Source organism: Canis aureus, chromosome 1, assembly GCF_053574225.1.
Source record: "Canis aureus isolate CA01 chromosome 1, VMU_Caureus_v.1.0, whole genome shotgun sequence".
Taxonomy (NCBI): domain Eukaryota; kingdom Metazoa; phylum Chordata; class Mammalia; order Carnivora; family Canidae; genus Canis; species Canis aureus.
Genome location: NC_135611.1, coordinates 46,372,864 through 46,444,952, shown reverse-complemented (window position 1 = coordinate 46,444,952; position 72,089 = coordinate 46,372,864).

Here is a 72,089-nt window from a genome sequence, read left to right as displayed (position 1 = left end):
ATTACTGCAGAGACTTGGAAGTTGCTTGTGTTTGGGACTTCTTGCTCTATCTGACTGTTTTTAAAACCCTTGAATGCCACCACATGAATAAGCCTGCATGATTAAAAATATGTGGTTTTGTCTCCTTCATCACCTCCTCAACTTAGTCACTCCAGTTGACTATGCATACACAACCTAACCCACCTGAGATCAGCAGAACTCCCCAACTGAACCCAGCCCAAACTGACCCACAGAATTATGTGTTAAATAAATGATTTTTTTAAGCCTCTAAGTTTTGGGGGTAGTTTGTTTACCAGCAAGGGGTAGTTGATGCATCAAAAAACACAGTGTAATACAGTGCTATGTTTTCCAAACATTCATGAACATAGGACTTACTAATATTAACAAAATACAGTTTGGGTTCTGTTGGATTAGAATCTCAGGGGAAGCTGCCTGGGAATCTGTATTTAAGCAAGCCCCTCAAATGATTCTTATGATTAGAAGGAAAGAACATAGTCTTGGAATTAAATGGCAATTTTTAAAAAAGATTTTATTTATTTATTTGAGAGAGAGAGGGAGAGAGAACGCATGAGCTTGAGCAGGGGAGAGGCAAAGAGAGATGGAGAGAGAATCTCAAGCAAACTCCTGCTCTGAGCACAAAGCCCATTGTGGGGGTTGATATCACAACTCCAAGATCATGACCTAAGCCAAAATTAAGTTGGATGCTTAACAGACTGAGCCACCCAGGTGCCCCAAAATGATACTGGTTTTAAATTCTGCCCTGGATCTTACTGGTTGAGTCACCCTATTCTCTTCCTCCCTCTGTCACTCATTCACTCACTCACTAATTCATTTAATAAACTTTTAATGAGTACCTGCTATGTTTAGACACAGCTCTTATAAAGCAATGAGCAAGTGAATAAGGTGCCTGCTCTCATGGGGTTAGTTGAGGGGAGACAAATACATGAACAAAGTAATTTCATGTAAGGTAAATGCCATGTATGGGATGAAAAGTGATACATAAATCAGGGTGACAGGATAGGTACTAGAGGGTGCTTTCAGATTGGGTACTGAGGAAAGGCTTTTTTGTGAAGGTGGCCTTTGCCTTGAGACTGAATGACAAGAGGATCCAGTCCAGACATGAATTGTCACCAAAGCATTCAGATGGGGGGAGCAGTACAAAGCCCTAGCCTCCGTGAGTCTTGATTTCTTCATCTGTAAGACAGTAGGAGCCCAGCGGGGGTGTTAGGTTATGGAAGGGAATACAATATGTACAGTGCTTGACGTATGGTTGCTATTCAGCCGATGTTGTTTTCCCTCTCTCCTGGGGGCAGGAGCTGAGATCATTCCCTCCTTCATTTATTCAACAAGTGTTTATATATGTGACGTATTGAGGAAATGAAGGTTTCTCTCCTCAAGGGACTTGTAGTCTAGGAGGAAAGCTAAAGCTAGTATATAACCGCAGACAAAGCAGCAAGTGGGAAAGTGCTTGTAAATTATTCCCACTGTCAGCAGAGTTTTGATGGGACCAAGGGGCAGTGAGACTGGATGGGAAGAAGGGAAAGATCTGGGTAGCACAATATTCGTGACCTCTTAGGATGGCCACTCTGGGGCTGTGCACAGCTGAGGGCATCTGGGGAGGTGATTGGAATGGTCTTAAAAATGACCTTCATCTGCTTCTTAATTGTGCTGTTTTCTCTCTCCATTTCTTCCATCCCTCAAGGTCCTCAGAATCATTTGCCAGAAGGTCAGAGTCCATGTTAGGGACCAACATCCGTCAGGGGGCCCCTTGACTCCTTCTGCTCTGTGCCTTCCTGGTGCTCACCAGCCGCACACAATCTAGTCATAGCTGCTGGGGCACACAGGCTCCTTCAGCTCCTCAACAGGCACAGGGGAGAACAAAAGATGGGACAAAGGAGAGTCCCCTTTCCTGCCAACCCAGGTGACAAACATTTCAGCAGGTCAACAGGGCATGCCATGTACTGTTTATGTCTATTTCTAGCATCATTTCTAGGAATTTGGGTATAATTAAAATTTTTCCTTAATAGCTGTGGACTCTGAGATAATGGGTAATTGAAACCCTTCCCCTTTAGGTTTATTAAGGATAGAATTTTACTTTCAGCTTTTAGATTACTTCATAAGCACAGAGCTGAAATCACATGATGCTACAGCAGACAATGGAGCTGATCAACTTAGTTCAACAACTGCTTCAGTAGGGCAGGGGGATCAGTGTTTAACAGAATTGGCTAGTGGTTGAGATGGCAGCTTGGTGTTATTTAGAAATATGGCTGAGAACCAGTAGCTTGATGAGGGCAGATTCTGAGCTACATTCTTTATTTATGTAATACAACATTTTTTTTTTTTTTAGAGGGCCTGTTTATCTGATAGACCATCAGACAGAGGTGGAAAGGGTTTTGATAAAATGCCACAGTAATATAAGAAACTTAATTTCATTAGAGATGCTAGAAGCAATAACAGTGAAGCAAGTCTCTGGTAGTATCATGAGCATTTTGGGGTTTAGAATCACCAGAGTGGAAGTCATTAATCCTTGTGATACTGTGGCTCTGAGCCAGCCTCAAAGTTGTGAAAAATATTGCTGTTGTGTAAAACTCAAAAAGACAACTCTGTATGCATGTTTAACATCACTAAATTGTGTTTGCCCTTGATCAAAATTACTATTATATTTTGCATAGCTCTCATTATGCATTATGAAGTATCTTTTTGCAGTTGCTCTCACATTTGATATTTCCCCTTATTTAATTTATACTACTTTGTTTCCATCTATATCAATACTTCTATTATCTATCTATCTATCTATCTATCTATCTATCTATCTATCTATCATCTATCATCTATCTTTCTAATCTATTTAGTTAAATTCCAGATTACTTTTTATTACCTAATTGTTCGTGGAATGCTATTTTTAATAGAGAGCACCCTTCCCATATACGTCTCACCAAATTTTATGGGCAATAAAGGCTAGTGCACATTTGGAAGGAGTGAGCATTTAGAATTCAAAGATGAGTCAAAGTAAAAACAATTGAGCACAGAAAAAAAAAAACGCTTGATATTTGTAGAAAATAATGAGCTATATCTTTCAACTTTCAGAGCTTCCACACATGTAATCAAGCATAACACTAGGGAGAAAAGCATTTAACCAGCGAAGCTGCATGGCATGGCATAATGCAGAATGGCAATGTCACCAGCACTTTGCACTTCCTCGTGGTCCCTGTTAAAACCCTGAACCTGAGAGCATCTGCCTTAAACACAGCAACACCCTCCTAGAGTTTGAGATCTGATGCTGCCTCTAATAGCTGTGTGGGATTTGAGGGAAGTCAATTCACATCTCTAAAATCTCATGTTCTTTTCCTGGAAGGAAAAGGAAGAGATTGGACTAGCTTAGTGCTTTTCAAACTTATTGCAGTTGTCAAAGGTTTTCTTACTTACACTTACTTGGAAATGTAAGCAAATGAAAGAGGTAATGGTGGGAGTGCTCTGGCTGAAGGAAGTGGGGTAATGACTCTGACTCTGAAACTCTTCTTCTTCCTTTTTTTTTTTTTTTTAGATTTTATTTATTCATGAGAGATACAGAGAGAGGGAGAGAGGCAGAGACACAGGCAGAGGGAGAAGCAGGCTCCATGCAGGGACCCCGACATGGAACTCGATCCCGGGACTCCAGGATCTCGCCCTGAGCCGAAGGCAGGCACTAAATCGCTGAGCCACCCCGGCATCCCCCCTGAAACTCTTCTGATGACTGTTGAGGGTTCCAAGGAACGCAGTTCGAAGATGCCTGGGCTAGTCAGGCTTTAGGATCCTAACACCCTATTGAAAATAGGCATTGGGGCTGTGCCTCTTTGCTACCTGCCAGGTGGTTGGCATAAGAAACTAGTACGGTAAGTAACCTCACCAGCCTAGTTGTGTTCTATAATATTCAGGTGTTGACCACATCTTGTTTTTGTACAACAAAATATAAAGCTTTGAAACAGCAGACAGAAATATCGTCCTGATAATTTTTCAGCTGTGGTTCTGACCTGCATATTAAAAGCAGGACAGTGTAATGCTGGAAAGAGCTTGGGTGTGGGCCCAAGTAGACCTGGGTTTAGTTTAAATCATAGCTTGCTGCTGATTGATTTTGTGATTTGTCCGTTTCTTTATTTGTAAAGTAGGCAGAATGAAACCTACCTCAAAAGCTTAGGTGATATTTACATGTAAGAGCTTCTAGTAGGGAGCCCTGCATAAAATAGGGCTTAATAAAATAATGATAATAATGATAATAATGATGATGATGATGATGATGATGATGATAATAATAATAATAATAATAATAATAAATAATTATTTGGTCCAAACTTTTTGGAGATGTCTTATTGTGCAGGCATGAACATCTAAAACTGTTTTAATTTCTTTTTTTTAAATAATAAATTTATTTTTTATTGGTGTTCAATTTGCCAGCATACAGAATAACACCCAGTGCTCATCCCGTCAAGTGCCCCTCTCAGTGTAAAACTGTTTTAATTTCTATTAAAAAATCACTTGTCTATATTATCATATTAATGGGGTACCTAGGTAACTCAGTGGATTAAGTGTCCAGTTCTTGAATTTGGTTCAGGTCATGATCTCGGAACTGTAAGATCGAGCCCTGAGTTGTGTTCCTCACTTAATGGGACGGGGTAGGGAGGTTCTGCTCGAGATTCTCTCCCATTCTCTCTTTGCCCCTTCTACCCCACTTGCTCATGTGCATTTTCTATCTCTTTCAAGTAAATAAATCTTTTTAAAAAAGGGTTATCATCTGATACAAATGCCTCAATAAACAAGGGAGAAAACTAGGGAAGGGTATTTTATTTTTTTTCTCACATCAAACCTGTAGGAACATCTTTATTTTTCCTGAAACATTAGTTAACTTTTCACATTCCCACTTTTTCTGGATACACAGGTACAAGAAATGCATCCATATCTCAGCTACTATGAGAAAATCATTGGCTAGCATGTGAAAATAAAAGGCAATTCTCTCTGGTCTTGATAGCAGGAGAGATTGGAGACATGCCCCTTGAGGGGGAAACAACCCTCAGGGGCAGCCCTGCTTTGCCTCTGCCAAATTTTGTCCCTGTGAATTAGGGTCCAGTGTGGCTAGATGGTACTTTTTTGGGGGGAGGGTGAGAGAGTGAGAGAGTGAGAGCAGGGCAGGGCAGGGACAGAGAGAGAGGGAGAGAAAGATTCTTTAAGCAGGCTCCTTGCTCAGAGCCCCAACTTGGGACTCAGTCTCATAGCCCTGAAATCATGACCTGAGCCAAAATCAAGAGCTAACACTTAACCTACTGAGTCAGCCAGGTACCCTTAGATGGCACAAATTTTGAAAGGAGGTGGAAATCCAAAATTTTGTGTGAGAGCTCCTAATTTTAAATGTTGACTCTATTTTTAAGATGTGTAGGTAATAAGGAGACCATCTATGGGCTGCTCAGATTCAGCAACTAGAAGCTGTTAGGAGACCAGATGGGTATCGTGGAGTATTGGGTGTCATAGTTGAATCACTACTAGACACCCAGTCCTCCCTTCTCTGCCCTTTGGGTTTCTAAGGTAGAGATGTAGTTTTGGAATAGTGCCTGAATGGGAAGTGAAGTTTAGCAGTATTAGCAGGACAAACACCTGGCCCCCTGATACAGTCTGATGGATCCTCAGTCTGGAGGCTAAGTGGGGTGCCCCCCGCCCCTGCCCACCCCACCTTGCCCTTCCCTGGTTCCCACTCTTCCGGGTCTAGTCCTGGGGACCAGACACCCCCACATGCCCACAGTGAGACAAGGACAGAGAGGCTGAAGCCCAAGAGGGCCCTGCTTACTCTTTCACCTGGCCAGACAGCCCCTGGGAAGGTCCAGGGGTGACAGAGTTTAAGAAAGAATGAAGTTTAAGAAAGAATTTTGCCTCCTTCAGAGGCACAGCGACCTCACCTACCAGTGCTTGTGGCCTAATCAGTACCTCCTGTGACTCTGAGCAGTACCATGATTAAAGGCTTCTCCTTTCTGGGGAATAGGGTGTTGGGGAGGGCTGGGAGCTCACAGGGAAGATGGTTAGTTTGAAGAGTGAGAGCACATGTGACATTTGGGTCGTGTTTTTCTTCAGCCTCTAAATAAAGTCTTTTGGCCAGTCTTGTCACTTCATAACTTCCAAAGTGTCAGAGCCACATTTCTTCACCATCTCGTCTATGACCTTAGCCCAAGCGGTGGACACATTATGCCTGGCATGGTTCCTAGCGGTTACTCTCCCCAGACTCCCCTTATTCAGCTACTCTGGGTTTTACACAGTTGGGCCTCCTTTAGCTCATCATTTTGGCCAGTAACAGTAGCTTCATGTGCCTTGTTACAACAAGCATAGACCCCCTCTCTATTCTCCACCCCCACCACACCATGTTCCAATGTGGTCCCATGTTCCTCTTCTAGGATTCATTTTGAGAATTCCTCTTTGTGATGCTCTTTGTCTGAGCACAAACCTGTCTGAGCAGGTTTCTTCCCAAGAAGATGACGAAGATGCTAAAGTCACCATGCTTCATGCTCAAAGGCCAAATCTTCTGTTCTCTGCACTTGACTTGGAGCAAATGTTAGGAAGAATGACTATTGCCACTAAATCTCTCAGAACTTAAAAAATTGGATGTCAAATTTTATGATTACTATAATTGTAATAAAATATTTACATATGAGGAAATACTAGAAAGAAATTTTTAAAGTCACATTAACTGTATTTGTAAAGTAGAAATCAATAGGAAATTCCCCAATTTGGGGCTTTTCTGTAATGTTCTTATATTGATTTGATAAGTACACTGAAACAAAAGGTAATGAGTTTTATTTTATTTTCATTTTTTAAAAAAAGATTTTATTTATTTATTTGGGAGAGCACAAGTGGAGAGGGAGGGCAGAAGGAATGGAAGAAGTAGGCTTTCTGCTGGGCCATTGCGGGCTCGATCCCAAGACCCCAGGGATCATGACTTAACCAACTGAGCCATCCAGATGCTCCATGAGTTTTATTTTTAAATGTAATTAAACTCTGGATGAATGAAAATCTCTAATAACCCAAATTTAAAGTTCTCTTGTTTCATGACATGTAAATAAAAACATCATAAGGAAATAAATAAAAGAGTGATTAAGTTCATAGAGTATTTGTAGCTATCCACAAACACAATATTAACACATACAACCACAGGTAATGCATATTAATAAAAGGCGAGGTGAAAACTTCTCTATCTGAATCCAGATCACAAACTATAATTATTTAAGAAAGAATATTATATTTCCAAAAAAATTTCTTTTTTTTTTTTTTGACAAGCCTGCTGCTATTAGAGATGAGCTTTCAAGGTTTATCCTTTTATTTGTTTTTTTAAAAAACACACTAAGCCAACTTTAAAAAAAGATGGAGAAAGAAAAAACAGCCTCTGATAGATTGCCCAGTAGAGAATTATTTATATGAAAAATCCTGCCTAAGCATAATTTTTTGAGATGACATGCGCTTTGAAAATACAATGTGATTTCATCTTGAATGTAAAAGTAACTGTCTTTTTTTTTTTTTTTTTTGCTGACACCAAGTGATACAGAACCTGCTGATGTAACACGGATGGTAGTTGACTCAATCAATCCACACACCTATAAATCTATACGTTATACAGTATACAGTATGGTATTGAGGGAAATGTCATTGATTTATGTAATTGGAAATTTGAGTCATACAATTTTACTTAATTATGTTTGGCTTTCCCGCCCAAGAGCCTGCCTGTCTGCTGGGTGGAAATGGGTTAGGATTCTCAGAGAGCTGCCCTTTCTTGTACCCCAGCCCCTCTTTGGACACCTATTAGCATTGTCTTTGTGGCCCACTGAGTGTGAGGCATGCAGTACACTGAAAAGTGAGAATGGGATCAGGTTTTGAGGATTATTCATGAATAAAACTCCAGCACGTGGCACTCAAGAAAAAAACACAAATAGATCAAAGCGAGCCTGCTGACCAGTGCCCTGAGATTTGTCAGTCTCAGGCGGGTACCAGCCTTACCTCTGTATAAATGGGCATTTTAGTTGCGTGTGATCTTTTACTTTAGAAAGGATACTTGTTATATATTAGCTCCTTTCATGCAGAGAGACTGTGCTCAATAGATGTTTGTGGAGTGAATGGATTTCCTCTCCAGTGAAGTCTACGCGCTCCTGCCAGGGACGCCTTTCTCAAAGGTTGCTTTCCTTATTTTACTTCCCATTCCAAAACCTCGGAGGTCCCACTTCACCCAGAGCCCACACTTATCCTTTGAGGTTCTTTGCAGTTTGGCCTCACCTTTGACTTTCCAGCTTCATCACCTGCTCACTGCTGCCTTGGATAAGGCCCCTACTGTGCCTGAAATCTAGCCCCTCACAGGCTCTGGGGGGAATGCTTCCCAAGAGTCGAGAGGACATTGTCTCACCCTGCTACCCCTTCCTGACATCAGATGTGTCCTGTGTAATCCTTGCTGCTTCTTTCCTTCTTTTTTTTAAAGAGAGACAGAGAATATGAGGGCATAGTAAGGGGGGCAGAAGGAGATAGAGAATCCCAAGCAGGCTTCACGAGTAGTGCAGAGCCTGGTGCCTGACCTGGGGCCCAATCCCATGACCCTGAGATCGTGACCTGAGTTGAAATCAAGAGTTGGATGCTTAGCCAACTGAACCAATCCATGCTGCTCTTTTATGAACCTTTCCCACAAGCTTCCCACACACAGTGATCCACCCCAACCTGTAAATGGTCCCTAATGGCAGCCATCATCAATATTTTTCATTTTGCCCTTAATCCTGTGCTTTCCTGTGAAACTGTGCAGTTTCTATGGTTATGTATAAGTTGTGTCATGTTCTCAAGGGCAGGAGGCTGTATCATATTTTGGAAATCCAGCAGAGCCAGACACGGTGCTATGTACATAGACACGTACCATGGGCTGAATCACATTGCCCTAAAATTCAGATGTTGAAATCCTAACGATGAGTATCTCAGAAGGTGACCTTATCCAGAAATAGGGGCATGGCAGATAAGAAACTAGGGAGTCCTGGCCCCTAAACCAATATGACTGGTGTCCTGATAAAAAGGGGAAATTTGGAGATAGGGACACACACGTAGGGAAAATCTATGTGAACACAAAACAGGGATCAGGAATACCAGCAGCTCGGTGTGAGCCCAGAACAGACTCTGAGAGCCCTCAGAGGGAGTCAACTCTGACTACACTTTGATATTGGATTTCTAGCCTCCAGAACTGAGACTGAGACAGTAAATACTTGTTGTTCACACCCCTCAATTTGTGATGCTTTGTTAAGGCAGCTCTAGGAAATTAATATCGCCTGCTTAAATGGCATTTATTAAATCACAATGAAAGAGAGAAAGGGGCAAAGGGCTCACTGTGGGATGTTTTATCTTTTAAGAAAAAACACATTTATTAGAACAACATTAAAACAAAAACAGATTTTATGTTTAGAGCAGTTTTAGGTTTGCAGCAAAATTGAATGGAAGGTTCGGAGATTTTCCATACTCCCTGTCCCCACATACAGGCAGCCTTCCCACTATCAATATCTGTACCAAGTGGTACATTTATTACAAGTGATGAACCTACATCGACACATTATTATCATTCAAAGTCCATGGTTTATATTCTGGTTCACTCTTGGCATTGTCCATTCTATGCATGATGACAAATGTATAATGAAACGAATCCAACATTATAGTATGATGCTGAGCGTTTTCACTGCTCTAAAAATTCTTCCTGCTTTGCCTGTTCATCTCTCCTCCACCTTCCATCAACCATGGCAACCACCAATCTTTTTACTGTCTCCATAGTTTTATCTTTTCCAGAATGTCATATAACTGGAATTGTACAGTAGGAAGGCTTTTCAGATTGGCTTCTTCAACTTAGAAAGTTTCTTCCATGTCTTTTTATGGCTTGGTAGCTCACTTCTTTTTAGTGCTGAATGATATTGCATTGTCTGAATGTACCACAGCTTATTCGTTCACCTGCTGAAGAACATCTTGTTTACTTCCAAGTTTTAGAAATTATTAATAAAGCTGCTATAAATAGTCACTTGTAGGTTTTGTGTGGACATTAGTTTCAGTGCATTTGGGTAAATACCAAGGAGTATGATTGCTGGATTGTATGGTAAATTTACCATGTATAGATTTAGCAACAATATATCGTAGTTTTGTAAAAAACTGCCAAACTGTCCTCCAAAATGGCTGTACTATTTCATATTCCCATTAGCAAGGACCAAGAATTCTTGCACTATACACTTGCCACCATTTGGTGGTATTAGGATTTTGGTCACTCTATTAGGTGTGCAGTGGTATCTCGTTGTTTTAAGTTGCATTTTTCCAGTGACATTTTTTTAAAAAGTAGGCTCCATATCCAGCATGGAGCCCAACATGGGGCTTGAACTCATGACCCTAAAATCAAATTCTGAGCTGAGATCAACAGTCAGACGCTCAGCTGGCTGAACCGCCCAGGCAGCCCCCCAATGATATATTTTGAGCAGTTTTTCATATGCTTAATTGCCATCTGTTTTATGTTTGTTGGTGACATGTCTTTTCAGGTCTTCTGCCTGTTCCTTAATCGGATTGTTCATTTTCTTATTGTTTAGTTTTAAGAGCTCTTCATATCTTTGGATAACAATCCTTTGTCACATATGTCACATTTTCTCCCAGTCAGTGCCTTGTTTCTCCTTCTCTTAACAGTCTTTTGCATAGCAGAAGTTTTTATTTTATGAAGTTTAGTTTATCAATTATTTCTTTCATAGATCCTGCATTCAGTGTTATATTTATTTATTATTTTTTTAAGTGTTATATTTAAAAAGTCACTGGGACCCTTGGGTGGCTCAGTGGTTGAGTGTTTCCCTTTGGCTCAGGGCGTGATCCCAGAGTCCTGGGATTGAGTGCCACATCGGGTTCCCTGCATGGAGCCTGCTTCTCCTCCCCCTTCCTATGTCTCTGCCTCTCTCTGTGTGTCTCTCATGAATAAATAAGTAAAATCTTAAAAAAAAAAAAGTCATCGTCATAGCCAAAGTCACTTAGATTTTTTTCTGATGTTATATTCTAAGAGTTTCATTCTGAGTTAATTTTTGTGAGGAGGGGTGCCTGTGTGGCTCAGTGGTTAAGTGTCTGCCTCTGGCCCAGGGCGTGATCCTGGAGTCCCAGGATTGAGTCCCACATCAGGCTCCCTGTATGGAGCTTGCTTCTCCCTCTGCCTATGTCTCTGTATCTGTCTCTCCGTGTCTCTCATGATAAATAAATAAAATCTTAATTTTTTTTTTTGTGAGGAGCCTAAGGTCTGTGTTTAGCTTATTATTATTATTTTTTTTACAAAGATGCCAAGTTGCTCCAGTATCATTTGTTGAAAAAACTATCTTTGCTCCTTTGTCAATATCAGTTAACTATATTTATATGGGTCTATTTCTGGGCTCTCTATTCTGTTCCATCCATCTATTTTTCTTTTCTTTCACCAATACCACACTGTCTTAATTACCCATAGGTTTAATGTAGTAAGTCTTGAAGTCAGATACTGTCAGTCCTCCAACTTTGTGTTCAATAATGTGTTGTCTATTCTAAATCTTTTGCCTTTCCATATAAACATTACAATCAGTTTGTTGATATCAGTCTCCCCATCTCCTTAGGTGGGATGTGATAGCTCGAATGGACTAGAATTGTGTATTACCCTTTACCCAGGTCGGTTAGGCTCTGATAAAACCCCTATCTCTTAGGCTTTTTAAATAGTTTCTCTTGAGGACAGAGAAAGCTCCTTAGTAAGAACAGAATGCTCTAGTATGTTTCTAAATCATTCCTTCCTCTTCCACCATGCCAGAAGCACAAGGCTTTTTTTCTCTGGCAGTCACTGTAAGAACCTGGTCCATCTCCTGGAGGTAAAACTCACAGAAGTGTGGGGCCGCCCTAAAACTGAGTCCCCCTGGAGTTTTTATCTCTCAGACTTGTCCACATTGAGCCTCCAGCAATTTTTCAACTATAGTTTAGGTTTCCCTGCTCTGGGACTCATTCCTGTGAAGGTTTCTGCTCTGGTAAGTTGTGATTCTCTGTATCCTCCTGTCTATCTTTCCAGTTTTTGAGGCAGCGATTTGCCCTGTGACCTCACTTCTTTGACTTGTTACCAAGAGTGACAACTTCCAAGCTCCTTAGATGCTGGACCAGAAGCCAGAAGTCCTGTGGAGTTTATAATTATCTACTGGAGTCACACACAGCTACTCTGGCTATGCATTTAAGGCAGAGATGGACTCACTGTATTTTGAATATGATACAATTTTAAAAGAATAATCTGCTGTTGGAGCTTCAATAGGAGTTCATGTCATACAATTAAGAACTTGGATTAAAATATCAAAGAAAAGTTTTCTCCGATAAATTAATTGCTGTAAGAAGTGATCAAATGTAATTCATCAAAACAGAACAAAAAACAAATTAGGCAAATTTAATCATTTATATTTCATTAAGAGCCAAGTATGTGTGTGTGTGTGTGTGTGTATACATAAAACATTCATTTTACATCATTTTTCATTTTACCTTTTTCCGTTCCAATATGTGGCATTCAAAAATATCTCCATAAAAAATGAGAAGAAAAAAAATGAGAACAGTGTAGGGTCACCTAGTCATCTAATATCAGAGATCAGGTTGGATTGTTATGATAGGTATAGATTCTGATCTTCCTCGGGCTCCTACCTTTTATTCATTCATAGCTCAAGAGTATAAATCTCATTTCACAGGACTTTCTCTTTAATAAATGGAAGAGAAACATCACTGCACATTTTACAGTAGTTGCATTTTTTTTGAATTAGGTTGCTCCAAAAATTAATTGTTTCATCTTGTCAAGCTCCCATCCTGACTCTTTTAGAAATGGGAGCTCTAGTTTATCTTCTTTGAAGTATTCCATCATTTTGCTTGTTTTGTTCAGACAGTTTGAATATGAAATATGACTTTTAAGAATATTTCAATGTAAAATGTCTTTCAGTCATGGAAACATTTAAGAGTAATATTAAATATGAAATAAACAGCAATGTCCCAAGTCCTATATTGAAATGTAACTACATAATAACATAGACTAGAGGTACGTGGATGACATTCATATGGCAGGTGGTTTCCCATGCTTTTCTGGGTGTGGCCTGCCTTTAAAGGCATTATTATGTATTTAATATATAATAACAATATATAATAACTACATAAATAAATATATAGTTTCCAGTTTGGACTTTTATTTATTTTTATTATTATTTTTTGGCCATAGAATTACTGTTGATGACTCACTGAATCCTGTTTCACCAGTGATTAGGATTCTTCTCATGGTAGGAACACCCAGGTAGGATTTATTTTGATGATATAATTTATTTGTGTACTTAGAGGGCTTTAATCAAAGTACATTGTCTGTATATAATCTATCTTATCTATCACTATCTGTCATCTATCTATCTATCTATCTATCTATCTATCTATCTATCAATAATATATCTATCTATTGTCTATCTAAATGGTATAGCTACAATCCCTCAGAAGTGGAGAAATAAATCTCTCTGCATTGATAAGCTCTGGATATTCTTAGCTTCTTCTCTGACTTGTTTCTTGATTTTACTGCTTCCAATTTGAGGAAATAATATTAGCTTCATGAATGCCCATTTCTCTGCAGCTCTGTAGGAGGCAGGCACTTGATAATATATCTAGAAAACCCTGGGCCTTGTAGAATTGGCAAAGTCTTTCTGTTGGAGTTATTCTAGCTCAGATTGATTGCTGTGTATCCTGTTTTCCTCAGGGAGGAGCTTGCATGGTTACCTCATCTTTTACTATGGAGACAAGGGTCAAACAAACCAGCATGCCTTGCTTCCTCCATTCAGCATGTGCTCTGCTCTAGCCTCTCCCTTGGGTGGCCATACCCTGTGTCTCTTGCTCTCTGGGTGGGTCTGTAGGGGAAGTCCCGGGGAGAAGTTTACAAAGGATGGTAGCCCAGGACTGTAGCCTCCATTAAGCCTTTGCCTCCAGCCCGCAGCCTAGCAAGGGCTGCAACCTGTCTGGGCTACAAACACAGAAGAAGAAAGGAAGGCAGAATGGAAAGATGGCACATGCATGGAGAATAATATAATCACATGCCTTGCATACATCTTGTTCCCTATCCAACTTTCCTCCAGTGAAAGAATGGGAGGATCCTGGTGAGAATAGATATTCCAAATTCCAATAAGATAATGACCAATATAGCAGTCGTATTATTCCACCGTCAGGAAAAATAAGCATTAATTGGAGTTGTTGGGTGAAATGAATAATTATTTCTACCTCTTCCTGACTCCATCAAACAACTTTAAAAATTGTGCTGCTGGTTTTTGGATCCTGAGTATGCATATAGTTAATATAGACCTTTCTGATATATGGAGGTGGTTTGAGTAATAGCATTGGATTCCATTTTATCACTCAACCCTATAGTATTTGTTAGGTAGGATCAATTAAATCATCCAACCTGACAAAAAATCTAGAGGGTAGCTCTTATCAATAGCTAATTTTTGGTGTAATGCAGAAAAACAAAATAGCATAGACCTAAGGTGCACATTTCTGCCATCATAGATACTGTATTCCCTGATTCCAATATTTTTGCGCATATTTGAAAAAATACCCAAGTAGCATTCTCCTTTGCTCACCACACCTCAATTTCCTTTCTTTGTTTTTTCGCACATCAAAATTTTTATTTTTGAGAATGGAAAGACGAGGAGATGCTGACATATGAGAAGGAGCTTGTTCTGACAGAATTTCTTTTTTTTTTTTTTTTTTTCTGACAGAATTTCTAGATTAGTTCAGTGGATGAATTTTATGAACTCTGGTGAGAATGATCACTTTTATAAGAATTCTAGATTTCATCAAACTGGTCAGGAAAGGTAGTAAAGATATGAATGTACATTGGCCATGTTAAGTAATTTTTGTGTTGTTCTTCCCTTTTCAAGACATACAAAACAGGGAATAAACAAATCCTTAAAAGAAAAATACCAGTGGTTTTTTGCCTCAGAGTCCCAAACCAATGAAAGCTACTAGGTTCACAATCTTGCCCCATCTTCCTTTCTTATAGGGTGCCTAGACAGTCCTTCCTGGCACTTTTCTGCTACATTTGTCACCCTCACAGGCTCTGAGCAGTATTGCTCTCTGACTCCTTCCCATCTGTTATCTTTGGGACAGGTGCCTCAGAGCATCCTTCCAGTCTCTTGTCCTGATCAACTTCCAGGGACTGGGAGAGGCTCTCTGAGTGCAGCTCCCAGTGATCATACATGAAAGCTCAGCTGTCATTGTCGGATAAAACTTGCAAGGATTTTAGCGTATTCCTCCCCAGGAGTAAATCTTCTGCTATCAAAGAACATCTTCCATTAGAGTTTGGGAAACTGCTTATTCCTTTTTTTTTTTTTTTTTTTCAAAGACTTTAATTCTGGTGTTCAGAGGTCCAACTCTCCATCCAATGTTTTCTTCAAAACTTATCCCAAAGGACTAAGGAGTCTTCAAACAGAACAAAACAAAAACACAAACAAAAACAAAACTCCCCCAAACCAAAAGAGGTTTCAAACCTACAGATTAAGATCCCCTTTTGTTAGAGTTCAAGCTGTCAAGCTTATACTTAGTGATTAAGAAAATGCATGTGCATGTACATTACAAATAATCCCACAATCTGCAATATGGGTCACTCATTTGCCTAAGGCCAATGACAATGCAAGTTGTTACAACATTTCTGGACTGTATCCTGGCATGAAGAAAACTTAGAAGAAAGATTAGTCTCACTAAATCATCTCTATTTGCTTGTAGTGGTTTACAACGTACACATGTATTTGGCATTTAAAAATTCATTTTGCCCTCATTTTCTATTTCTCCATGTAACTGAGTCATTCATTTTTTCATTTGGTAAATGGGTGTTGAGCAATTTGCTACATAATCACACCATGCTCTGTGCTAAAGGCACCATAGTGAACCAGGCAGACATGAATTTGACCTCACCGCCTTGTAGGCTAGTGACTGTAGATCACATTAATAGTTGACTTCATTATAACTGTCCATCTCAACTTAGGAATGATTATCTTGTTAAGAAGTAGCACTTCTGATTACTTTCAAGGTGAGAACAAATATAATTTTAAAACATAGTAGTCCAACAATTCAGAGGGATGCTGGTAAATGACAAACGTTAATTTGTAATATGTTCCCATATTTGGCACTATGAGAGTTGTCAAGAACTGTTTCTACTTATTAAGGCACAGTGGTTAATTACAAATATAGTGTGCTGGTTTTGTATAAAATGCAAATGATACGTCAACAATGCATTTAGTCTTTTTAAGAAGTCAACATAAAACGTAGAATGCTATAGGGACCTAGAGAATGTCTTATTTCAGTCCCCCATTTCATAGAAATTTGAATAATGAGGGGAGGCAGCTCTGGGTCACCCCTACCTCTTGCTTCAAGCACAGGGTTTACTTGACATCAGCCGGGGCAGAACGTCCTCACCACTGGCTCCAACTATAAAAAAAGAATTGCAGAGGAAAACAAAAACTTCAAAGAGGCGGCTAGGTTGTCTCCAGAGAATTGGCCTAGTGCAAAGCCTCGTCCTCCAGGACAGCTCAGAGGCAGAAGGTGGTCTTCTTGAGACTTCCAGTGAGAGGAGACGGATGCCTTTGAACCCCTCAAGACTAAGATAACCAAGGGCAGGTCTCAAATTTGCTCTCTAAAGGTAGAATTTCCACAGGAATTTTAGTCACTTAAGAATAAAATGCAAAATATTTTAGAGAGAAAGAATTGGCTACAATAATTTATTAAAAGGCAGTTATCCATTTCATTAATTCTAAGTCACAATTGATTTCAAAAGGCCTGTTATTTTATATACCACTAAGAAGGAAAAATCACTGCCCATTAAGCTATGATACAATGCTTTCTTATCACTTAGAATTTATTTAATACTCATTTACAGAGCTCTTAGAATGGAGACATAGGATTTTATCATCTATCACTCTTTTGCCTACAGAAAAAAAAGGAAGATATAAGGGACATAAGTTGATTGAGGTATTCCTAAGTCCTGGTCTTCTGTGTCACTTCTCATTTATTGTTATTGCTGTCCACGTTTGTGTACATATCTGTGCCTTGAAGATGCTGGTGGTTCATCATTTCTTAAATAATGATGTGAAATGTGAAATAACTGAGAGGCATTGGTGCAGAGCTCCTTACCTGGCTCTGCTATTAAATGGTACGAGCCTGCTTTGATTCCCAGGTCAGAATGCCACTGACCATTCAGTATCACCACAGACCCACTCACCACAAATATTTGATTTTGAGCTCTTTTTTTTTTAAATTTTTTATTTATTTACTTATGATAGTCACAGAGAGAGAGAGAGAGAGGCAGAGACACAGGCAGAGGGAGAACCAGGCTCCATGCATCGGGAGCCTGATATGGGATTCGATCCCGGGTCTCCAGGATCGCGCCCTGGGCCAAAGGCAGGCGCCAAACCGCTGCGCCACCCAGGGATCCCGATTTTGAGCTCTTTTACAAAAGTGCATTTCTACTTTCCCAAGGTGTTTTCCCCCCACAAATTGCTGATGTTTGTTGATGCTTGAACAATTGAGAACTCCGTCATGATTATCACAAGACACACAAAGATTGTGAGACACAATTCTGAGACACGTCCTGATTTGGGACTTCAGAGATGTAAAAATGTGAAAAGAAATGTGACTCTTAGAACTAATGAAATATGGCACTAAAAGAGTCCTTGCTTTTAATGCTTTTTTCCCTTTGGTATTTGACCTATTTTGTTGTGCGCAAAGTAAATTAGCTGCTTTGTTTTGTTATTGCAAGTAATTGAGTTTGGCGTTATGTGTAGTACCTGCCTGGTGTTCTTTGGTCAGCATTCCATATACTGCCTTTTTGGAACTCCAGTGATCTCCCCAGTGATCTCGGAGTTGTTAGGGATGTTCTATATGGAAAGAATTCTGTGGTTACAGAAGTTTAGAAGATGCCACCTATCACATTTCTCTTTGGAGAAGCACAATTACAATAGCATAGTAAAGTCTCTGAGAAGTCCTGTAGTGTAGAATTTGCCTCTGTGTTCTCAAATTTAGGTGACTATAAGAGTCTCCCCCTGCCCCCCATTTTTTGTGGGTTTGCTCTAGCGGAGTTAGAGAGATACTCCTCTAGGGTATTTTACTGCTCAATAAAAATAGCTAAGCCTGAAACACCACTGCGGGCCTTTGGTAAGGCCCTAATTTTTATTACTACATCATTGATGATCATGGCACCCGAGGGGAAGGGCAAATCCACAAAAGAGCTAACAAGTCGTTAGAGACTTATCCAGTCCTCCAGGAGCATGAGACTGTCAGAGATTCTCTGAGCCTCTTTTCGAGAGACGCTTCTCCTCATGCATACCTCATATCTCAGACTCGGTGGCTGGTGCCTCTTATAGTCTTCCTCATACATCTGTCCTCACCTTTGGTGCTGCATACTTCCCCAACTCTCCTGAATGATCTCCATCCCCAGGTCTTCACTGCCATATCCATTGGTTCTCCATCCTGGATGTAATCTGGAGCTCTCAAATCGGTGATTGATCATCCCCATGCCAGCACTGCATAGGACCTTCAATTTCAGTGCATCCTGAAAACTAATATTTGCATTCCCTCCAAACACACAGTTCTTGGGTTCAATCTGTTGGTTAATACGCACCCAGGAGATAAATTAAAGACCCTATCAAAGCATGACCCTGCCTTGGTACCCTACTGTCAACCACGAAGTCCTATAAATTCATATTCCTGGATCCCTAGGCTGAGTCCTTCCCTGTCTGCCCACTGCTGCCTTAATTCGGGCCCTCTTTGACTCTAACTGGAATTGGTACCGTTGGAATTCCTTTTGCTGAGATCTATCTTCCATACTGCTTGATTCTTTCTTCACAATCACATTGAACCACTTCTCCTTTTAAAAACATCCTAGTTCCCATTGAATGAGAGTGTCCAGCCTAATCATTTGGAAGTCACGAGAAGAGTTGGTTAATAAGAAAATTGCATACACATTTATAGTAGAATACTAAGCAGCCATTTAAAAACTTGTACTTTATTTTTGTATGTTTTTATATGGAAAAATACTCATGCTATATTTCTAAGTGAAAAAAAATCAGATTAAAAATAGTATGTATCACCAGGAATACATACGTAATTTTCATATCTCTATAAAAATTATGCAAAGATGTAAATCCTAAAAGTTGTTTATCTTTTGGCATTGGAGTCCCAAATGGTTTTAACTTTATGTGCCTATGTGTTAATTTTTTTATTAGTGAAATTATATATATTTAAAATAAAAAAATTAAAAAGATATTATTTGAAAGATTTAGTTGTAACAAAGCTCTCCTTCATGAAAGCTTCTCTAGTGCTACTCTTTGCAGCACTCAATACCCACATGCTTTGTTACTCAGAGAGCTCTCTGAGCAGAACAGTTAGTGCTGAAATTATCTGCTTACCTTGTTCCCTGAACTTGAGGACAAAGGCCATGTCTTACTTACCTTCTATTTGGATATTTATCCCAGTCTGGCCTTTAGTGAGTGTTCAGTAAATATTTGATGAGTTATTGGGACTGATTTTGTGTTAAGGAGGACTGGAATTAAGACTCTTTTTTTTGCTGGTACATAAATTTGTGTGTGTGTGTGTGTATTGTGTATTGTGTATTGCATATGCTCAGTATATGCCAGACCCTGTTCTCGGCATATTTCATGCATTACCTGTGAGGCAAAGAATGTGGTTATTACTGCTATTATAGGGGGTAAATAGTGGCTTGGGGATAAGAGTTGTCTGTGAGTTTGCTCTGAGCTACATATGCCTCACTTGAACATTTGCTGTTAAAAGCTATTAAACTATTTTCTAGGGATCTACTATTACCACACAACGACTTTGGAAACCAATGCACTTCACCATAGCTAAGGCCACCAGAGAGTTACTAGGCTTCTGATGGAGGGAAGGATAACCATTCTTTACCAGAGTAGAGAATCAGTGTCATGTTTCTCCTGCAGAGTTTTACTCAGAGCTGGCTCCATGGATGGAAACTGGTATAGGGACTAGAGTCATGCCAACCTGAAGCCATATCTATGACTTTCAGTTGGCTCTTAAAGGTGTGCACCTGGTGTTTCTGAGTTCTTGATGCCTGAGTAGCAAGGAAAAAAAAAACAGCAAATCAAATAAATCTAGAATTTTGTGTTGTGATTCAATCTCAAGTAGCTTTATTATCTTGACCTGAGTCAGCAATGTGGCTTTATAGATGAAAAAGAGAATATGGTTCTAACTTTTCAGTGTATTAGGGTGTTGCTTTGATCCTCCAAATTTAAGGATCTAGAGCATCTCATCCATCAGGCAGAGGTAAGTGGTTTCCAGTTGGTAGGAAAAATACTGGCTCTCTCATTACTTCTAGTCTTGGCTGTCCATAGACAGCACCTATGATGTTCCCTTATCTGGTTTCCTCTACAGTGACCAACCATCCATTTTTGCTTGAGACAGGGATTTTCTGCCATGTGGGACTTTCAGTGTGAAAACTGGGATGGTTAATCACCCACCACCTCACTCCCAATTAACACCAATGGGCAGCTCCTTCTTGCCCCTTCCAACACATGTACACACACATCTTCTTCTTCTCTACTTAAAATCTAATGCATAATAAAAATTTGGAGAATATGTAAAGGTGTAATGAAAGATAAAACACACATGCACATAATCACACCATCATTTAGAGCTAGCTGCTAGTAACATTGTGATATACTTCCTTTCAGTCTTATTTTTCTATATAGACAACCCTTCTGTGACTTGTTTTCACATCTCATAGCTGCCCTCAATACTCATTCCAACTGAATTATCTTCATAAAATTATTTGTAGGAGTAAGGAAGGACTAGCATGATTAATGTCATCCTGTATTCCTGAGATATGGCTCTGGACAGATGTCCAAGGTGTAACCTGTAAGAATGATCACGGACTTCAGTATCAGGTAATTAAATCCTTAACAGAGGTCAGCAACCATTTTTGAGGTTTACAGATAAAGGAAGGCAGGAGAAGTTGCAGAACATTTAGCAGAGAACCATCGTTAGACTTGGAATATTTCATTATGAGATTGCCGAGCTGATTCTATAATCGTTATCAGTATATGAGTATTTCTTATATGAAAGAGAGTGATAAATTTTCCCCCTGACCTCTAGTGAATAGTTAGACAAGAACAAATGAGTCTTAAACATAGTGTGAAGGATTTAGGCTAGATAATAAGAAAAGTTATTAACTACCTTACTGGGTTAGAAGGAGTCCAAGAAATCTCTTTCTCTGTAAGTCTTTAGAAATGATAGAGTTTTTTCCTATCAAGGAAGGATTAAGTGTGGGCCTGCCTAATGCCAAAGAATAAACAAAAGAGCCTGTCAGGGTCTTAACCAGGCCTCAGGTTCTATGATTCTCTGTATAACAGAGAACACATAAAATACATGTAAAATCGATTTTTATTTTACATTTTCCTTTGAGAAACAAAGAAAAATAGATAGTGATATTTTTAAAGTTTGAATTTAATTTTCTGGCGGTTATAAAGCAACATGTTGCTATGGGGTCGGATGGTAACATCACAGAGGGAGGCATTGGAGTGTGACAAAGTTGTCTTTCATTATTTTCCCAAATTGCATTCTTGTTGCTTTTCCCTGAAACTTTAAAATAGGTTCATTTAGTTTACTAAATGTCTTAGCTGGGATTTTAAACCCTATTTGTATTTCAAGGGATTAAACCAAATCTACATGACTTGCAACACCACGGGTAACTTCCGGCCTTTGCTTCTTCGTGCTGGTTATGTTGATCATTCTTAATTGTTAGCAGTGTTCAGTTCAACACTCTATATTTTCTACTGGTCTTTTCTTCTCTTGCACATTCATGCGAATAGTGTATTCGCTGTGAATATGGTCCATAGAGAAAGCATCCCTTTCTATGCAAATTGGCAGCTCAGGGAATAGTTAGGAGCTTACAATGTCGTTGAAAGTCACACAAATCAATTGGCAAAAATTACTTTCTGTGATTATCTTGTTTTTGCAGTTACATTTTTAATTTTGACAGTTTAAGTGTGTTTAGGGTTCACAGTAGTGAAAGGCCAAGTAGAATGTGGGGCAGGTCACTGCTGAGATCCCCATTGCTTGGCTAATGAGGTTTTCTTTGGACTTCTGGTGTCATTTAATCTCATTAAGATTGAGGAGAGATACTTTAGAACAAAACAAATGAACAAATATTTATTGGGGGCCTATGATGTGCAAGGGTTGTATTAGGTAGAGTGGGGCATAAACATTAGGATTGCTTGCTTTCAAGAGCCTTACTATCTAATTAAGAAGAAAATAAGTAGTAATAAAATAAAAATATAGACCACATAAGAAAAGGTGCCACAAGGTAGGGCATGATTGAATGTCAATTGAATTATACAGGTGAAGATTATTTGATTTTGGAGAGAAAATTGTGTCAGGCTTCTTTCCTTCAGGTGATAAGCTATGAGTTGTTCTCAAAGGCCTTGGCTAACTGCAAAGCAGCCTTCCATCCAGCACAACAAATTAATGTGTGTAAAGCTGAGTGGGGGAAAGCAATAGGTATGTTTAGGAACCAATAAATACATTTTGGTTGGAAAGGAGACTGGGAACAGAAGAATAGTGAGCAAGACTTGAGGACCCATTCATTTAATACCAAGTGTGTTCATTTTCTATTGCTTTGTAATAAATCACCACACGTTTAAGAACTTTGAACAACACTCATTTATTATCTCATAGTTCTGTGGGTCAGGTACAACTGGATACCCTGTTTAAGATCTCACAGGACAAAAGTCAGGTGGTCAGCTGGGCTAAGCCAGAGGTTCTGGAAAGATTGCTTCCAGACTCATTCAGATTATTGGCAGAATTCAGGCTCCTGTGGTTACAGGAGTGAAGTCCTCATTTTGTTGCCAGTTGCTGGCCAAGGCATAACCTCTCCTCCTACAGGTCTTTGTTCATCATTCCTTCCATCTCAGCAATAGAGAGCTCCCCTCATGTTGGATCCGTATCCTTTTAATCTCTCTTCCTCTCCCCTACCAGCTGGAGAAAACACTGAGTTTAAAGGTCTTGTATGATTAGCTGAGGCTCTCCCACACAATCTCCCTTTTGATTAACTCAAGGTCAGCTGATTAGTAACCTTAATTACTTCTGTAAACTCTCTCCATGTAATGCAACATAATCATGGGTGTCACACAGGGAGATAAAAATCATGGGGGTCTGCCTACCACACCAAGCTGTAAAATGATGCTGCCATGTTCTTTTCTGTTGCCGAAGAGTGCTGACCTCAGGGTGTGTGAGGGAGACGTGCCTCGTTTAAATTGTGGCAGAAGTGTGGTGGAATTTGGCACTTTTGTCAACTCTGTTTTATTTTCAATCAAATGCCCTTTTCATGGAAGAAAAATGAACATGTAAGGGAAGTTCTTAGATAGTTTTCCATTCATCTTTCAAGGTTATAAGCATGTGAAAGGCTTCCTTATGCCCGTAAAGACTTTGGCAGCGTTACTGACTTGACCTAGATGGGAAGACAAACTTGAAAGAGTAAGAAAAATTCCTCTGAGGGTGTGTATACTATGCATAGATCCTTTTTTTCTTTCACTGGACCGACTATTCTTATATTTGCTACATTTTAAAAGAGTTATGTCATTCCACAAAAAAGTACAAAACCCTATTTCAAGAGATAGGCAGTAGAGTTGGTGTCAGAATATAGTTTAGAAACAAGAACTCAAATGTCTATAAGTGAAATTTACTGTACTAATGGTATTCCCTTTTCCAACATGACTGCAACATGTTGATTTCTTGAGGGAAGAAATTGGTGTCTACTCTCCCACTAAGTCATTGTATTCATTCTGAAATTTGACAGTCATGTGAGTGGGCAGGGGCGAAGGAGAAGGCTCAGCCCAAGGAGCAAATAGTTTCCTTGGGATATCCTTGGTATCTGTCACTGATACAGTGTAGCCAATTGCATGCAAACAGGATAAATAGTGGAGTCAACACATTCATAATGCTTTGGGCAGGGCTTTGGACTCTATCTTTGGGCAGAGCACTGCCTAAGATGTTGCTGGGATTTTTCAAAATTGTTCGAGTCCTTTCAGACTATGAAGGGAGCTCTTTTCTTTTACTGGGGTTGCTTAACTTCATTTAGGAAGAGTGTTAAGACCTTTCTCATAATCTGTGAATCCTAGCTAATGGATGAATGCAAATGTTGTTATCATCTCCCATTGACAAAGGACTCCATTGTTACAATGGAGAGTAGTGTTAATCCTTTAGTAATTAATGCCTTATTGGGGTCTGCATAGGTCAAGGATGAAGTTGGATTTTGGTAAATTAACTTTGAAGTCCTTTCCTTAACTCTCATTTCTCTCTCTTTTTTAAAATAACTATTGCATATAACTTTGTTCTTTTTCATTTACCAATGATATAAGACCTAGTTTATATGCTGAAGTGAAACTAAACTGGACAAAAGGTGAATATGAAGGACACCTGGCTCTTTCCATAATACTTTGTGACAAATCATGTAGAAAAATCCAACCCAGAGAAATTACTGTGGTCATGTGGTAAAGATTAACCACCAGCATAATAATTCGTGATTATTTATTGGTCTCTCCAAGAGTGATCAGTAAGAACATTTCTTCTAAATTCTGTCCCTGACAACATGCATCTTAAATCCAAATGGAAGCTGAAGCCTAATGTGTTGCATTAACTAATGAGCTCACCAATTCATGAATATTTGTTCCTGTTAAGGATTGTGTGACATAGAAGAAAAATGTAAAATACACTTTTCTGTCTTGGTTACAACATGCAGTTGGGGAGATGTGAAACCAGGGAAGAAACCTGATGGTGTATTTCAGTCCATGAGTGCTAAGTGTGGCTCAGAGATGAGAGACAGGTATCTGGAAAGTGGGCATGAAGCAAGCTTGCTGAGGAGTGGAATCTGGGTGGGTGGGGACAATATAGGGTGGGTTTAGGAGGCCCGGGAATGGCAAGTGTGAAGACAGGATCACAATAGCATCATTATAATTGATAACCATGTGTATGTATTGGTGGCACACAAAATAGTGATGAGCAATGTGGGCTTTACACACAGGCAGAGCTCGGTGAAATCTACACCATCCTTATGAAATACCCTTGGGCACATTATTTAACCACCTGAGCTTCAGTTTCCCCATCTGTAAGATGAGAATAAAAATGGTAATTACCTAAAGGCTGTAAGGAGGACTGAGTGAGAAAATATCTAGAAAGCATTTAGAATGTGTCTGGCATGTGGTAAACATTCGATATCATTTAGCTTATGTTATTATTATCATAATGATGGTAAAAATAGCCATGGAAATGATCAACCAAGAGCTCCAGTAGCACACGAATAGAATAAAAATAAGCAACAACCATTGAGTGTTTACTACATGCTAGATATTCTTTGGGAGTACTTGGCATGTATTACCTTCTTTACCACTCACACTGATGCGATGGGGTAGGTTGCATTCTTATCCCCATTTTACAAATGGGGCAAGGAGAGGTGTGGGAACTGTGTAAGGTCAAAGAGTTTCTAAAGGACAGGGCTGGGATTTCAACTCAGGCAGTCCTATGCTGGCTTTTGGTCATTATTTTGTACCACCCAGAACTCTCACTCTATGATTGGGATGTTTAACCAGTGAATTCTATTGCTTCTTGGGGAATAGAGGGACAATCAATCATCAATCTTCTGCTTATATTGAGTGTATTGAGCATCCCCCAGATTGCAGGGTGCCAACCCCAACCTCAACCCTTACTAAAAATGTCTATCCTTTATTAACTATATTAATGAGTGGTAATAGGTTCAAACATCTTTCAGAATTAGAAACTTTGTTTTAGAATAAGAATTTACCTTAGGAGATATAGAATTTTCTTCAATAAAACTTTTTAAAGAATTTTTAAGAAGGAACAGAGAAAGAAATAGAGTAATATATGCTAATTCTATAAGGTTCATGAATCTGTAGAAAGTCTGTTGTTTTATTGCTTGTGTTAGAGAAGCTTCAGCAAACCCAATTAATGAACATATATGCTAAGCATTTGCCATGTGAGAAAGGCCATTGAGAAAGGCAAGGCAATCTCTGATTCTCAAGGAGTGGCAGATATAGTTGAATGTACAGAATAGTAAAAGGGAGTTTGGCATCTGAGCTTATACAGATTCGGAACTGAAGCATAGGTTCACAACTTATGAGCTGTGTTCTCCAGGCTTTGATGTTTCTGAGTTTTGGTTTCTTTTGAGGGAAGATGGGGGATAATACGACCTACCTCCCAGGGTTGTTGGAAGTAAATACACTAAGGGAATATCTATAAAGCATCTGGTACCATTCTTGGAATGTAGTGGTTCTTGTTAAATAATATCTATTATGATTATGACTACTATCATTTTGACATACATTTATGCATATATAAGAAGAGCAACCAGGGCACCTGGGTAGTTCAGTGGTTTAGTGTCTGCTTTGGCTCAAGGTGTGATCCTGGAGTCCTGGGATTGAGTTCCACATCAGGATCCCCACAGGGAACCTGCTTCTTCCTCTCCCTATGTCTCTGCCTCTCTCTCTGTGTCTCTCATGAATAAATAAATAAAATGTTAAAAAAAAAAGGAAAAAGAAAAAAATCTTGTTAATAGCAAAAAAAGAAAAAGAAGAAGAAGAAGAAGAAGAAGAAGAAGAAGAAGAAGAAGAAGAAGAAGAAGAAGAAGAAGAAGGAGAGCAACCAGCCAGCAGCACCTAGGGGGCTCAGTCGATTAAGCATCCGACTCTTGATTTTGGCTCAGGTCATAGTCTCAGAGTCTTGAGATGGAATCCCAGTTGAGCTCTGTGCTTGGTGGGGAGTCTGCTGGAGATTCTTTGTCCCTCTCTCTCTGCCCCTCCCCCTGCTTATACACATACTCTCTCTGAAATATATAAATGAATTTTTTTTAAAAAAAGGAAGAGTAACCAGCCGTGACAAGTACATCAAACTACAGGTGCAAACAATAACTAGGTATTCAGGTCGCAGGGGCGAGAGCAATGGGACAGAGTATTCAGAGGTGATTTTCTGAAAGAGGTAGAGTTTTAGTTAATGTTTTCCTGAATGGTTTCTAAAAACTCCTAATTTGTTAGGATTAAAAGAGTCCTGAGGTCAAATACATTCAGACACCAGTGGCTGAAACAGGTTAAACAGGTTTCTTCACTGTGTGACTTCTCAGAGCCTTTTTATGACAATTACACAAACACTCTCCAAATGGAAAATTTGGTATGCAGTGTCCCAAACTTATTTATTTTTTCATTCTTTCGTGGAGATTCCACGGGCTGGGATGGAGGAGCAAACTCGGGGAAATGTGAAGTCAGACCATGTCTGGAAGGATGGGAGTGTAAGTGGTGGACAGAGATGAGGCAAAGGGTACGGGAGGAATAGAGACAGGAGTGTGGTGAGCCACTGGAAACCGGGCTGAAAGGATAGACTGGGAACACATTGGGGAGATAACTATTTTGTAGAAATGGGGAATGACTGGGAGGTTTATTTTGTTTTTAGCAGTTTTGTTTTCATAAGAAGGATGAATCAAACCATGTAGTCCAGAATGGTCTGGGTGGGCTAAGCCTCCGGCAGGAAAGCCCCTTAGGTTTTTGTGTTAACCCAAGCATGAGATGACAAGGTTCTTCCCCACCTTGTCTTTCTATTATGACCTCTAAGCTGATGATTGTGTGGATGATGGATTTCCTTGGGCTCTACCATTGCCAAGGGGCTGACTTTATCACAGGCACCCAGCATTCATACCAGGTCTCCAAGACAGCACCTTCATTAACTCATGGATGTGCCTTAGAACATTTCTCATTCTCTAAGCCTGCCTTTGCTTCAAAATCATTAGAAAAAAAAAAGCATTTTATTTTATTTATTTATTTTAAGATTTTATTTATTTATTCATGAGAGGCACACAGAGAGAGAGGCAGAGACATAGGCAGAGGGAGAAGCAGGCTCCATGCTGGGAGCCCGATGTGTGACTCGATCCGGGTACTCCAGGATCACACGCTGAGCAGAAGGCAGATACTTAACCGCTGAGCCACCCAGCTGTCCCCCCCAAAAAAGCATTTTAACATGTGGAGACATTCAATTTTAGGTACGGCTCCTTTCATGGCCAGCGGATCTAAAACTTGCAGAAACCACACCCTTTTATAGTGCATTTCATATTTACAGATCTGTCAGTTGAAATGTCTCCCAGACTATATTGGCAATAGACCAAGTTGAGCGCAGAAATGGGATGGCCCACAAGCCTTCATGGCCCATTGAGTTATCAAAGAAACAAAATCCAAGTTTTTCCAGTGTGAAGGAGAATTTAAAAGATAATGAGAAAAAGTCCTGATAAATCACAATTTACAATTGCTGGAAATTCCAGCGAAGAAGAATTCAAGGGCTGCCTGGCTATCTCCATGGAAAGAACAGTTATTTCTGTTGTCAAATTCCCTCTCTCTCCTTCTCTCCCTTCCTACTCCACACTCTTTCTCTCTGCTCCTCTCTCTCCATCCTTATCTTATTGGGATTAGCAGGACTGCACTTGGTGAGCACTAGATGCTGGATGAGCTCCCTGTCTTTTTTCCTTCACTCATTTTGACCTTGACCTGGAAGATATCCTTCTACCACACAGGAATTTTCAGCAATAGTTTTGCACTGTTTGATCACTTCGCCATTTGGTGTGTGAATTGCTTTTTAAAAAATATACAAAGAAATTTCTATTTCCTTGTTTAACAAGTGAGGGGTGAAATAAAGGAGGTTTTCATAGACGTAGAGATTACAAACAGAACAACAAATTCTAAACCACCTTACAGCCAACAGCTGCCCAATTAATGTCATGTGCGTTTACAGCAAAAGTGGTCAGTGACAACATAGCAGAAGGCAGTTCAGGTCACAAATCCAGAACAGGAAATATATTTTCATCTTGTTATTTATGACCCAGCCTTAAAGGAAAACAGATGGTACTACTTTCAGGACTGTTTTGCTCTTGTTTCAAATGGCTAATTCAAATTGAACACGGGATTCTATTCTTAGTCAAGGCAGCTGCTGCATTGTCTGAGCTGCGTTGTTTTTCCCAACAACATCCCCTCCCCTGAACAGAGCAGCCAGAGGAGACCACAGCTACGTCACCATCACGCAGCAGCCCTAAGAGAATTGCGTCTGCTGGCAGCAGAGCCTCCTACCGCGGGCAGACAGCACTTAAGGCAAACTGTGGCCCCCTTTTGAGTATAATCCACAACTTCTACTCTCTCCACTCGTGCATTTAATCCTGTCAAAAGCATGACTTTCTCTTTGAAAGCAGTCGTTTATTCCAATTTTAGAGTAGAGTGACCTCTCAGGGACCCTTTTAGGGTGGGGAAGATTGCAAAGATGGGAACAGAAGTCAGAGAGGGCTAAGAGGAAATGGAATATGAGAGATATTCCTACAAGACAAAGGAAAAGGCAGATACTGCTGAAGTGCTTCTCCCTGGGTGGCCATATTGCCCTGCTGGTTTTCTTTAGCTAAAGACTCTATTCAGGAGACTCACTGACAAGAAGTTGAAAAGTAAACATTTGGATGAACCATTCTCCTAAAAAAAGCAATTTTTGAAAACAATCAAAATAACATATGTACATAATTTTAAAAATAAAACACTTCCCATATCTTTGGGTTTTTTTCCTTCACTCTCTGAAGGAGTTTCTCGGCTTAATCCTCCTACTAGACATCCCCTCCCTACCATCCTACACCCGAGAAACAATCACCTCAGATTCTTCTAATGTTAACTTCAAGTACTTATGCTTATACTGTTGATGCTTTAATTTTAGGCAATATGTCTCAATGTTCTCTAGTAGCATTTGAGGATGTAGCTTGCCTACAACTCCTTGCCTACAACCTACTCATTCTCCTAACTGAGAAATGTACTATGGTACGTTTTTGGTTATCTGACAGTTTTTATATTATTATGAGTAAGTAAATATGTTTTGTTGCCAAAACATATAGCATAGTATTATTAAACTTCTTTTCTTGTACAACTTTTTGTTTTAACTAGAGTTAATTACTGTGCAATTTAAAAACTTACTTATTTTCATTTTTTAAAAAAAGATTTTATCTATTTATTCATGAGAGACACACAGAGAGAGGCAGAGGAAGGAGTAGGCTCCCTGTGGGGAGCCTGATGCGGGACTCCATTCCAGGACCCTGGGATCACACCTTGAGCCAAGGGCAGAGTGCCAACCACTGAGCCACCCAGGTGCCTCTATTTTTATGTTTTTTTTTTTTTTAAGCTTTTTTCCTCTTTGGGATAAAAACTTGTCAAATGCATGACCACAATTTTTTTTTTCAAATAATCAAACACATTCAGTAATCTACTAGCATTCCTCCCCCTCCATACCCCTTCTCTCCTGGAAACCTCCCTTCTCCTTCATTTCTCTTTCTCTGATCTATTTGTAGGCAAGGTCCTTTCAAAAAGTCTTAATCTAGGACTTTCTGTTACATTTTCTTTCTGTAGGCTCCTTTTCCCAAAATCCCATGTCCTATAAAAGCATACTAAACACAGATGCGTGGGAAGTAAAATTTTTGATTCCTTACATTCTCAAAATTATTGTTATTTTGCCCTTACTTTTTACCATAGTAGTTTGACATGGCAGAGACAATGAGAAATCAAGACCCCTGAAGTTGAATACATACCAATAGAAACTCTTCAAAATAAAACATAGACCTAAATGTAAAACTTTAAATTATAAGATTTTGATATAAAAACATAAGAGGAAATCTTTGTGATCTTGGAGTTAGTAAAAAATCTTCTTAAATATATCAGTGAAAGCATGATCCATTAAAAAACTAAATTTCACAAAAATAAAAAAGTTTGATTCTTTTATAAGAGTGTGAAAAGACTAGAAGAAAATATTTGCAAAACATGTATCTAATAAAGGGTCTATAAACAGAATATACTCCTTTAAATTAATCAAGAGGTCGTTAGACTGAGGTCCTTCTAATGCCTTAGCAGCCTATGTGAGGAAACAAAAACTTAAATGTGTAAATGCTTCTAGGTTAAGAAATCAAAGCCTAAGGACAATCACCCACAAAGAACCAACGAGCCTTTTTCTAAAAAGGCAAATGATTAAGCTACAACCAACTAGATAATATTGCTTCTGCCATTTCTCGATACAAGACTTTCCTCTAGCTCCTGTTCGTGGAGTGCTCCTCACCACTTCTGGTTTGGTACTGTCCAGTTGGAATTGATTTTTGCTCAAATAAACTCTTAGCATTTTTAATATGCCCCAATTTCTCTTTTAATGGTTCTAGTGTCTGAAATGGAGAAGCCTGATGGTCCCCAAGAGCAACGAGTAATGAGCAAGTATAAGGTAGAAGGTATCCACTGAGTCTGTTGTGCTTGCTGCTTTCTAGCTGCCTCTGGAGAGCATAGGTAAGTCCCTCTTGGATATTCGAGCTCAACAGCTTTTGTGTTATAAACTCTCAGGCTTTGTATGAGCATTTCTTTTTCTGGACTAGATCTGGGATCAAACTGGGTTTGACTTAAACTGGAGTGGGTCCAGTATTAGTCCTCAGGTCACTAAAATTTTGTTTTTGGGAAAAAGCAGAAGGGAGGGAGGAAGGTGGGGAGTGAGAGACAGAGACAGAGACAGAGAAAACTTCATTCCTTGGAGGAACATCTGGACTCTGGCTATGTATTTGTATAAAAATTTTGGGCCCAGACTTGTGTTTGTCTGAATAAGTGGGTTAGCTTTACCACAGCTAATTTTGAATTACAGTGGTCACAGTGGCAAACTTAACCTAGATAAACGTATTCATTTACTAGGTGCTCTAGAGAAAAAGGGGTCTCAGGCAAGAACTCACTGTAAAGGGTGGAGAAAAAATTATTTTTCCTCCTCTACGTTTTCAGGTGACAAGGTTGGGACATGTTTGAGACACCACACTCATTCTGGAGCCTGCAGATGAAATATTGGGAAAACTGGCAGAAGCCAGAAAAGGATGAAAATTTTTACCAAAGTCAGCTCTATTGAATCTCTGTCTATAGTGCTTGGTTGAGAAAGAAAGATAAAATTTCATGTTGTCCCTTACGTTTCAAATTCACTCTTGTGAATTTGATTTTGGGGTACCCATTTGTTATGGATCCTTTCTTTTCCAGGAATAGCTCTCATTTTCTTGTTTATATTATATTGTGTTTTGAGAACTTGACTTGACTTTTTTTAAAATTTGATTTATTTATTCATGAGAGGCACAGAGAGAGAGGTAGAAGCACAGGCAGAGGGAGAAGCAGGCTTCTTGTGGGGAGCCCAATGTGGGACTCGATCCCAGGACCCCAGGATCATGACCTGAGCCAAAGGCAGATGCTCAATCACTGAGCCACCCAGACGTCCCTTGGCTTGACTTTCTGCCTGCAATGTACATACTCCATTTGTGGTTATGTGCTATGTGTGCTATGGACTGTTGCCAGCTCTCATGGGACTTGGCTAAGTCCTACTTTTGGTAATCTTTGGGATAACCTAAGGATAACCAAGAATCCAATGGTTCTGGAACCTGAGAGGACGACATATTTGCACCCTCTTTGGGGAAAACCTCTTTGAGACCATGGGTAGGCCACAAAAGGCTTATTTGTTTTGGTTTTGAGTCACTTGATAGGTATACCATTGGTTTAAAAGAACAAGGAACTAAAAAGGAGTTCAGTGTTTCCAGGAATGTTTATTGTTTGGCCCAGCTAAAACCTGATAGGAAGATATTTTAAAGGATTTTTTAAAAAAATGAATTCTGTGGTCAGAAGTTGGCCAAATTAGAAGATGATATTAAAAGCCTTTTTAGGCCCTTTTCTTTAAGCTTAAATGTTACTATATGTCCACAGGGAAAGAAAACATTCTGAGGCCTTTGTGGAAGGATTTACTAAAAATTTACTAATATTTACTAAAAGATTCCAAATTGAAAATACTGTAGTAGGAATGGTGGGTCAATCCTTTAATATCATTCAGGTTGTAACTTTAATTCTTTGAAGAATTAAAAACCACTTGTCTTATAAATTAAGTCTTTATGAGACAGAAATGTGGCTCTAGGAGCAATTCAAGCCCACTTATCCTTTTTATTAGTCCCCAAACCCTCCTAGTCACCTCTGAAAGCTTGCAGATATAGAAAGAGATCTGGATTTGGAAAGAAGAGTTCTTCTTGGAGAAACTTACATTCTTTTTCTGCCTTTGAGATGTAAATGTTCTACTAGGTCTTCTCCAGGAACCAAAAGTTATCTCTTTGAAATACAAATATCAGTGAGGTAATTCTTATCAGAACCAACAAGCTATTTGGAAACTAGGTGAATGGAAATGGTAAAAGTCTTCTCTGCAAATATGGGTAAAATCTTCAGCTATCTGAGCAGGAACACTTAACTCCATCTGCCAGAAACAGAATTTGGATCCAGCTGCTCTTGTATGAACTAGTGAGTTTTGCATTATCCTACCTGTCTCATGGCTGAAATTTTAAAGTGAAAGCTAGAAGATCTTTATTTCTGTTTGTTTGTATATATATACATTTGTTGTGTATATGTTATAGGGGTGTGATATTTTTCCCTTTGGATGGTATTGACAAAATTTATAAAAGATCTCTATTTAATTGGGTTAAAGAAAAATAAGCAATTGTATAAATTAAATGTTCTCTCAGAAACATAGAAACGAGCCCAAATGTTTTTCAAATTCACATTACCTGGGATAATCTTCAGTAAATAAAAGCTAACTTAAGTTTTTGCTTTAATTAGAATAGGCATGTATTCAGAGTTATTAAGATTAAAAATAATGCAGTAATGTGACTTTAATCTACCTGGCTTTATTAAAAGCCAAATAAGCTTATGTTATCTTTGTTGCAAAATTTTTCAGCAAAAAAAAAAAAATAACTTAAGATGATGGTTAGCTATTTAATGTCTTGTCTGATTTTCATGAGTAAGCTAACCATAAATTTTTAGAACAAATAATTAAATAGATGTAACTAAGATAAAAGCTTATCAATGAACTTTTCAACAATCATTGTTTTATAGTATATCTATTTAAAAATAGTTTCCAAAAACAAATGAAGTGTTGTGGATGGGGAAGGGATGGGGTAATTAGGTGACAGGCACTGAGGAGGGCACTTGATGAGAGGAGTACTGGGTGTTATACTGTATGTTGACAAATTGAATTTAAATTAAAAAATGTAAAAAAAAAATAAAGAACCCTAAAAAATGTTTCCAAAATCTAATTGGTTATTTGAAACCATAAATGTATACTAAATTAATTAAATGAAGAGTATTCATTGAACGTCTGGATTATTTCCAAATAAGATAAAATTCTTAAACGTTAATTTCTGGACATGGATTTATCTACTTCTGTCTTCTTCTTAGAAGAACTTAACATATTTGCATTGATTTGTAAACTTGTGCCAAGTTGAAAATTTTACTATAAGGAAAATATACTTCTAAAAATTATAAAATATATTTATAACTTTGAAGTCCACAGAAAGCTAGTGTAACAGTCCACAATTGCTTACTGTGGTATCTCCTGATTAGATGGGGTCCCCCAAATGTGGGGTGACCCGATCCAGTGGAAGCTGGCAGCATAGGTGGTGGAAGAATTTACCCAAGGCAGAATGAGAGAGATAGAAGTTTATTGAATATGCTGCAAGGGAGCAATGGGCAGAACAGTAAAACAGGGACTGTCTGCCAAGAGGAGTGGGTCGGGCCTGTATTTAAAGGGGGAAGGTATGGAGGTATGGGAATGCATGACATTTTCCTTTGTTGGTAACTATGCCTGGTTGTGAGTAGCCCATTGGTCAGTTAGGGCCTGTGGATATTTTGAGTTGGGTCTCCTAATGGGTCAGAGGGACCCTTAGGCCCTTTTTCCTTACCAGGTTTCCATTGCTCAAGCCTGTTGTCTAAAAGCAGCATCTACACTTCTTATTTTTTATTAGAAATTAAGGCTTCTAAGGGTTACAAATTAGAATCAATATATGTTATGAAAACTTGTAGAAAAATTAAGGATGAAAGGAAACAATTGTGTGTGAAAAGCAGATGAGGAAAATAGGATGTGTTTTTTTTAATTTATTTTTTATTGGTGTTCAATTTGCCAACATATAGAATAACACCCAGTGCTCATCCCATCAAATGCCCCCCTCAGTGCCTGTCACTCAGTCACCCCCCACCCCCCGCCCACCTCCCTTTCTACCACCCCTAGTTCATTTCCCAGAGTTAGGAGTCTCTCATGTTCTATCTCCCTTTCTGATATTTCCCACTCATTTTTTCTCCTTCCCCCTTTATTCCCTTTCACTATTTTTTATATTCCCCAAATGAATGAGACCATATAATGTTTGTCCTTTTCCGATGGACTTATTTCACTCAGCATAACTCCCTTCACCAGTTCCATCCATGTTGAAGCAAATGGTGGGTATTTGTCGTTTCTAATGGCTGAGTAATATTCCATTTTGGATAATTTTGCCCTAAAGTAAAATGACTGGTTGTTTCAGAATGAGAGAGAGGAAATGTTTAAGACAATGGATACCAAAATTTGTAGATTTGTGGAAAAGGACTCTTAGGAAAGGAGTTCTATGTGTGGTCAAGCTGATTAAGATTAGGATAAATTTAATTTAAAGAGTAGGTCTTAATATCAAAAGTATCCTGGTACAAAATCAGAATCTGGTTTTCTCTTTATAAAAAGGACAAAGTTTTCTTGGACTATTGGTCTGCTCTTGATAAGAGACCGTGAAGTGATTTTCTTTACTTTTTTGGTAGTCTGCCTAAAAAGCAAGGATTTTATCTTACCAAAATAATTTCCTGGGCTTAAGGCTGTCTTTATCAGGTCTTTAACCACCACCCTCCTGCCTAAACTGTGTCACCTTCTGCATTTGCCTTTAAAATCTTCTATTGTCATTTTGATTAAAAAAAGATGATTAAGTATTATTTCATACTGATCTGTGATCCTATTTGATCAAATGTTCAAAGCTTTTTCCATTTTGACAACTTATGGAAATCAAATTTCAAATGGAGCTTTCTGGCCGTAAACTAGCTTTGAGATTTTCTAGGTGTTTCCTGGAAAATCTCAAAAGATTTGTCTCTCACCTTATAAAAGAGAGATGTTAAATGATAGGTTTATTTTGTATGTTCAATCACATGGAAAGGATTATAAAAAAATGATAAACTTTCTTCAGTTACAGAAGTATGAAAGTATGTTACTAATACAGATTTTCCAGAAATTTTTTTACAGTTTATAGAAATTTGTCAGGGACACCTGGGTGGCTTACTGGTTGAGCATCTATTATTGGCTCAGGGTGTGATTATCGGGGTTCTGGTATTGAGTCCCATGTCAGGCTCTCTGCAGGAAGCCTGCTTCTCCCTCTGCCTATGTTTCTGCCTTCTCTTTGTTTCCCCTATGAATAAATAAATAAAATCTTTAAAAAATAAATTTTTCAATGTTATGTTCAATTATTTAAATTATTGAATGCCATAGAAATAACCAAATCTCCTTATAATATGAACTCTCATCAAATGTGTAGTTATGACTATTTTTAAAAAGTCTTTTTGTCATTTATAGACAGTTATTGTATTATGGTGATGCTTTTATGAATGTGCCGTTTCTTCAGAGAAAGCCATTATGTACTCTAGAATACAGGTTTCTGATAACTTAAAGATCATACCACTGACCTGGGTAAGAATTTGTAGAACTGTAATGGAAAAACAAGGTTCAAGTAGAATAAGAGTTAATAACATGGATTGACAGAAAGATGAGAATGAATATAATTTTCCACAACTTTTTATTTGAAATATTGCTGTTTCTCTAATGTTTTGGTTTTCCAAGTTTAAGAGAACCTTTTGCTTTTTTCTTTTAACCTATCTATGCCTTACAGCAGTTTAGCAAAATATAGTTTCATAAACAGAATTGAGACATTATTTTTTTCTCTTTGCCTAATCTCTCCAGAATCCAGAAACTTACTGAATATCCTTATTTTCAGGGCAATATAGTTATTACATAAGTTTATCAATAACCTGTTTTCTTTAAACACATCACAATTGGAAACTTTGGTTATGTTATACCAAGGCTTTGACTGAAATGTCATCTTTGAGAATGAAGTTTATAAAATCAGATATGGCCAGACAGTTTTAAGGAACTAAAGGTGACTTTATAGTACTAATGAAGCTCTTTGGAAAACCACCTGCTAGCTTGCTGACAGGTTCTAAACCTTACCAAGTGAGGAAGAAAGGTCACTTTCTGGCAGCCCTAGGAAACTCAGGATATTTGGGGGATCTCAAAAAGAAAGGAATTAACTGAAATCTATAGATATGGCAGACAAAGTTTGATGCTGAGTCCTTGGCTTGGCTTCTTAGCCTTGAGAGGCTTTTTAAAAGTCCAATCTGGTATTATTTATGAAAAATTCCAACAAAGATGACTTATACAGAACTGATATGGTCAATCACTGTTCTTGCTGCACTTACATAAATAGGCCAACGTTAATGAGACTGGAATTATTTTGCAAGCAAATTAGTCTTACTGTGATTATCTTTGATAGAAATGAGGATGATTGTAGAGAGAAAAAATTGTTTCAGTAGGAAACTATAACACAATCTTGTGGATACTATATTCTTATATACCAGACTGGATCTTGAATTCTTCTAGTTTTCTCAAATATCTGGTTGTGACTCTCCAAACTAATGTTTCTCATTTCTTTCCTACTTTTGTGATTTGAAACCATGAAGAACAAATACTTCCCTTGAGCCTTGTTGGAAGGGATCATACCAGATCCTCCTCATTATTGAGATTGTAATAAAAACTTCTGGGTCTTGAAACTTGGGTCCACATCTTCCAATCATAAGGGGCTCCTCCGACTCTTGGACCTCCCACCAGCTGAAGATCTAATATTAATACATGAATATTAATACATGAAGGAGGTTCCTCTCCAGAAGCAGATGACATCTTGAGGTAGACAACTCTCCCAAGATCATGGATCAAGATCTACATCTGTAATTTGAAATTGTTATTCCTTTTGTCTTTTCATGACTTGTCTATTCTTTTTGTTAATGCACAGGAAGACAAAACTTAATTCTGGCAGTTATCACTAAATCTACTATTAAGACTATATCTGTACAACAAAAGTCCTATGGCTTTCTTGCTCCAGTAGTTTTAGATAATAAAGCTCGTTTAGATTACTTATTGATTGATCAAGGAGGAGTCTGTGCCATGGTAATACCAGGATCAGTAACTCTGGTTTTGTGGCAAACACCAGAAATTAACACTCTACTTGGCTAAATCAGGTTGATGTCCCTTCAGGTACAATCTTTAATTTACTTGATAACTAACTGATTTTGTTCATAAGAGCCCTGGGTAAGGAACATAATTCAGTTCCTTGGTTTTATCCTCTTGATCATCATCATTGTAGTCTCCCTGGTGTGCTGTGTTCTCTTAAAGGTCTTGAATATGCATTTGTAGCCATTAGCAATACATCAGATGGCCTCACTGTGCTTGGAGAAGCAGAAACAAATGAACAACGGGAGAACAACAGTTCTTCTTCTATGGACCTGGCATTATAACCTGAGTTTCCCAATGATGTAAGAACAACTTAGCCCTGTTGGTGACTGAGACTGGCATTAATAACACATTTTTGGTCGATTTCTCAGGTATGAGAGAATAACCAAAAGGGAGAATTGTTAAATTAATTAAACAAGGAGGCCATTAGACTGAGGTGGTTCTAATACTTTAGCAGTTTATATAAGCAAACCCAAACCTAAGCCTATAAATGTCTCAAGGATAAGAAATCTAAACCTAAGGACAACCAACAAATTAAGCTTTTCCAAATCAAGCACACGTCAGCTATAGCCAATCAAATAATTTCCTTGTTTTGCTTCCACATCTTCTTTATAAAGTCTTTCTCCTAGCTCCTATCGGTGGAGCACTTCTAACTACTTCTAATTTGATGCTGCCTGATTTGAATTGATTTTTGCAGAAATAATCTCTTAAAATTTTTAATATGCCTCATTTTATCTTTTAACAGTATAAAAAACTTTAAAATTCAACAGTAAGAAAAGATCTCAGTAAAAATATTGGCCAAAGATTTGAACAATCTACCAAAGATCTATGGGTGGCAAATAAACACATGAAAAAATGTTCAATATTAGTCGATAGGAAAATGTGAACAAAAGTCACAATGAGATACCACTTCACACTTACTAGAATGAAAAGTTAAATAGACTGAGCATAGGGATGTGGAAGGGATATTAGCAGGAGTGTGGAAAAACTGGAACTCTCGTATACTGCTTATGGGAATGTAAAATATTCCAACCACCTTGGAAAGCAGTCTGTTAAAAAGTTATACTTACATTGTCAGCCATTTCATAATAGGTATTTACTAAAAAAAGAAGAGAATATATGTCCAATGTTTTTCACAACTTTTTTTGTATGAGCTCAATCCTAGGAAAGAACCCAAATGTCTATTAACAAATTAATTAATGGATTAACAGCTCATGATGTAGCCATACAAAATGCTATGACTCAGCAATAAAAATGATCAAAATACTGATATACAAAACAGCATGAATGATTCAAAATAGCTATTCTGAGTGAAAGAAGTAAACAAAAGTGAATACATAGAGTATCAGTCCATTTATGTAAAGCTCTAGATAATGCAAATTAACCCATAGTCACAGGAAGCAAATCAGTGGTTGTGGAGGGAGATGGGGAGGACTTTAGGGGAGGGATTCTTTTTTTTTTTTTTTAAAGATTTTATTTATTTATTTGAGAGAGTGAGTGAGTGTGTACATGAGCCAGGGGAAGGAGCAGAGGGTGAGGGAGAAGTAGACTCCCTGCTTAACAGGGGGCTCTATATGGGGTTTGATCCTATGACTCTGGGATCATGACCTGAGCTGATGGCAGAGGCTTAACTGACTGAGCCACCCAGGCTCCCCAAAAGAAGGATTTAAAAATTTTTTTTAAAAAAATATTTTATTTATTTATTCATGAGAGACACAGAGAGAGAGAGAGAGAGAGAGAGAGAGAGAGAGAGAGGCAGAGACACAGGCAGAAGGAGAAGCAGGCTCCATGCAGGAAGCCTGACGTGGGACTCGATCCCAGGTCTCCAGGATCAGGCCCTGGGCCGAAGGTGGCACTAAACCCCTGAGCCACCGGGGCTGCCCAAGGGAGGGATTCTAAATGGTTCACTATCTTGGTGTCATCATGGTTTCATGGATATTTACATATGTCAAAGCTTGTCAAATTGTACATTTTAAATACGTGCAGTTTTCATGTGTCAATTAGAACTCAATATTTTTACAAAATTTTTAAAAATAAAGCATTGTACAGACATACCTGGAATCATGCTTTTTTTTTTTTTTTTAATTCTAAGTATACTTTCAAATCACAGGCATCTCATGCATCAATATCTATTCAATCAAGCACTGAGAAAACAGTCCCTGACTGACTGGCTTTCAGTCTGAGGGGGGAAGAGAGTCAATGGTATATATATATATATATATATATATATATATATATATATATATAATAATAATATGTTTTGCTTACTGAGCCCTTTCCATTCGCAAGGCATTAAAAAAATATACCTTATGTGTATACCTCATTATATTACTGATGAGGAAACAAAGCAGAGAAGGGTAAGTACCTCAGCCACAGTTGCTCTGTAAGTGGCAGAGTGAGAACTGAACCCGGGAAGCATGGCTACAGGGGCTGTGATCCTACACACCTCACTACTCGGCCTTCAGGATGAATACCAAGAGGTGCTGTGAGGTGTTGAGCGCACAGTGCTGCGAGGACATGTCACTAAAGCACTCCACCTAGTGCAGGCGGGATGAGTAGAAAAGGTTGCCTAGGGGAAGCCATGCTTCAGTTGGGAAGTGAAGGCAAGGGGGAGCCACTCAGGTGAGAGGCAGCCTCATGATAGACTTCCTTCCTTGTCCATGTTTACTTATCTGATCACACTCTATTTCTCTTCCTGACTCATTCTCTTTCTCTGAAATGGGTAGGGATGGGAAAGCCTATATGCCTATAGCTCTTGACAACTACAGAAAACAGAACCAAGTCCCAGAGGCTTGAGGTCAAACATGCCCTCTTTTCTGGTGGAGTCTTTGAAGGCTTGACAAGAGCAGGTGAAGAGCTGTGAACATTGGCTGAAGACTTTCTTACTTTCAACAGCCAGGGGCACTTATACCTTTTTAGATACTCTCGTTCAGCCTCTGAGAGAGTCCCACAGCTATGGAGAATGACACCAAGATACAAAATCCGATTTTTTTTGGAGAAAAATATGTAAATGACTCTGATATTGTAATAGTGTCATCCAAAGTACTGCTCTGAACTTGTGCTTATTCACATCAAGAGGGGAGATAAAGGCAGATTTGCAATCGCTAAGGGCCAAAGCTGATTACAATAGTAATTGTAAAGTCTCTGTAAACTGCTGATATTATTATAATTGTTTTCAAGGAAAAACTGGTTAGAGATGAGGCAAGGCAACACGAAGGATGTTCAGCTTCCGGCAGGTTGAGGCAGGCAGCTCAGGGCCCCCACTCATTCTTAAGTCCCTGAAAGGTATATTGTTAATACTACATGACAGATAAATCATATTGCGAACCCCAAGAAATGCCTAGAGGGAAATCAAAAAAATGCTGTTAGCAGACAGACTTTTTATGATTTTCCCAGGATACTGTTATGTTTCCAGAAACTCCGCTCACCACCTTACTGAATCACATACGTCACATTACCAGAAATAGCTGCTGACAAATACTTCATTTAAATGCGATTGAGATAGAGGCAGGAAGGCTGTGAACAGTTAGAGGCAGAAAAGTAACATATGTGTCCATTGGTATATTGTCCCAAATGGGGAACACTTTTATCATTTTTTTCATTCGGCTTTGCTCTGCCAGGGGACTGGAAGACATATGTCACTTTTCCACCTTAACGGGGCATTTTCTAGTTTGTTTGGATTTATGTCACAAGCTTAATGAGATTTAAATGGAATTTTCGTATGTGAATAATACGAAGCATTAATGCAAAAACTTTAGTTTGCTGTGCTGCTGGCAGAATTTGCATAAGGGTTTTTAAATATGAAAGAAGAATATCGAAGCCCTTATAAATCACGAGGCATGAGCAATACTGGAGCAATAGAGGGAGCGGATCAAATTATCGAAGTAAGTATAGTTTCAGAGAAAAGGTGACATCTTCGGATTTATGGAACCTGCCTCGGTTGGAGAGCAGCAAAGTGGTGCTAGCACACTTGAGATGAGGCATCGTAGGCTCCCAGCATCCTCGATAGGACTCTCAAATTCTCACCTTCCTCCAGACTGGCCTGCAACACGTGAATGGATAGCCGCGGGCTCCTGTCCTGTCCTGTGCTGAGTAGACAGGGGGTAAGGAGGGCACCTGCGGGAGAAGGAGAGTGCAGGTCGCTAACTTCCTTGGGAAAGGGGTACAGTCTTCTCTACGTTTGTAAACAACTCAGCATTTCCCTGAGACACTTGGACTTACAGGAGCATGGAGATCATTTTATAGCTCCCTTGCCAGCCTTGGGGTATTCTAAGACACCTTTCCACTTTCTTACACTCCCTGGGGCTTGGGAGATCTCTATGGGATTACCTTACTTCCTTTGGTCTGGTCACAGGGGTCCCTAACCTGGCATTTTATATCTCCCTCCCCCAAGCAGGGCTCAGGAACAAAAGCAGGACCTTTGATCTATTCTGAAGCTTTGCCATCAAAGGTCAAGACACGCTTTTCTCCCTTCCCCTTCCATGCTGTGTCACCCTTCCCAGAGCTGTGAGGGAAAATGCCCTGCTGAGGCTGGTCGGCAACAGGTGGGCTAGGGAGAGGACAGCCTTCCAGAATCTTTGAAAGCCTCCTCCATGAGTTCTTCAGTCTGAAGCTGAAACTTAATCAAGTCAGTGCAAGTCAGGGTATAGGGTGGCGCCCCAAAGGCAGCTTGCTGGAAGTCTGTGCCTTCCCAAAGCTCTTAGGGAAATGAAATTATGATTTCGATCTTGATCGCACTGCAGAGTCCTGATGTGAAGCCACATGAAGTCACTGTCTCCCTGGGACAAGGGGGAGGAGAATTAGAAGGAAGGCGCCAGTCACTCTCACCGGTTGCCCTGCAGTGCTCCTAAGGGGCGGTACTGGCTGAACCTTCCTGTCTAGGTCTAGGGGCTGGAAGATGGCCATGTCCCTGCAGACACTAGAAGCCTCGTCCCAGATGGTTAGAGGTAGATGGTGCTTGGAAAGGATCTGGTTGGGAACAGAGCTGTGTCAAGACCAGGAAAATCAGTCACAGCCTGTTTTTATTTAAGCATTTGATATTTTGTTCATTGCAAATTTTTAAATAAATTTTAATTTTTGGCACCCCTGAACATTTTGCTTGGGCAACGAGTGCCGAGTCCTGGACCTGCCTCCCATTGACCTCCTTTGATTTTCAGAGGAGAAAAATGGAATCACAGAGCACAAAGTGGCCTCTCCAGTGTGACATAGATAATTAGGGGAATATGAATTCAAATGTATTTTCAGTGTGATGGAGTTATTTTTTTCTTCCTTTCTACTTCACCATGCCGCTCCTTCACTTGCTTTTTATTTTTTTATTTTTTTTATTTTAATGGAAGAAAAAATTTCCATAAGTCTAGAGAAAGTTTCCTAGTCATAAAGTTTAAGGTGTACTGTTTGGGGTGAGGAGGGAGCAAAGAGAGATGACAGATGTGCTCCAGGAGGGAGAGACCTGGGAACTCAGAGCTGGTTTTACAGAGCGGGTCCCAGTAGAACCTACTTTTTCTATAGCTACAGGTTATTTCTTCTAAGGTAGGTCAAGTAGAATCTTTAAATGGCTGCTTCTTCAGATTTATAGCTATTTTAATTTAACTCCAAGTGCTCAGAGGAACGCTTTTATTTAACTTCAATAGAGTATAGCTTTATTAAAGTCAAATAAGAAACAGGAAAAAAATGAACCCAGAGAAAATATGCCAATGGAAATTCTTATTTGAGAAATGTCCAGATATTACATGTCTTTCATTTTAATTTATTTCTTAAGCATTGAATGAAATTTAGGCCCACCTGAGAAGCAAAATAAGATTAGTCTACTGAACAATAGGTAACCAGGTTAAAAAAAAAAGACAGCAAAATTTGCAGAGATAAAAGTTTAATTATGTCCTAGTTGCTTGCTGAGATCTGGAAATCAATGTAGTTATTTCAATATAATTCTTGGTGGGCTATCAAATGACATGAGGGATCTTTGTACCCCTTCTGTTAAAATATAGCCACCATAAAATAATTAACAATAATGGAGTTGACATTAGATTAATGTAGCTAACCTCAGGTTGGTAGTGGAATTGCTTTTTGAATGAAACAGAAAAAAAAATTAAGAGCAGACCTCTGTGTGAGTGAAATAGCAAGGAACGTGCTTAGAACTCTGAAGACATTTCATCCTTTGTCTCAGTGTGGAATAAAATTCTATACCCTGCTTAAAGACTTCTTCCAGGAAAATTTTATGAAAAATATCTTAAATGGAAAAACTGGGTGGTGTGAAATTGATCACTTTTATACATCTTAGATTAGGTCTAAGATATTTAATATACCACATTGGAAAAGCTGATCAGCCCTTTTTTTTTTCTTTTTCATGGGGAGGTCGGGATGGTGGTAGTCATGGGAGATTGATATAAATCTGAATCCCACTTGAACCACTTAGCAGCTAGACAACTGAACCTTTGTTCTCTTTTTTGTGTACATAATTGTGATAATACTGACACCAACTTATTTATCTTTCAAAGTTGTTGTACAAACTCCCGATCCTCTGTGTATGTGTATATACATATATATGTTAATATTTATTATTTATTACATATTTATTAAAGATAAATATTTTGGTGGATTTTTGGAAGTTAAAAATATCTACAGAGGTACTTGCTAACTGATCAAAATAGTCTGGTGAGGGGATCCCTGGGTGGCGCAGCGGTTTGGCGCCTGCCTGTGGCCCAGGGCGCGATCCTGGAGACCTGAGATCGAATCCCATATCGGGCTCCCGGTGCATGGAGCCTGCTTCTCCCTCTGCCTGTGTCTCTGCCTCTCTTCCTCTCTCTCTCTGTGACTATCATAAATAAATAAATTAAAAAACAAACAAACAAAATAGTCTGGTGGGTATCATGTGGTTGGGATCAGGACGTGAAGAAAGGACAGTTTATTAAAAGAAAAAAAAACACCTTTGGAAACTATGTGCATGAGAGCATTCAGCTGGTTAGCTGGGTCTCAGCAATGAATTTTTTCCCCTGTTTTAACCCCATGAAAATACCAGTTGTTTTCCATTGATATCCTGCTATCCGACTTGTAATGCCACACTTTGTTTTCTGAACTTGGAATCAGATTCTATGATAGCCATTCCAGAACAAGCTGCTTCAATCTCAATATTCAAGAAGCTTCCTAGGAACCTAAAAATGTTGTGGATGCGATTATTGTAAATTCCTTTCTGACCCCTTTGCTAGGGAATGCTTTGGACTTCTGGTTCCAGCAGCTATCTGGACCTGTCTCTTGGTAAATCATTACTAACTTGGTGAAATTATTTAAATATGCATTGGTCAGATAAGTAAGAGGGAAACTTCCATGGTTTAAAAACAGCAACCATAACAGACCTAGGAATGTGGAGCCAACAGATAGAGGAGACACTCTTGAATCATTGGTCCCAATTAATTTATGGATTTAATAAACATTTGTTGAGAACCGACTATAATGCCAAACACTTTGCTAGATGATGGAGATACATTGGTGAGTGCAACTCAAAAATCTTTGCCTTCATAGAACATCCACTATAGTAAAGAAAATATATTTTAATTGAAGAATCACATACATGAACATAAAATAATGATTCTATAAGTGTGGTAAGGAAGAGGCCCATGGTAATTCCAGGCTGAGTGATAGAGGATGTGATCTAGACATGGATGCTGACAAAGTCTTCCTTAAGGAAGACATATTTGAGCTGAGATCTGAAAGCATTGTTATTACAAAAAAAAAAAAAAGGAAGGCAAAGGAAGGGGAGAGGGGAATAAGAATTCCAGGTAGGGGGCACAGCAAGTGCCAAAGTCCTGTGTTGGAGGGCATGGCATATTAGAGGAAACTAGGGCAGTTTCGGTGGCCAGAGCATGCTGTGGGATGACCATATGGAGGTGGATAGGAGTCAGGCCATCTTGATAGCCACTTAAAGAATTTTCTTCTTGATTCTAAGACCAATGAGAATCATTGAAATGGTTTAATCTGGTTTTTGTGGTGTGTGTGTGTGTGTGTGTGTGTGTATGTGTGTGATCTACATTTTAAAAAGATGACTGTGGTTGAAATATGAACAGAAAATTGAAGATGGGCTCAAGTCAATGCAGGGAATTCCTTTAAAGCTACTTGTTGTTATCTAGGAAAGAGCTGAAGTGAGATGAGGATCAGTGGGGCAGAGGTGGGGAAAGGTAGAGAATTTTGAGGTATTTGGGAAGTAATCTGGTAAGACTCAGCAGGAAGATAGGTTATACTGCTTGGAATTTCTTTTGATAGTTTTAGGAAAATCCATTTTATTTGTACTGGTTTTTCATTTTCTATTATTTTAAATTGTCTGTATGCATACATGCACATATGCATGTATGCATACATACCTACAAGAGTCAAGAAGTTGTACAAAGTACTGGGGATTCCATGAAGAGCCAAAAAAGATATGCCTGCCCTCATGTATTTCCAACTGGATGATATGATCTCTTTCTTTGTTTCTTTTGGTCACTTTTTTTCACAGGGATACCATATGCTCACTTTTTTTTGAGGGGGGAGAAGACTTATTTATTTATTTTAGAGAAAGAGAAAGAGAGCATGCGTAGGGAGAGGGGCAGAGGGAGAGAGAATCTCAAGCAGACTCCATGCTGAAGGTGGAGCCTGAAGCAGAGCTCAATCTCAGGACCCTGAGATTATGACCTGAGCCAAAATCAAGAGTTGGATGCCCAACTGACTGAGCCACCCAGGTGCCCCACTATATGCTCATTTCTATACTAATATGTTTTGTGAGTGTCTCTGAACTGCCTCTAAGACTTAGAATGTCATAGAGGCAGTTTGGCATTGTGACAGTAGTCATCATGAACTGTGTTGAGCTGCTGAAATCTGTTCCATGTACAGAGAATCAAGTTTCTTGCAGTATTTTCATTTGTGATTTCTGCCTTGCACTTATACTTAACACCCTTGTTCGGATGTATTGAAACTTCCCTGTGGTCTAAAAAGTGAGAGGCAGCTCATCTTTTTCCTTTGAAAATATGGTTTTCATTGCTCAAGTGACATCTATTTCCAGTGGCACTTGGCACCAAATTTTGAACAATGATGGAGAGACTGGGTACCCAGTACCTTGAATGCAGTAGATTGGGACACTAAGCTATAAATGGAAAGTTGTAATATTAAATCTTGACCAAACAGCTCTACAGAATTTAACCTCCCACTGAGCAGTTCTGATATGTGAAGGATGAATTGTGCTGGCTGTTTTTTGGGAAAAACTGTCTCTCTAATAGCTACTTCAAAACCTTTCCCCTTTGACTGGTATGGAGTCTTTGTTGTTAAAAACAGAAGGAAGCTAACAGTGGGAAGAACATAAAATAAAGAATAAAAGGTATTCTCTTAAGGTGTTTGCTAATCACAGTGGGGGCTGTAATATCTGTCTATCTCTCCAGTTATTACCTATATAAATTTTAAGATCTTTATTTCTATTTAGTAGAGTAAAAAAGTTAAACATCAAATTTATCTCTATTGGAGGCAGAATGATTTTCTCATAATACCCTTTCATCTATCTCTGTTTTATTTAGATAGACACATTTAATGACTTCCTATTTATTCTGATCTTTAAAATCTCAATTTTTTAAAAATATCACTTCTATTGGAGTCTAATTTCTCTGGGTTCTTGTGCAGGAAAATGTTTTCTATGATGCGTTATGCTTCTCCTACTTGATCTATCACAAGTGATCTACCCCTCAGGGTTGGGGGGGGGTGTCGCAGAGTCACCTGGTGATTATTAAAATCAGGGATGAGGCTAAGGAATCTAATTTGGTGACTCTCTTTTATAGTATCCTTAGAGCACTCTTTGAGAAAGGACCTTTTCAACCAAAATACTATCTTTTTTTTTTTTTTGAAAATTAGATTTGTTTAGAGAAGCTTATTTTCTTTCTTTTTTTTTTCCTTTAGAGAGAGAGCACACACACAAGTACCAGGGGCAGGATGGGCAGAAAAGGAAGAGAGAGAATCCTAAGCAGGTTGCATGCCCAGCACAGAGCCTAATGTGGGTCTTGATCTCACGACCTTGAGATCATGACCTGAGCTGAAACCAAGAGTCAGACACTTAACAGACTGCGCCACCCAGGCCTGTCTCCCCCTCAAAGTACCATCTTTTAAATAAAGGAATCCTGCATATAAACAACCTTCCTGCCTATTTAAAAAAGTTTCTGAGATGACGTGTCACTGGAACAGCACCAGCTGCATACACAATTTTGTCCTCCTAGTTTCTGGCATACTGCTGCATGTACAATTCATCCAGGTTGAAATGTTATTCTTTATTTTCAAGTACTACTATTGGAAGGTTTTTGCCCTCTATCTCTGGGTACCCTATTATAAGACAAAAAAAACAAATCTCAATATTCGCTCAATAACTTAAAAATATGAGAACATTAAACCCTGAATTGAGTCTTCAGATCACTCAGCCCATTGCTAATTTTTGTGCCATAAGTGATGTAGAGTTTCCACTGTTATCTTTTTTATTTGATAGATCTGTCATAGAGCTGTCACATCCCAGCCTTGCATTTTGCCAAACTTTCTTTAAAAATATTTCAAGTGGATGAACATCTGTATGACAAATTTAACCTGTGAGTATGGAATATCCTCAGCCACCATCCAGTAAGAATCTCAGTCCCACTGACCACCATGCTGTGGTAATCTGACTATTATACAGTGATCACTAGAATGAAAAGAACAACAACAACAACAAAAAATCATTTATTTGCTTTTGTAATGTGCAACTGGCCTTTGCTTGTGGGACACCTGAGAACCTCAGGTGATATGCAATGAACGTGCCATTTGCAACAGTCCAATAACCCTTTCGATCGTCTTGCTATTGTTACCTACGAGAGGTAATTATTTCCAGGTGCATCTTAAAGCACTGATTAAAACAGCCCCATATGGGTTGTAATTGATTAACTGGAACAGCATCTTCAACCTCTGTCTCCCGTGAGCAGTTGAAATAAACGGGCATGACTCGCCCATTCACACATGTGGTGGTTTCAGGAGAATTTTAGAAGGGAATTTTCCAAAATGACTTTCTAGAGTAGAACTCAAAATATCCAGGTAAGATCAGATCACATGAATAAGCTGATTGTCTTAGAAACAATCCGGAAGAAACTGTTTATTACAGGGGAGGGTCCTTAGATATATTTTGAGTTTTTGTTGGATTGTTTGCTTTGACTAGTTAACTACTCATCTTGGATCAGTGGTTGCTAAACTTATACATCTTGGTGAGCCTGAGATTTGAAATATTTGTGCTGAATTTGAGAAATTGAACCTTAAGTCATTCATGGATTTTTTTTTCCATATTATGAACACAGGAGAGTATATTTATCAAGGTAAGGGACACAAACTGTTGTTCAAAGAGCTACCTTGAAGTCTTAGTGGCTTAACAAAGTCAAGCTTTATTCCTTGTTCCTGTAACAGGTTGGTACAGGTTGGGCACTCCACTGGGAAGCTCCTGTTACAGACAGCCGGGAAATCCTGCCCCTTCTAACCCAAGATGCTGCCATCTTGAATATATGGCCTCCATGGATGCAGAAGAAGGAGCTGAACCAATGTGGACAAGGCTGCAAGGTGTTTTCTGGCCAGGCCTGGACAGGGTTCACAGTCCTGTGGCCAGAACCTGGGCTCATGGCCCCAACTTATGTTCAAGGGGGGGCGGTTTAGGAGTGTGGTCCCCCAGAAGTAAGATAGGTATGCATCAGGCCAGTCTCCACCGAAAGAATGGGGCCACACTAGTGTGATACCTAGCATGATACTTCCCCTGGGTGTGGCCGTATTTTAACAGGAAACAAAAAAATTAAGCTTAAAGTAAGGTGTTTGGATTTTGTTTTTGGAAAAAAGGCCTTTAGAGTTTGATCAGCTCAGGTTCCAGTTCTTATTCTGCCATTTACTCCTATGTAGTGTGGGGTATGTTTATAAATTGAGAATAATGTCAGTATTTAGTTCATAGGATTGGCATGATAGTTAAATGAGTTTAGGGCTCAGAAGTAATTTGTATGTGTTCAATAATAATAATAATAATAGTAAATATTATATACAATGTCATATAATAATATAAGAAACAACTAAATATTATTATTAGTTGTCACAAGAGTCATGAGTGAGGTTTTTTTGTGCAGCACTCAGCTGTGTTGAATCTGAGCCTCTTTCTGTCAGTGTGTTGAGAGAGCCATGCAAGGTGAGCTGCTGCAGAGGTAGAAGTCAGTGGGGTGCCTCTGTATCTGGCACAGGATGGCTGAGGGGATTCAAAAAGCTGGAAAAGCAGGTGTATTTGAGGAAGAGCCTGTCCAGTGTCAGTGTCTATGGTGAGTTGAAAGACAGAAGGAGGGAAATTGGAGACTTTTATAGTGGAAAGTGGGTCCAGTGTCCAGCACTACTATGTACCATTCCAAAATATGAAGGATTCAACTAAAGATTAGTGGGAGATATAGCTTGTGGGCTGACCTATCCATCATACCTGGTGTTGGCTCCTCAGAACCTAAAATCACTCCTTTGTGTTCCTCCTTCCAGGTCTGTCTCATGATCCAACCTCATCCAGTCTGATCCATCTGCCTAGAAAAGCTGTGTAGGTAGCTCCAGAGTATTAACCACTCTAAAAAGGAGAAAAGAAAATCTTCCCTTTCTTTGTAGGATAATGGACATAACTCCATATGCTCTGGATCTGAGGAATCATCTCTCTTCTTTGAAACATGAAAAAAAGTCTGCAAGGCCTTCAAACCCAGTAGTGGCTTTCACTTTCTACTTTGAAATTCTCCTTAGATAGAAAACCAGAGTATTTCAAGAGTGGAGGTAAAAGAAGGTATACATCAGGGTAGGCTTGGTTATGCCATAGTAACAAATAGCCCCAGAATTTCAGCAGCTTATTACAACAAAAGGTTATGTCTTGCAAGGTCAGGTGGGAGCACTGCTCCGTGCTGTTTTCTCTCCAGGACCCAAACTGAAAGATCAGTCACTGAAGAAAATATGACATCATTTTGAAAAGAGAATGCTGGGCATGTCTAGCACAGTTGAATGCTCTTGCACGGAGGTGTCACCACATTGGTCTGAAGCAGGCAAAGATCCACTTCCTCAGCACCCCATGAAGAGGTCAGGAAGTTGGGTCTTTTGTGTACCTAGAATGACAAGAGAACTGAGTGTGGTGGGGAACTATTAGCTACTGCAGAGATCCAAATGTCAAAACTACATCTGAATTTCAAACACCTGCCAAAGAAAGCAAAAATATCTAACAAAAAAAAAAAAAAAAAAAAAGGCTATCCCAGGCAAACAAATCAAAGAAAGACCTCTCATCTCAAACCGAACTGAAAAATTACTCAAGCAGTAATCTTTTAAGAGGAATTTGTTTTCTAACATTTATGAAATTGGGTAAAACAGAGATTACTGGTCTTTGGCTAAGAGCTGGATTCTTCTGACGATTTCTGTTTCTCTATTATATTGTATCTATTTAAAATTTATTCAGAGGTTTGGGGAGATCTTTCTTGCAATTAAGAACAAATGAGTGGACTTTTGTTTTAGGATATTTGTTTCTCTGCTCCATGCTGGGAAAACTCTTAGGAATTTGTAATATGTGAGTCCTTATTGTCTACCCAACTGTGTCCAGTGTAGAACAATCTATTCATATTGACCAAAATAAGCATTAAATGATGAGTGAGCATGAAAAGTGAATGAACGTTCGTTTTTATAACATCTCAGAGTATGTCCCAAGTATTACTGAGCAAGTTGTGAAATTTCAGAATAAACCTAATTGCAATTGATTTTCATTTAAAAAAATAATGTGATACTTCTGGTAATGTCACAATTGTGAATAGTAAAACCATATTATCTATTACAGTGTTTTGGAGATGATCATATCAAGATTCCCTTCAACACCAGAGTGGAGATCATATTAAATCTCTGGTAAGAGATTCCTGCATGCATGTGGGTATGTTACATAATTAGGTATAATATTAGGCTCTGATTATGCAGTATTTTCCATGTTGTCACTTTTCTTACTTGGAAATAATCTTGGGGATTGTCTGTTGAAGGCAATTTTGAGAAATTCTATCTAAAATGAATGCATTTCTCTAGGAAAAGAAAGGAGGAGTTTTCTTAAATTCTTCAGTATGACAATCATGCCTGAAAATCAGGATACTTGAATATGGGTTAATTGTGACTCGGTTCAGCATTCAGCTTATAAGCCTAATTAAACAAATGAAATAATTTTCATTCAGAAGTTTCATTTTTGAATTCAATTCCTCTTGCCTTTCAACATGCTTTAGGAATTTCATTATTCTTATTATATGCCTTCTGCATTTCATAATATTGTTCTTCCTCTTCATATAAGATGTTGCTTTTGAAATGCATTCATGGTTCCCCTAGCTCCTACTCAGCCTAATGCCTCCTTTTTTCCCCTCTCAGCATTGGATTTGTCATGGCCATTGTTTAAATATTAGGGACAATTACCCAGTGTCATCGAATGTGGCCGGTTCAGCTTTTCCCCTCTGCTTTGGCCCAAACAGTGCAGTCATGCCTGAATGGGAGTCCCATTAGTCCTTGTATTCATCGACACAGAGAGAATAGATCACACAGAAGCCAATTCTTTCTTACCTTGTCATTGTTCCCTGACCATAGGCTTTCTTGAGGTTAGAAATAACTGATTTTTTAAAGAAGAGAATACCTGCACTAACCATATATGCTCGAAAGATATATAACAAATACTACATTTGTAACAGTCATAAAGCTGAAGAAAACCGTAAAAATACTGCAACAATTAAGAAATGTTCATTACTTCTTTTGCTCTAGGAATGATATATTTTGTGCAACTACGGTTGGTGAGACTTAACAGGCTCAGACCCACTTTTTAGTTCCCAACTCCTAGAAGCAAATGGAAAATCACAGGCTTTGATGTGTAAAATAACTGAGAAAAAAGGTGTAGAGCCTTATAAAATACCTGAGTTTAATCTGGACCAGCCAGGAGCAAGACTTGAAATCCTCTTACTCAGGAAAATGAACGTAGGCACACTTGCCTTTTGAGGCACAAAATAAAAGAAACCTATAAAATTTGTGTGGTGCAGTGTCCCAGAAATCAATTATGTAATTTTGTACAATCATATCAGGTAGAGTATCAACCCATTACTGAAACTCAGAGCTTTCAAACCTAATGGAGACTATTTGACATTCCTAGGCGAGCTGCCAAAGGCCCATTTCCAATTGCCAACATGACAATTATTGACACAGACATGTACAGGCAGGGAAGGGTTTTCAAGGAAATAATGTCAATAATTTTCTACTGTGTTTTAAGCTAAAAATCAGTAGAAGGTGAGTGACTAGAATCCTTATGGAATCCATATATACAAATCCCTTGAGGCTTGGAATAGTGACGGGTAGTAATGGGGGAAGTGGGTATCCACGTGAAATCCAATTAGGTTGGAAATGGAGAGTGGAGCTGTACATGCTGGAAGTGTTCAGAATTTTATTAATCTACTATCCCTAGGTGTCGAAGATTGCACCTTCAAGCTTCTCCTTGCTCTGTCCGCTGAGCAAATTATGGCCTGGCTGGTCCTTCACAACTCTGATTACATCAAGCTCCTCTCTGCTTCCAGGCCCACAATGGTTGCCTCTGGTTAGTGCCCCAGCCTGCATCCTAGTGTTTCATTCCCTTGTTTCTTGACCCGATCTTACCCATCATTGTTCCTCCAGGAATCCCTCCACCATTCAGGCGCTTCTGCTGAATTCCTCCCATATATGATCTGCTTAATTCTTTTTCTGTGCTGGTTCTCATGCTGTCCCCTCGCCCTGCTTTATCCTCACCACTTGATTTACTGTCTATTTCTGCTCATTCTTTGAGGTTATACTCATATCTAGTCATCTTTATTTTTAATACTGGCTCTTGCTAACTGAGGGTCTACTAAGGCCAAGGACTGCTAAATGGATGATTTATATGCTGTGTCTATGGTTTTAGTTGCATACGTGCATCTTTCTCTCACATGCCTTTAAATGGATGCATGCAATAAACAGGGAGTTGTTTCCTACCCACAGTGTATATGTCTTATTGGGCAGTTAAATAACTAATTTTTCCATAGAGAAAAACATAACAAACATATATAGGAGGTATTACTATTCCCACTTTACAGGTGAAGAAAGTGAGTTTCTGAGGAATTGCGTTTCTTAAGTAAATTTGTCTAGGTAGTCAAAGTAGAGATTCAAATACAGGCCTCTCTAACTCTAGAACTCATGTGAAATTGTGAAGTTTTCTGTATTTCTGACATCCAGTAATCTTTCTTTCTCTAAAATTTCCTAGTACTTGAGTGAGAGTGATGGTGGCCACAAAACAGTAATGCGACACCTAAAATTTGCCAGCAGCTTACTTCATGTCCAGCCCTTTGCCACATTAATGACATGCATTATCTCAATCGGCTTTTCCAGAGGTCTCAAGAATGACTTGCTGTTTCTCAGATGAAGAGACCGAAGCACAGAGATGTTAACTATTTGCCCACAGCCATGCAGTAGTGTTGAAATAAATTTCTAGGCCTGAGATAGAGCCACTCCTGTCTGGGGTGCAGTGGGTCATTATTGTTATTATCTTTTGGATGTTGAGTTTTACCCCTGAAACTAATATTACCCTGTATGTTAACTAACTGGAATTTAAAGAAAAACTTTTTTAAAAAAAGGAAGTAAAAAAAGAAAGAAAGAAGAAAAAAGAAAAGAAGGAAGGAAAGAAGAAAGAAAGAAAGAGCTTGAATTTTACTTGTTCACATCAGCTTTTTTTACCTACAATTTCCTGGAGAAAGAAAATGCCCAGAATGTTCTTGAAAAAGGTTTGTTGAACTCTGCCCTTACTCCTGTTGCATAATTTATAAAATTTAAGATGAGCCAAGTTAGATCTAGTGATATGCATGTAGTGGGAGTTCCAGCTGATGGCTAACCTGGCTTTAGATCTCTTCAAATGTGCCCCATAGCTTCGTAGGAGCTCCATGATAGCTGATTTCCTGGAGATGTTGTGAGCTAGTTTAGCTAAGAATACCAGGCCCAAGACAGAGGGGAAGGATTTCTACTTTGGTAATTGGTTTCTATCATAGCCCAATGGATTTATTTTTCAGACTGTGGTTTAAGGGGCTGTCTTTATCAGAGACTTTATGACTGATAGACAATGATGCAAACAGCATTAGTGCTGGACCAATTGGTGCCTGGAGGTAGAAGGAAAGGTCTTCCCAAGCATGGATCACAGTGTAGCTGTGTTCCTTGTCTTCAAGGAACATCTGATTCAGACAAGGAAGACACCAGCAGAACCAGAGAGTTCTGCTCATGGGGAGGGTTCTACTGAACCCTCCCCATGAGCAGCAACACTGTGAGGGAGGTTCTGAGAAGCTGCCGTCATGAGCAAGGGTTATCTTCAAGTGACTTCTGGGTGTTGAGTACCAACAAGAGGTGAGGAGGATTGAGACAACCAGTAGGATTCCAGGGTAAGGAGGTGAAGACTTTGAGAGGATGGGTGGTTCCTTAACATTTGTGACCCAGATAAATATGTCTGTATGTTTTATCCATGTATTTTATTGAATTATACTTATTTTTCTTGACAATGTGACCTTATTAGCACCTGCTGGCTGTTGAGGCTTGGGGAAACCAGGTTGACATCGCGTTGCACCAAACCATGCCAAGAGCTAGAGTAGGCAGGAAGGGAAGGAGCTCATCTTGTTTCTCACTCAAGTGTGCACTCTCTGGAGTTTATGCAACTCTAGTGAGGTGAGCCTAGTAAGTCACTGGGCCAATTCCCTCACCTATAAACTGAGAGCTCTGGGTTAGTTGGTATCTAAAAGAAACTCATCTCCAAAATTCCTTGGTTTCCTGATTTGGTACAAATGAGGGTGCTGGAAATATGTGCAGATGGGACAAAGGGAACAATGGAAAGAGATGTAAGGTGAGGCTGTTGAAGTGTTGGGGGGGTACACACAATGGCCCCCCACATGTGAGCGCTGGTTTGAGTCCTTGATTCACTGCCTGTTCACCTGGAGCAGGATACCCAAGGTGCTCTGCAGTGAGGTTTTTCTCCTGTGGATCTGGGATAGGAACTTTCCCACAAGCTTGGGTGGTGAGGACCACAAGAGTGTGCATGCATGTGTGTGATGGCTGCAGGGTGGGTGCCCAGTGGCTTCTGGGTGCCTCTGACTGGCCACAGCAGCACCAACTGTGCAAACCCTGCAGGCTTCTGTAACCTGGTGATGTGGGAGCCCCATAACTGTCAAAGAGACAAAGGGACGGACCTCATTTTAGTCAGAAGGTCTGGGCTTGAGTGAGAACGACCTCTTCTTTTATTAGGGAGGTTATGGAATAACAGTCCAGGGGCTTATTTCTTCCTTTGTGAAGATAAAGCACTTGGATTGCATTAAACCTTCAAGATTTTCTCTAACTCTTATGATTCTAAGATCGATAAACTAGCTAACCTCCTTGGAGATAGATGCTTATTAAAAATTTAATCTGCATGCTTCCCACTCCATCTCGCACATAGTAGGTGCTGGTAAATACGGTAGGAATGACCAGTGAGATGGTGCCAGTAATTTCATCCTGCCATCCCTAAGAGAGTAAGATTCCTCACGTAAAACCAATGGATGCGAAACCTTAATTCTCTGAGTGCTAAAATATCTGAGTCATGCTGTTTCAAAGATTCAGGCTTGTGGCCTAAGCTGATAACAAATTCTTTCCATTAAGAAATTGCTCTCTTCGGTGAGCCTGCCTTTTGAAGCAGGGCTGGCAGGGCAGACACTGGCAGGGCGACTGGGTCTGCTCCGAAAATGATTGCAGCCAGGTGAGGCCATCTGAGCAAAAGCACACAACACCCCACCGATAACAGCAGAGTAGAGGGAAGCCCTCCAGCCCGGCTAGATGCTGGAGATGAGGACAGTCGGACGCTTCCTGGCTCACACCTTGGGTTCCTCGGACTCAAGATTCACAAATCAGATTTGCCTTGTGATGATTTTTTTTTCCAGTAAATATTCACCTAACTAAAGCATGAGGGGCATCTTCCTGTTGAGAGCATTTAGTCTAACTGTGGAAAGAGACACAGAAAGGCCATTCTGTGTCTCTGCCATGGAAGAACGTGTTGGATGTGTGGTACAGTCTGAGGCCCTTGCTTTTCTTTGCACCTGCTTTTGGGAAATGTGTCTGTCAGGCCCGAGCTAGAGAGTCAAAGCTGGAGCAGGATGCAGAGCGAGTTTTCACCGGGGCTTGTGTCTGCATGTCCAGAATTTTTCTTCTCTGTGGAGACGAGAGAGTGGGAGGGAGCTTCTCCAACACTGCCCCCCTTCCCCCCAAGAGCCCCCGGTTACTCCTGGTTCTCCCCGTGCAGTGAGTTACAGGCAGCTCAATCCATCAGGGCTCCTGGCATTTGGCAGAGACCCTTTGGAATTCACCATTTCCCCTCCCATGGATGCACAGTTACCAGAGGATTGGAAGAGTCACCAGTCCCTGTTTGTTTTTATTTTATTATTATTATTTTTTAATTTTGAAGATCACTGGGGGAAAGTGCATCTTCAAGGTTTCATCCAGAGCAAAGAATGGTTGCTATTGACTTTTATCCACTTCCTAAGCACACTGCATTTCTTTCAGGCTTCATCAAAGGCATAATCCTTCATTCAGAATCTTTTTCATCACTTAAAATAGCCCTCCTGCCTTTGTTGAAGTTTTCTGCCTTTAGAGAGACGAGGTCAAATCTGCTCCAGTGGAGGAAATAAAATGGGGGAGGAAAATGAGCTGTAACCTTTGTGCTCCAAACCTGATAGACGGCATATGATTTTATTATTTATTTATTTATTTTTTAAGCGAGCTCCTGCTTGGCTACCCCGATCTCTTAAGCATCGGGAAGAGGAGTACTTTTTGTTTTTGTTTTTGCTTTTTTTTTTAAACAGAAAACATTGAGAAAAAAAGTCTGTGCTAATATATATGTTTCAACAAAGTTTCTGGAGAGAACAAAAATGATCTCCAAATTGTTTGAGATAGTCAGCCCGGCTCTATTACATCTGTGTAGCAGTCGGGTATAACAAAGCCGGAGATTTAAGGCAATTTTGACACCTTAAAGCACAACTGCTAGCACTGCACTGGCTTTTAAACCCAAAGACGATTCAGTCCGCTCACTTATTACTTTCCACATCTTCAAAAGGACAACGTCTCTTTTTTAATCTTTTGGCTTTGCTGTGAGACCATGGGAAGTTATTGACTTTACCGGCACTTTAAGTATACAATCAGGCAGGAAAGGGACATCGGTGCACCGGGAGCTGTGAGTTCCAATTCTCATCTCTCTGTGGGCTCACCTCCCTGCTCCAATAGGATCGGATAGGATGGGAAAGGGCACAGCCAGCAGCGAGGGGCTGCCACGCGTTTGGACGGGGCCCGCTCCCTGGGTCTTGGGCACCTGAAGTCATTCAGGGCAGGACAGGCCCTTTTGTCCCAGCTGTTGTTTTTTTCAATCTTGACAGCTCCCAGGGTTCTGGTGGATGGTGTGCTCAGAAATGCCATGCTTGCTGGTAGCCCCTGTGAGCTAAAATAATGAACAAGCAATTAAATCTCATGCTTGAGGGCCTGTGCTGATTGCTTGCAGGAAGAGGGGCGCAGCCCAGCCTTGTGCTCGGCGCGTGGGGCTGGGGCCTGGCTCCTGGCTGTATTTCTCTTGGAGGAGAGGCTGCGTCAGCTGGCAGGCAGCAGGAGGGCCGGTGCTCTGGAGGAAAGGGACTCAGTGGGAGGCCAGTGTTCACCAGATACCTGGAAATGGGTGCGAGCCGACACTGTCCTCATGAAGTGTTGGCAGATTGTTATTTGCTAGCAAAACACAGTCGTCTAGGACTCTACTTTTTCTTTCTTTCTTTCTTTCTTTCTTTCTTTCTTTCTTTCTTTCTTCTTTCTTTCTTTCTTTCTTTCTTTCTTTCTTTCTTCTTTCTTTTTTTTAAATAATATCCTCTACAGTGAAATATTGTTTACTAAGGGCATTTAATGAAAAGAGTATTCTTGGTATGTGGTGTAGACTGGATTTTCTTTACCGAGTTGCTGTGAGGCTGTCTTTTTGTCTCACTGAGTTTCTCTGCAAGCTACCCAATTTTGGAGAGGGGGCATTGGGGATGGTGACGACTTGGCCAACTCTACACAACGAGTAGGTGGTAGAGCCAGAAATGGAGTCTGTCTGTCTGCTTGGTGAAGCAGGGCTCTTAACCAGTCTGCTGGTCTACCTCAATATTAATTAATTAAAGAAGTAATTAATAATTTAATAAATAATTCCATTAATAATGCAATAGGTACATATTGAAATTGTAGTGGGGCTTGCCCAGTGGGTATTCAAGGAAAATCAAGATATCCTTGTTTCCTGTACTCTGGGATCATACATTGTAGCACAGGAGATGAAAAGGAACAACGATTGTACAACAGCCTGTGCTAAGTGCCATGGAATAAAATCATGTGATGGAATGGAACATCTAAACAAAGAGTCTAAATGAGTGTGAGAGGTCATAGGATACCTTTCTGAGGAAGGAGCTTGAATGGAGATCTGATGAAAGTCCGAAGGGGTAAGGAGGCAGGGTAGCGTAGGGGAGGGAAAGCAGGGGAGAGGAGGGTGGTGAGGCAACCAGGTCAGGTGGGATTATGTAGGTCTAATTAAGAATTTTATTTCTGATCCCAGGAGCAATGCAGAGCTATGGGAGAGCGTCAGCAGGGCAATGACTCCATGCCATTTGTGTAGAGGGAAGGATGCACTAGGTGCAGCACAGGAATGTGTGGGAGGGGATGGTTTAGGAGACAGATGATGGTAACTTCCACCTTCCCTGGTAAAGGTTGATGTCGGTAGAAGGAAGATGTCGGTTTCCAGGCATCTTTGTGAGCTATTTAGGAGGCAGAATGGACAGGGCTTATGATGGTTGGATTTCGGGCATGAAAGGCATCAGGGATAATTCCTTGGTTTCTGGCTGTCACCACTGGGTGACCGGCAGTAACCATTAGGCGAGATGAAGACTGTCGTGGGGAAGACTACTACATTTGAGAGAGATTCTGAACTTGGGTAAGACTTACCGAGTATGAGATATCCCCAAGTGGAGATACCATGTAAATTCTTGCACCCAAGGGTCTGAAATTCAAATGAGAGATTGGAGACAGTTGAAAATTGAAGTCACCAGTGTGGACGAGATGTCTCTGAGAGATGCTATAAAATGGAAAGGAAGATGTATCAGAGGGAAACAGGAAATCTGGTGGGGAGAGGCCACAGAGTGGAGGACTCCATGAGGCTGCAGCAGCATCAAGAGACCAGAGGAGTGTACACAGCTCAAGGTGCAGAGCCCTTGGATCAGGGGTGGGAATGCTGCTGAGACCCCAGAGGAGGACCTTCCCTCATCCTCACAAACACCTTGTGAGGCTGGAATTCTTTTCTTTATTTATAGATAAGGGAGCTGAGGCTCAAGGAAATTAAGGAACTTGTGGCAAATCACACAACAATAAGTTGTGGGGCAAGATTTGAAACTGGTTTTGCAGGTTCAGATCCTGCTTCTGTCCCCATCTCTCTCTCCACAGCTGGATTTCTTTCACATTCAAGTTATTTTTTTTTTCTAGAAAAGAAACAACATAATGGTATTTTTGTTTGTTAAGGAATCATGATGCGAAAAAGAATGACAACTGACATTTAATGTGAGGCTTATAAACTGATTTAGGGTTTTGAATAAATGATAAATAAATAGGTTTTAAAATGGCATATCTGACCCCCTATTAGGCTATTTATTTCCAGACTGACAGCACAGCTAAAACAATGGCTGAGGGACCGCATATGTCTTCTGCCTCAATTACTCTCAGAGCCAATTTAGTAAAGATGATTTCTCTGAAGTTAGCCAATGCAATTCAAAACCAGAGAGGTAAAAGAAAGGCCAGTGGTTGAGGATGCATGCAGAATATCACAATAGGGATGAAGAGAATTAAAATGAATTGAGGCTTTTTTGCTTTTGTTTTCCCCTTTTTTCATCATTATGAAGATCAGATGTTGAGGCAAAAGGAGAAAGTGAATTGACTTTAAAGATAATTTTAAGCATACTCTTCTGAAAATTCACCTTCTCCAAATCATATGTGGATTAGGAAAATCCAAACATGGGCTGAGGTGGGTTTGATTATTGAGTATTCTGGTATTTGTGGTAGTATTTCTAAAGAGAAGGTGATGAATCTAGGTATATACGACTCACTGAATAGAAAGAAATATAAGGATTCAGATTGAGAATTGGGAAGGTTCACCTGGTGTCTATGGGGGAAGTTGGCAAAAGGGGAAATACATAATCAATCAAACTAAGCTCTGGAAATACCTGAAGAATACAGAGAAAGAGGCAGAGAAATTGGGTGGGTTGGCCCTTTCTGGGGGCTGAGGCCTTAGCCCTATCTCTGCCCTGGCCTTTCTCTAATGGTCTGAAAACTGATCTCCTGCACAAGAGCACAAGTTTATTTCCATGTCTTACTCATCTTTGTTTCCAGGCACATACTTAGGTGCCTAGACCATAGTAGATAGTTGTTAAATAAAGAAACATTTGTTAGGAATGAAACAAGTGCAAAAATGCCAGGAAAGACTTGATAAAGGAGGCCAGGGAAGGAAAGATGATGAATCTGGTCTTTGTGCCAGGAGAAAGAGAATCTGAGAAATTGTGTGTTACTCGATGCCCAGGGGAATATTCCTCATGGTGTAAATGGAAGCCTAAGACCTGAATAACCCCAATAAAAGGTCGTCTACTCAAGAATGGTACAGGTAGAAGAGAAATTCTATCACGGAAACAACACAGTGGAGTTGGGTGCCAGGAGGGAGGGGTGAGCAATGCCAAGGTGTGAACCCACCAGTAGGAGGGGAAGCCTGCGTGGCAGTATGATGAGAACAGCCCAGGGTCATAGATGTCAAGGAGATGAAGGGAGAAGCCTTTTTAGTCCAAGATGTGTTCTGTGGAGATGGGCCTCTCCTCCTCATTTTCGTGCTTTGGTTCCAAGGAGGAGGAAGGTCTAAACCTCATCAGTTAGTCAGATTGTAAGTGAACCTATCTAGTGGTGGAAGTGAGAATTAAAAACAAGTGAAAGATGACCGATGTGATTTGCTTATTTGTAACAATGGATCTCTCTCTTAATTGATTCATTGAAGGTCAATATACAGATTACATAGTGCATTCTTCAAGACCTAATTTTCTTTGTGACCTCACAGAGGACATGCTCCCCTGAAGGTGGGCCTCCAGCTGTCATGAAGTTCAGAGACTTCTGATGGATCATTACATTTTCCTCCCCTTTGTGGGCCAACAAGGTCTCTGGATAAGAAAACTATCTGCCAGGGGCATTAATTAATTAACTAACTAATTAATTAAATTAATTAATTAAAGTGTATCATGATTCACTATATTTCATATAAATTAGTCTGTTGAAGGGGGAATCATCAACTGTCTTGAAGTTGGTTGCTTTGGTATTTTTTTTTTTTTTTGGATTCCTAACAATTTTGGTATAATACTATAGGTTTAAAAGCAGTTGGTTGGGAAAGGATAAAGCTTAAAATAAAAATCATGTGGTATAAACCCATGAACATCAAAGTGGTGGAAATATGTGCTTTTTATCTGAATTACTTGCTATCAGGCTTTGGGAAGTGTTTCTATAAGTAAGATTTTAATGGATTTTTGATTCCAAGTTTTTAGCGTTACAAAATGATGGCTTTTAGATTTTTCTTTAGTGCAGAGGAAGGAACAAAAGATAAGACACTGTTCTCTGTACTAATTGAGAAGCCAGAGAAAAGCCAGGCAGTTTCAGTGAATGGGTTTGGAGTCAGACAGCTACTCGCACCTGCCTGACCTTTGACAAATTTCTTAACTTCCCTAAATATAGAAGATGGGTATATTTCAGAGGAGTATGTGATGATTAAGTGAAATAGTTCATGTGTGTTCCTGCTGCCAAGCTCATCCTTATGTCCAAGAAGTGCTTACCAAATATTGGCTGCTATTTTCTGTTTTTTTTTTTCACATTATTGAAATTTGTTGTTAGAATATAATGGGACTTTCCTCCGTTGTCCCTTTGACTCAGAAATTTACCCCTGAACCTTTTCATCATTCCCTTTATGTTTGACTTTCCCCCCTAGATTTGCTGACGTTGATTGAATACATGGATGTATATGATAAATGTTCTCAGACACTGCATATTATCTGAAAAAAAGTGGGCACTACACCTTTGGAAATCTTAGACTTAGCAGAAGATTAAATATATTAAAAGCTTTTAAAAGAAATTTCTGGGCTTAAGGAATTCATCCTCGGGTAACTTTCTTATTTAAGGTATACTCTCACGCTCCAACTCTAACTTGCATTTATCTTTAAAGAGACTTTTTTAGTCCTTTGAAAAATTTTCTAAAGGGCTTCTCAGGAATGTATCATCTAACATTTCCTATCTTGCTGAGGTTATGTTTTGTGCAAAATTTCCTGCACTGCTCAAATATATTTATCCTCTATTGCTAATTGATTTGCTGTTGATCAACCAACTTGTATGACAACTGATAGGGATATGGACTTTACTTCAATTGGTATGACTACAGAAAACCTTAACAATAATTTGGCACATATTCTGGAAGGATACTTTAATTTATCCTGGGCTCGAATAGACATGGTTCAAATAGAGGATCAAAGTTTGGGCATTATTTTCAACTTTCAGCAATTTCCAGTTTAAGTTCTACCATCAGCTTCCTAGCAGGCTGGCATAAACCTGTTTTATCCCTCAACTGTTCCTCATTTTTTTCCCCACCAACATTTAAACTAGCTTTTAAGATTTCAGAAAATAAAGCGGGTAGAACACATTGGGCATTAAATTCCAAGTTTCTGGCTCACTGTATGTGATTTGTTTGCTCTGTCTATGCATGTCTTGGTTTCCTAGCGATTAAGACTTGGTTATAAATGTTGCTACTTACCCACCTGTCAAGGATGGTGTGAGAATGAGTAATAATATCTGAGCCATATTTTTGCTCCTTAGACGAAAGGTGCTATATAAATACAAAGTGTTATTTCATTAAAAATACTTGTATGATAACAGCATATGTTAAATTCAATTTCCTTGACCAATTTTATAAATATATTTTGGTGTTACAATATGGTTGTTTTTATGGTTAGTATGTGTGTATCCTACACTCCGTGTTTTATTTTCTCTCTGGATGGTGTAATAGCTCAAATATTTAAGAAAAATAAAGACATCATTCTACTTAGACCATGAAGCTAAATGTTCATGCTAAATGCTATTTACTTTTGTGCATTTCAATTTAGATGTGACTTACCTACTAATATAGAGGATTTGAACTGTATATCAATATAATAGGGTACAACAAAATGAAACTTGGATAAACAGTATATTTTTCTTATTAATCTTAGCTCCATATCAATGATTAGCAGCTCATGTGACAGAGGTATTATAGAGTTAAACGTAAGATCCTGGGTTCAGTGGCCAGAGATGATGTTTACTGGTGCCCCATGGAGGGACCTTGGAATCCATGCTTGGCTCAGGTGAAAGGTGATCACTTCCTGCCTCAGATTACCAATCTGGTAACTTCTCCTTTTGAAAAAAAGGTGGATTTGAATGTTTTACATCACTACGGCCTGCCCAGAGAATACAGGAGTGGCAGATAAATGGAGACATTGCAAAATTGCAGCAGAGTATGGTGTTTTTTTTGTTCTCAATAATTTGTTAAAATGCAGAATCAGCTTTCTAGCAAGTGATAAATAAGGGCTTTTAGCAGTCTCTTTGTACTATTTTTCTCAGCAGATTTCTTGACTTTCTACCTCACAGATGATAGATCTCATCATCTGTAACTTGTACCAAATTATTTGTAACCAGATCTATTTTTTTTTTACTTTTTAGTTTGAAATAATTTTAGATTTACTAAAGAGTTACTAAGAAAGTCTAGAGTGGGGACACCTGGGTGGCTCAGCAGTTGAGCGTCTGCCTTTGGTTCAAGGCATGATCCCAGAGTCCCAGATCCCATTCAGGATATCATACTACATTCAGGTTGTCATGTCTTCTTAGGCTCTCCAATCTGGGACTATTTCCATGTCTTTGTCTTTCATGACCTCAAACATTCTGAAGAATAGTGGTCAGGTATTTTGAAGAAGGCTCCTCAATTTGAGTTTATCTGATGTTTTCTCATCAATATACTGAGGTTATGGATTTTGGGTAAAAAAAAAATCACAGAGGTGATTGCCCTTCTTATTGTATCATCTCAATGGGCACATCATGTCAAGGAGGCTAATTACAGGTGATGTGAACCTTGATCACTTGGTTAAGGTGGTGTCTGTTAGTTCTCTCCACTATAAAGTTACTATTTTCCCCTTGCTGTGTCATGTGTTCACTACAGGCAGGCTCTAAATCGGCTCACACTCAAGGGGAGGGGAATTAAAACCCCACCTCCTGAAGGGAGAGCTGTCAAAGAATTCGGAGTCATGTTTTCAAACTACAACTGTAATTAGTAAATTTGGGGAAGGTTATAAATGTGATGCAAATACCTTATTTCTTCTTAAAATTTTACCCACTAATTTTAGTACTTACCAATTAACGTTGCCTGCAGCAATGATTATGGTGATGTTCTAGTGGTGATTTTCTATTTCATAATTTCTTCTATATTTATTAATTGAAATTCTTCTTTAGGGAAGATTTGTTCTATTTCTTTTCTTTATTTATTCAGTTATTTAGTTAAGTCAGCATAGGCTTATGGATACTTCAATATATTGTTATTTATAATGTTGCTCAAGTCATAGTAGTTTTGGCCACAGGGGGCTTTTTCAGATTGGTTCTTTGGTCCTTTCAGCATGCACTCATTAAAAAATTTTTTTTGAGCAGTTCCTTGCTTTATGGCACTAAAAGATATTCTAGGATCATCTTGTACTTTCATTGCCTTGGTCTTAGAATCATGGAATGACCCCTATGGTAAGCAGCTAAGGCTTCCTGCCAATAGCCATGTGAGTGAACCCTCTTGAAGTTAGATACTGCAGCCCCATTCAAGCTTCAAGAGGACTGTAGCTCTTGCTGATAACTTGTCTTAATTTGGTCTTCTACAACAAGATATCATAGGCTGAATGTCTTGAATGGTAAAAAAATTTATTTCTCACAGTTCTGGAGGCTGGGAAGTCTAAGATCAGGGTGCTGATATCATGGGGTCTCTACCCTCAGGACTTCATCTATACTTAATTGCCTCTCAAAGGCTCCACCTCCTAATTCCATCCTGTTGGGGGTTGGGGTTTCAATTACAAATTTGTGGAGAATACAGACATACAGTCCATAACCTGACTGCAAACTTAGGAGACACTTTGAGTCAGAACCATTCAATTTAAGTCTCAAATTCCTGACCCAAGGAAATTTTTTATGCCATTAAATTTCAAGATAATTTATTATACAGCAGTAGATAACTGGTACAGATTTTGGTACCTGGAAGTGAGGTGCTTCTGTAACTAACACCTGAAATGTGGGAGTGGCTCTAGAATGGGTCATTGGACAGAGGCTGGAAAGACTGAGGAGTGTGTTCATGAAAGCTTGAAAAGCCATGAGATTTCCCAGAGAAATGCAGTCTTCACGGAAGCCATGGTGAGGGCCTACAGGTAAGAAAGGAATACCTTACTGCAAAGTATACCTGTTACCTATCAGCAGAAAGTTATGCAAGGCTGTCACCTGTATTAACATGGGTGTAAAAAGTGCACTTGATGAATGGGCTGGACTTTAGCTGAGGAGATTACAAACAGACAGGAAAGAGAAAGTAAAGGAAAGACAGAAACAGAAAGGAAGCAGGACCTGACGGGCTTGAAAATTTTCTGCCTCCGGGTAAGAAATGATGCTGTGATTAAGAAATGACATGAGCTAAGATTAGCCTGGGACACATGGTGCAGATTAGCCAAGAAACATGGTGCAGAGGTGAAGCCATGATCCTGGGGCCAGCAACAATGGCTTGGTCTGTCCCACCTGCTATTTATCCTTCTAAGCTCATGTGAGTTAGTCTAATGGTTAGTATAAATTTAAATTTAGAATCTTAGCTACAAAGAAGTGAGGAAAATAAAGTTGCTGGTTGGGTAACTATATGCTTTTAGCTATGTGAAAGAAAAGCACAATTTTGGGGAACAGTTAGCAGTTCACTTCAGTCCCCAAATACCCTCTCATTCTAAAGCAGAGCTTCCAGACATATACTTAGTGGATGAAAACATTGGTCCTTTGATCCTTACCTCCAGTAGGCTATCTAGCTTGTATAGGGAGAAAAGAGAGTTCAGGCAACTGATTGGATTAGTGCAAGGATCCACTGACACTGGGTGAAATATTTGGCTCTTCTTCATTTCCCATGGGGAATGAAGGGGTGCTCCAAACCAAGAATGAAGGACTTTAACAGAATTTCAAAGAGATTGGGGTACCTGCCAGAGGTGAGCCTGGTACATGGAGTGGTAGGAACTGTCAGACTCACCCTGGTACATCTAAGTAGAGAGGAGTAAGGTGTTCTTGAGGAAGCTTAAGATGTGTCCGCTGAAGGCTCAGGATGTGTGAACTTGGAGATTGGTATTTGCTTCCTGCCTGGAGGATACTGAAGACCCACAGCTAGCAGAATCTGCCTACCTTGAGAGCAACCTGTTCTTGTAGTGTTTGCAGTGTCATGTTGTGACCTGGACGTGGTCCCAGTGAATACTGCCCAAAGGAGCACAAGCCATCCTGATGAACTGTTACTCACAGGGCAGCCCTGGCTTAAGAGGACATAACAGTAAGAGTAATAGTCTGAGGGCTACAGATATCAGGATATGAAGGACTAACAAAAATTCAGGTGGAATCCAATACCAAGTCAGGGAGTTGTGCAGCTTAGAGTTTCCTGCGAGGGTCACGGATGAATCTCAAAATCAGCTCTGTGGGAGGGCTAAGCCTTTGTGTACTCCTGCCATGATGGAAAATAGGACAGCCGGCTGGCATTAGCCAAGAGAGAGAAAAATCCATAAGTTTAGGTAAGTTAAAAAAAAAAAAACTTTTGATCCCTTTATTATTATTGTTATTATTAGTTCTGTTTCTCTCTACCCATTTTCTGACCTGTGATTCCTCAAGAGGTAGGGTGAATAGGAGAAGAGAATGGGAAGATCCAGGAAAGAAAAATCATAGAACAGATCATCATATCCCCCTCCACGTGGCTTTGATCCAGGAGTCTGGCCTGAACTGGGGGAGAGGAGAAGTGATACTTCTCCTCACTTGAATTGGAAGTGATACTGACCTTTGATTTATATTGGAGTTTATGCTTCAAACTCCAAAGACCTATGATTATGTCCCCCTTTCACAACTGTCCTTTGTCAAGCTTGAAATTTTTGGTACCTAAGATGAATTTTGAAATATGAGACTAATTACAAATGAACGTAACCCTAAAGACATGGAGTTCGTGTGAGATATAAAGTGGTGAGCAAGGGAGAGATTCAGCCTACTATGTCTGAAGCCTGTGCAGGAGAGAATAACCCCACTTTCTCTTTGTGTGCCCATGACAGCAGCCCATTCAGTAAAGGGGCTAACCTGTCTTCATTGTACTTTGTGTCCTAGTCACCCTCTGGCTTCTTTCCTGTGGTCTGGTCAGAATGGAATAGATGATGCTCTTAATATCACTGATGATGAGACCACATTTACTTACTATAGCCCTAGGTTGTTGTGGCTTTGAAGTCAGATAAAATCCCTCCCCCCCTTTTTTTACACATGAACTTGTTTTTTTGGTGGATCATTCTATTCTTTATTATGCGATTGATTATTTTAACATAAATGCAAGTCTGTTAAAATACATCATGAGTTTAGGCTTTCATTCTATTAACATTTTCTCATTCTCCTGATTGATGTTGGATGTATTGGTTATTTTCCCTAGCTTAAAGTCCTCTGCCAATCAGATAAACATTCTCAAAAACTTAGTATATAAGTTCAGGTGCTCAGACAGAGCTTCAACATAACAGTGGCTTAAATAAGATAGAAGTTTTCTTTCTTTTTCTTTCTTCCTTTCTTCCTTCCTTCCTTCCTTCCTTCCTTCCTTCCTTCCTTCCTTCCTTTCTTCTTCTTTCTTCTTCTTCTTCTTCTTCTTCTTCTTCTTCTTCTTCTTCTTCTTCTTCTTCTTCTTCTTCTTTCTTTCTTTCTTTCTTCTTTCTTTCTTTCTTTCTTTCTTTCTTTCTTTCTTTCTTTCTTTCTTTCTCTTTCTTAATTATCTGGTATAAATAAGCAGTCTAGGGCTGGTAGGAATTCTCCATAAGGTCAGAAATCTCATTTCTCCACCATCCCTAGGCCAAATTGGCTCACCAACATGTTCATATTCATATGAACATGTTCATGTTCATATTCATATGGCAAAAGGTAAACGGGGGGCATATCTTCATATTAAGGATATCATCCCCCAAACACATCGTATCTGCTTTCATTCTTTTGGACAGAACATAGTCACATGGCTATTCCAACTTATAAAGAAGGCTAGAAAAAGTAGTCTTTTTTTCCTCCCTGTGTGTTCATCTACTTAGATAAAAATTCTATTATCTGAAAGAAGAGGAAAATTCGAAGACAACGAGCAATCTTTGCCACACATTATTTTTCTGTTTGCATGTATGCAATTAGAGTTTTAACTTGTCATTGTTATGGGCATAATTGTGATCTTAATCTGCAAGTTAATAATGCTTCCTTGATTAACATCATAGGGTCATGGAGTTCAGTAAGACACAAATCTACCCAATGCCAAATGTCATTCATTCTACACTTCTACTTCTTTCCCTGAGGGATCACAGGACAGCCTTTTACTAAATATCTTACTGAAATCTAGATATATGGCATGATTGTGGCCTTCCCATAATCTCCATCTACTACCCTATCAATATAGGAAATGAGGTTTGCTCAGCATGACTTAATCTGAGCGAACCCAAGTTTTCCTTTATGGCTCTATTTTTCTGAGAGCTACTTGTTTAACAACCCTGTCCAAAATTTTGTCAAGGGAATTCATTTCCACTGTATTCACCTGCAATTTTTGGAATTCATGCTGTTTCCATTTTTGAAAGTCAGATGGACTATTTTGAAAGTGCCTATTTTCAAATTGTGGTTCCCTGTACAATTTTTGTTACTTCCCAAAGATTACAGGTGCTTAGTGAATTACATATGCAAATTCTTTTAATACCACAATGTATTAGTTTGCTAGGGCTGCTATAACAAAATAACACAAACTGGGTGACTTAAACAACAGATATTTATTTCCCACAGTTCTGGAGGCTGAAAGTTTAAGCTTATGGTGTCAGCAGGTTTGGTTTTCCCTGAGGTCTCTCTCCTTGGCTTGCACATGGCTGCCTTTTTTCTGGGTCTTCATATGGTCTTTGTGTGTGAGTGCCTCTTGTGTTCAAATGTCCTCTTCTTATAAGGATACCCATCAGATTGGATTAGGGCCCCACCTAACGCCCTCGTTTTAACTTAACACATCTTTAAAGACCCTATCTCCAAATGCAGTCACATTTAAGGTACTGGGAACTAGGGTTTCAACATATACATTTAGAGGGGACACAATTCAGCCCATAGCATGTAGTATAAATATATTCTGGAATGAAAGTCATAATTTCATTTAAAGGAATCAGGTGCTTTCTTATTTCAGGAAATCAGGGAGAATTTGGGAGGTAAAAACATGGCCTAGGATTTTGTTAACTTGGAAATTTGCTAGAAGTATGTATCAAAGTCTCGCTCTAGATCTACTTGAATAGGAATCTGTATTTCATGAGACCCACGCTCCCAATCTCAGCACTGATTTGTGTGCCCACTAAAATTTGAACAGTGCTGGGCCAGGGACCTAATAATTCTTCCACAGGTTGATGTCTTTTTCCCCCACAAGATTCTTGACAGAAATATACACAGAAGGGATTATAGCAAAGGAAATCAAAGTATCACTGCATTGCTAGGTGGGTTTGGGATGAAAAACTCAATGAAGAGAACTCTGGTAACCTAGATTGGAGCACACAGAGAGAAGCAAAACCACGATATTTTCTTCTGCATCCAAGTGACAATCTAGATATGACTTTTCTTGTCAACCATATATAAGAGAGAGAAAAAAATAAAAGAACCTGGGTCAGGTTGTGATCCTGATGCATAGGTGAAATAGCTTAGGGAACAGGGAGAGAGGAAGGGCTTAAGAGAACATTGTGAGGTGATGGGACAGGGTATGAAGAGGAAGGTGGTATCCCTGCATCTGGACCTACTTTTGATCCCAGCAGCCTTCTCCTCCTGTGCCTTTCTTATTGACATTGCCAGTCTCAGATTCCAGTTAAAAACCTGCCAAAACTTTCAGGGTCAAGTTCTGTAATGTCAGAATAAGAAGAACATAATTCCTTCAAAGGCTGGAGGGCCTGCTATTCTACGGTCTATGGTCCATTTGGGTGAATCATGAGCTTACCTTGTCCCACTTTCTTTACTCCCTCCTTCTTCAAAACACCTTTTCCTATGTATCCTTCAGATTTCAACTGTGATATCACTTCTTTCAGGAAACTTTTGTTTCCCCTTGTGACTGAATTAGGAGCCCTTCACATAGCATGTATTGCACTGGGCAGTAATGGCTGATCTGCTCATCTGCCTTACCCACTCTGTGATGACATAGGATTTGTTCCTCATCAAAGCTTCCACGCGGCAGTGAGTCTGGAAACCTACAGAAATGTTTCATTTGTCTGATTGTTAAGCAGGTTGGAAAATTATGTTTCTATGATTTTAAAGATGTATGCATGATACATTTTATAGAAGATATGTTTGTATTGTTGTTGCAATAAAACTGCATATTCATGGAAATGTTCCCAAATACCCTTTTTCAAAATGTTAAATTTGATAGCCTGAGTTTTGAAAAGCAGTTTCTTTTTCAACTGTTGTTGAAAAGTTCTCTTGCT